Source organism: Lepidothrix coronata, unplaced genomic scaffold, assembly GCF_001604755.1.
Source record: "Lepidothrix coronata isolate B3197 unplaced genomic scaffold, Lepidothrix_coronata-1.0 Scaffold133, whole genome shotgun sequence".
In the NCBI taxonomy this organism is placed as follows: domain Eukaryota; kingdom Metazoa; phylum Chordata; class Aves; order Passeriformes; family Pipridae; genus Lepidothrix; species Lepidothrix coronata.
In genome coordinates, this window is record NW_016690313.1 from 2,344,689 (window position 1) to 2,416,777 (window position 72,089).

General features: G+C 41.3%; 2 protein-coding genes across 2 annotated transcripts; both read right to left on the bottom strand.

The window, feature by feature from the left end:
- Positions 1-6,537: 6,537 nt before the first annotated feature.
- On the bottom strand, positions 6,538-29,543 carry BBOX1 (gamma-butyrobetaine hydroxylase 1). The gene is made up of 9 exons (XM_017827032.1): positions 29,246-29,543; positions 27,412-27,537; positions 26,238-26,804; positions 24,476-24,590; positions 14,857-15,055; positions 11,339-11,444; positions 8,979-9,175; positions 8,082-8,248; positions 6,538-6,926 (listed from the first exon to the last, which is right to left on the bottom strand). Exons 3-9 carry the CDS (start codon positions 26,616-26,618, stop codon positions 6,766-6,768), a joined length of 1,326 nt encoding a protein of 441 aa, XP_017682521.1. The 5' UTR covers positions 26,619-26,804; positions 27,412-27,537; positions 29,246-29,543; the 3' UTR covers positions 6,538-6,765.
- Positions 29,544-37,695: 8,152 nt separating this feature from the next.
- Positions 37,696-41,332, bottom strand: FIBIN (fin bud initiation factor homolog (zebrafish)). The gene has a single exon (XM_017827037.1). The coding sequence runs from the start codon at positions 41,251-41,253 to the stop codon at positions 40,630-40,632; it is 624 nt and encodes a 207-aa protein (XP_017682526.1). The 5' UTR covers positions 41,254-41,332; the 3' UTR covers positions 37,696-40,629.
- Positions 41,333-72,089: the final 30,757 nt, after the last annotated feature.

Consider the following 72,089-nt stretch of genomic DNA (forward strand, 5'->3'; position numbering starts at 1 on the left):
TTAGCTCTGGAGATAAGTGAGATACATTAGAGGAGACAATGTTTTGCCCTCTTTCAGTCATGGTCCCTTTCACTTTGAGAAGTTGTGGAATTGCCATCCCTGGAAGTCTTCAAGGCCGAGTTAGATGGGGGTTGGAAAAACCTGTTTTAGTGGAAGGTGTCTCTGCAGGGGGATTGGAACTAGATGATCTTCCAAGGTCCCTTCTAACCCAAACCATGCTATGATTCTATGACAAATACTTACTATGGAAAAAACTGGCAACATAAGCGATTTATTTCTGGCTTGGTGGGCCCATGACACCTCAGGTCATCAGGGAAGAGATGCAACATACAGATGGGCTTGTGATCCAGGAGTGGACTTAACCATGGGCACTATCTCCCAGGTCATCCATAACTGTGAAACTGCAATCAAACAAGAGGGTAAAGCCCCTGTGGCTGGTGGAGGATGGTCAAAATATAAATATGGGGAGGCCTGGCAGGCTGATTACATCACATTCCCACAAACCCGCCAAGGCAAGCAGTACATGATGGAAACAATCACTGGAAGGCTGGAGACACACCCTGTACCTCACACACTGCCTGAGACACCGCCTTGGGCCATTAAAAGAAGTCCCATGGCAACAAGGCACCACAGAGAGAGCTGAGTTGGACAGCAGGACTCATTTCAGAAACAGCCTGAGACACCTGGGCCAGAGAACACACGATTGAGTGGGTGTATCATATTCCCTGTCATGCACCAGCCCCCGGGAAAATTGAACAGTACAATGGACTGTTAAAAACCACACTGAAAGCCATGGGAGGTGGGATTTTCATACATTGGGACCCACATTTAGTGAAGGCCACCTGGTTAGTTAACACTAGAGGCTCTACCAATCGAGCTGGCCCTGACCAGTGAAAACCCCCATGTACCATAGAAGGGGATAAAGTCCCCACGGTACATCTAAGAAATATGTTAGGGAAGACAAGCAAATGCAAACCAATCCATGGGACTGTGTCTGCTCAAGGACCTGGGTGCACTTGGTGAGTAACACAGAGGGACAGGGAAACATGATGTTTACCTCAAAGGGATTTGACTTTTGGGTGAGAACAGTCCATAATGTTGAATTGTATGATATGGTTTGCTGAGTGACACTGAATGCTGTATGTCATAACTACCACAGACAATGAGTGTGGACTGCTCAAGATTAACCAGCTGTGAGTTCCTGGTGCAGCTTGCAATCACCTGTCAGCACACCAGCCCTCCTGCCCTGGAAAACCTCTAGGACAGACAGAACCCGCAGTGATGGACTAAATGAACTCAGCAGACATCTTGGAGGGGTAACCATCGACTGTGGAAATGATACCTGTGCTTGTGTATATTCATATATATACATATGTGTGTATATGTATATATGCATATATGGAAAGATCTGGGCATGAGATGATGCAGAATAAGGGGTGGATAATGTCCTGGTTCTGGCCAGGGCAGGGTTAATTTTTGCAGTAGCCAGGAAGGAGGTTGTTCTATACCACATTACATCACTGCTAGGGACAGCAAAAAGGGACTCTGCAGGGGAGAAGGGGTCCCTTCCAGTTGAAAGCATGGTGGACAGAGTGGACATGGGGGATATCCATGTAAATCGTTTCTTTTCTTATACCTTTTGTTGTTAATACAGTCGTTGCTAATGTTCATTTTCTTATCTCGTTGCTGTTTCCAGGAAACTGTTCTTGTCTTGACCCGTGATCTTTGCCTTTTCTGTCTCTAATTGGAGGGAGGAGAGGAAATGGTGCGTGGTTTTAGTAGGAGTACTAAATTGGAGAAAACCATTCCTAAACCACGACACTGTATTACAGAATCTAGTGGAATGCATGCCCCTGGGCAAAGGGGTGCCACTGTGAGGGAAGGGAAGTGATGAAGTCAGGGAGAAGCTGCATATACAATGCACAGAATTGCCTCCCTTTCCTTGTAGGATATACCAGCAAGAGAACGACTGACACATGGCATGGGGGAAAGGCAAAAGATGAGGAAAGGATCCTTCTAAGTTCTTGCCAAAAAATAATTATGTGCTTCAGCTGTGCAGCATTTGTTTTACTTGGTAATCTTGTAGAAGAGCCAAGAAAGTGAACAGATAGGACTTTCCTCCTGCTTGCCCTGGTCTCATGTGTTTGCTTATCAAACTGAAAGCCAAGCTGCAAGGGAGCAGCGTGGGAAAGCCCAGTTGTGAGCACAGCATTGAAGACAACAAAGGATGGGAGACAGCTATGGACTGGTGTGGCTGGAAGCAAGGGAGTTGTGTCCTGCTGATTTCCGGCCGTGCTGTGGGGAGTTAACCAGCTCCTCCATTACGAGCAGTGTTTCAAAGGTATCCCACTGCAGCACTCTCTGCAGCAGCTGCTCCTCACCCGCTGCCTTCAAGGTCCTTGTACGGCCCCCAGCACATTTTCCTAACAACATTCCCGCTTGATTAAAGAAAAACAGCAGGCCCAGACTTCAGAAATTGAGTATGACGCAGTCTGAAAACTGCTGTATCTTCTCCGTGTCTGTTGGTCTGTGATCTTTGCTGCTTTGAATGCATCCAAATATAACTTGAAAGAGAGGCAGAGCTTGATTATTGCCAATGTGAGTAGTTATTGATCCAAATGGCTGCTTGGAAAGGAAGGACAATAGAGAAATCACCTTCTGCAATCCACATGTTTAGACCTCCTGGCTGCTTGGAAAGGAAGGATGATAGAGCAACCACCTTCTGCAATCCACATGTTTAGACGTCCTGCCTTATTTTCCTTGAGCTAATGGCCTGAGACTTGTATCATGGCATGGCAACAAAGAAAATCCTCTGCCTGCTCTAAAGCTATTGGCCCCTTTGATATTAAAAATAATTAAGAATACATAAAACATTTCTTTAAATATATTTTGCTAACTAAGCCAGCTCATACCCTAAAAAAAAGCAGCTCCTTATCCTTTGGTTGACCACATGCCCTTGGCACCAATGAATGGCAGCCTTGGGGCCACTCTGAATTGCCATGGATCTCTTTTAAGTAGCCAGTGAAAACAGTGGCTCATTTTTTTGCTGCAGCTGCTTCTCTTGTTCCCTAGCACCATCCTGCAGAAGATGCTGCAGGAGGCTGGGAGATGCATCTCTCCCTCCCTCGTGACCCAAGGAGGAACAGCACTGCCCCCCTGCCCACACCTTGGACCTCACAGCTCCAGCACCAGGGTGGAAAGGGTAGCTGCAAAATGCCCTCACTCCCTTCTCTGGTGTCTCACTCCATGTCCAATAACGAAAATGGTTTCAGCAGAAAGCCCCCATATAGCTGCCCCATCTCTGCTTTAGTTAAATTTTTACATTATGGCTATTTTCTATAGGTGATGTAGCTCATTCCCAGGCCTTGACAATTTCCTTTTCAACTTTAATCAGATGTTGTCTAGAAAAACAGGGTTCTTATGGGCTGTGATTTATTTTCATTTTTATTTTTGTTTTGTTCTGGCGTGGAATTTTTCTTTGGTTGGGGGTTTTGTTTGTTTGTTTGTTTGTTTGTTTTAAAGGGGATTTTTGTGTTCTGTCTGTGTCTCAGTCTTTACCATCTTTTTCTGCACTGCTGGGCTGGCACAACCAGGTGGGGGGGATCTTTTGCTGTATGTTTAAAATGTGTGTTAAAATATATCGCTTATGTTAGATTTGACCAAAAGTGATTTCAGATTTCCAGCAGGAAACTTTCAAATATGGACTTGCCCTGACAGCTGGCTTTATAAATAAAAAGTCATTTGCCTTAAGGAGAATTTGAGACAAGATCACTAAGTACTTTATCTGATCTGTAGCACAGAAAAACACAGTACATAATAAATATATATTTGAATTTACAAAAGCAGCCTGTACAGCCCAAATGTGAAACAGAACTGCATCTGCCTTTATGCCTCTGGGTAACATGACCCTGTGTGTACATATATACACAAATAACATTTTAGATCTATCTGGACATATATATATATCTATATATCTATATCTCAATATATTTCAACTTGAAAAGGTGGGCAGCTAACCTGGTTTTCTTCCCACAATAGGCATTGGGAGATCTCTATGGACTCTGGTTTACTGTCCACCAGCCAAAAGAAGTTAGTTGGCCCATGCTTCAGGTAGCTCAGCAGTGGCTGGAGTGATCCACAGAAATGTATTGATACGCCCAAGATGCTACTTACTTTCAGCAAGCTTTAAAAACTAACTGGAAATCTGATATATATATATATATATAATTATTAAAAAAATTATACATGAAAAGTGCCATGGGATTGGATCCAGCATCCACTGCTACAAAATGCAATGGGAGAAGAAGCGTCTGTGTGGGTACTCTGACCCTTTTCCAGTTTAACTGCCATCGCTCATGGAGGCGTTACAGGGATTAGATTTGTTATTTGTACTTCATTCTGTTCAAAGATATGGGCTTAGTTATATTTTAACTATTGGTTAAGTACACAGGACAAACCTGAATGGATCCAGATTAATAATATTTACAAATATTTGTAACTAACAATAATAACTTCATATCTGTGTGCAGGATGTTACATGTGAGATTAGATACAAGCCCAAAACAGTAATCAGTTCCATAAGAGCTTTTAATAAACAGAAATTTGAATAAAAGTGTTTAGAAAAGTACAGAATAAAGGCAGAAAATCTCTTTCCTATTAACAATTGGTATAAATCACAAGATGTCTTGTTTTACAAATATAAATTGCAATCTTCAATCCATTTTTATATAGAAAATATCACAGTTAAAGCACAGCACTGCTGGAATATAGGTATTAACCCTTCCTCAGCTTTTCCCTCCTTCATAGCAAAGAGAAAAAAATACTTTCCTCATGTTTCCAAAATTAATTATTAAAGGAGGCACTGAGAAATTGAATTACCCCTGAAAAAAGTTTTGTTACACTATCACTTAGTATCATAGCTTTGATAAAAACACTTCACTATTTAATAAAGCGGAATTCAAACCACACTGTGACCAGTGCCTAATTGAGTTTTATCTGATTATTCAACTGTTATCTGTTGACTGTAAATGATGAGTAGAAGCTATGAAAGTGTTTGCAAGCTGATGTTAGGTCACAGAATCATAGAATGGTTTGGGTTGGAAGGGACCTTAAAGATCATCTGGTTTCAACTCTCCTGCTATCGGGACATCTTCCACTAGACCACGTACCTCAGAGCTCCATCTAACCTGAGCTTATTTTAATTCTACAGTTATTTAATTCTGTAGTTATGGTTCTATTGTGTTACTCTTCTAGGAAGAGACTAGGATTTATTTGACTTGGAGGGAACAGTTTGAAAATATAGAGTTGAACAGAGAGATCACAGGGTGGAGGTGGGGTTGTTTTGTCCAACTCGCAGCATGGTGAGAGGCATCCTGTTACCTCTGCAGCTGTAAGGACATTGAAAAATAAACTCAGGATTGTTAAGTATAAAAAAAAAATATTTGGAAATTCTTTCTCTTTCCATTTGGCATCTGAATATAGGGAAAAAACACACTACTTTGGCTGCAGTAAGTTTTACATAACATAATCTCTAATCAGAATCCAGAGCAGAGAAAAACATCATGTACACCTTTTGGAGGTGTCCTCTTTTATCTGGAGTAACAAAAATGGATTTGGGTTCAGTTGCCTCTCTCTGTCATGTGCAAAGTCCATAACTACCTCTTGTGCTTTGGGGTTTCTAGCCACCAGGCAGCTTCTGTGTTCCTCCTCCTGACATTACTCAGAAGTCTGCTGTGCAGATCTGAGGTCTGTGCATAGCATCTGTCACCCTACCTGTGACCTCTACACTGAGATTTATTTATCATCCTAATGCAGAGAAACATTAATATGATGCTCATAAGTCTATAGTTTCTGAGCTTATGGACTTGGAAATGTAAGAAAAAATATTTATGGCTGTGATAGTCATGACGTGTACAGCAGGATATAGAGAATATGACATCTGTTCAATGAGATCATGTATTATAGTGAAGTCCTACCTTGAAAGGTGTGTATTTAAAAACTACAGCACTGGTTGTTTATTTTGATAGTGAATTTTAGTTATGATTTATGCAATAAAGAATGCCTCTCTGAAAATAGAGGAAGGTGCTGTTTATAACAAAACTTCAGTAAATAATACTTCAAGTTCTTTTCTCATGCTGACTTCCAAGCTTTCTAGGGAGGGCAGGTACATATGTAGATGCAAAGGAAGGCGTTGTGATACCCAGTCAGCCCAATAAAGTGACAATCTTTCAAGCCACTTTGCACACTGATTTTAAAAAAGCAAATAAACTGACAGAGGTAGCAATACATTTATAGATTCAAAGACCAGGGCACAGCCAAATCTTAAATTGTTATGAACAACACATTTCTTAGCTTATAGAACTCAAAAATATATTTATGACAGAATCATAGAATGGTTTGGATTGGAAGGGACCTTAAAGATCATCTTGTTTCAACTCCCCTGCCATGGGCAGGGACACCTTCCACTAGACCAGGTTGCTCCAAGCTGCACCCAACCTGGCCTTCAACACTTCCAGGGATGGGGCATCCACAGAGTCTCTGGGCAACCTGTTCCAGGGCCTCAGCACTCTCACAGTAAAGAATTTCTTCCTAATATCTAATCAAAATGTCCCCTCTGTCAGTTTAAAGCCATTCCCCTTGTTCAATGACAAGCCCTTGTCAAAAGCGACGTTAGTTTCTGAAAAGAAGACTCCATTTTTTGATTCCGGTGTCGTTGTCATCGAGGTTAGACAATCCACGTTTCGCTCCTTCCAGTCCGAAGAAAACTCAGTCCCTCTTCAGGACCCTCTTCCTGAGGAGCCGGAGCCGTGACAGGACCACATCCCAGTCTGCATAGGCACCTTCCAGGTGACGTGTCACTCCTGAACCCGAGGGGTAGCTCTGGCGACCGTGAAGCACGCGCCAGTTATCGAACGTCACTATGTCTCCTGGAAAGAGATGGCACCAAGTTCAGTAGCTGGAATGTCAGAGTGGGTTCCTTCAAACAGACAGGGAGGTAGGCTCACATCAACAGTTAGGGAGCAGTAATTTCAAGTAGCTCAGCTGGAGATACAACACAGCACCAACAACACAGTAATTTTAACTTAGTTGGTCATTCTCAACCAGAGGGCAGGTCCTTTTTGACGTCTCTTTTCTTGTATAACCAGGATTTAAAAAGCAGAGTGGTAGAGAGCACATGCTGAGAAAAGCAAGCCTTGAGGAGAAAGACAACTACAGCAAATACACACGAGTCAAATAAAAACGTGTGAAATAAATAAAATGGGTGAAAGCCACTCGGATGCTTTTTTATTTGATCAGTCTGGTATTATTTGTACTGAACACATCCTGTGCTACTATCCCTGTTAAGAGAATTCTATGAGAACAAAGTCAAGCCATTGAAAGTTAGGAAATCACTGAATTAAGGCTGGAATGCAAATTTAATTTGTCTCCCTTGTGTGCCAGTGTTGTGATAAATCTCTAATTAAATAACCTTACAGTCTTTCTTTTCTTCTCCCAATTCCCTCTACCACCATTTTGGTGCATTAGTCAATAGGATGGATGTCACTAATGTAATGTAAGGTACTTTGTTTCACTGTTTATTATGTGATCTTACACATTATTTTATTGCATGTTCCCAAGAGCAAGAGATTAATTTCCTCATAGACATTTTAAAGACACTAACATCACAGTATGAGGCAGTCAGATACACTAATGAATCTACTTTTGTAACATCTCTTGAGAGATGAGGGACTATTCATATCTTTATTTTATAGCTGGGGAATGAAACAAGAAGTATATTTCCCATCTGTGGTGCTATGGACATATCAATTTCCAATACTGTATTTGTATAAAATGTAGTTTTGTATGTTGCATAAAGATACAATGGACTAATCAATAGAAAGACTCTACTCCCCCCCTATTTTTATTTCTTTATACTGTAACAATGGCAAAAGTAATCTATTAGATGAGCTTAAGACTGCAGTATGAAATAAAACAGTCGAGAGAAGGACTGAAATTTCCTCTCAGTGCTGACAATGCTCAAGGGTTTTGACAGTTAGGAAAAACATGTGAAAAATTGTTGAGAGGAGAAGCAACTTACTGACCTGGTTTCAGCTTGTAAGTAAACTTGTGTTCTGCACTGTTTAATAAATCATTAAATTCCTTTAGAGCTGCATAAAATGGCCTCACTTTTTCAGCTGGTATGTCAAACACGGCGTCTCTTGTTGCATTATTATAATTGATGCGAACTGCTTGGCCTCTGGAATCTATGCTATGAAACAGAGGGAAGGGGAAAAGGCAAGGAAAGGGAAAAGGAAAGAAAAAGAGGAAGGAAAAGGGAAGGGGGAGGGGAAGGGAAAGGGGAGGGGAGGGAGGGGAGGAAAGAAAGGTATTCTGATATTATTGAAACATGGTAACATGGTTAAACAACAACTGAGCTCTCCTGCTGGAATGTCAGTATGTTTCAATAGTGAAATTCAGATTGTTATTGGGTTGAATTTTGATAATTGAACCTAATCAGGAAAAGGGATAATCGGGAGAAAGTGTAGACACTCAATTCTCAAAAAAATCTATATTACATACCCTTTAATTGTAGAATGATAAACTTTTTAAAATCAGAAAAGAATATGAACGTTTGCATTTGATCTTTTGATAGTATGTAGTTCTTAATCTAAATGTTTCAAATTATGGCCTCTCTTTGGCATGATACAGATGTCACATTGGCCGGCATTTAGTAACAGACTTGTCTGCTGCTAACCCATGCCTGTGCCAAGGAGTTGCTCTAATTACCACCACTTCTTGCAAATAAGTGGAACAATGCACAGAACAAGTCACACGTTGGCAAAAAACCCACAAACAGAAAACCCCACCAAAACCCAAAACTGCAGACCAAGTTAAACCAGTGTTTTCCCACAAGGTGGCAGGAGCAGACCTTCTTCTACCCAAATGTAATCCACAACACAACAGGGATTTTCTTTTTAGGTCTCGTTGAAACTACTCACTCTATAATCCTTTGTTTACAGTGCACAGCAAAATCACAGAAGTCCACCCCAACATCGGTGTAGTCTACAGCAGTAGAGGACAGGATCTGATATGCCTCAGGATTTTGTTTCTTCAGCTTGTTGGATACGTGGAATCCATCTACAACCTCACTTTCACCTCCTGTAGCTGTTTGCTTTATACAGTGGAGAAACTGGACCTGGAATGAATTAACGGCTCATTTAGAAAAGTAATTAGCTTGCATATTTAACAGCTCATTAGTATCAGTTCCCTCATAGCTGTGGTTCTTTTTTTTTGATTTGTTGTTGTTGTTGTTGTTTTCCCAGTGAAAGCCTGAGTTCCCATTTACTGCAGCTTCACAACACTGTGCCACCACTACCACAAAGGAAGAAAATTAAAGCAGCGTGTTCATAAATCCATCCCCTTTTGGCTATACTCTAATGGCTGCAACCTGGAAGTCAGTGGCAAAGTGGTCTTGCTTCTTTCCTTAGAGTCCCTCTTTGTGGCAGTCACATAGTTTTAAATGCACTGAGGTCTTATGTCAAAAAGGAGGATTAGCTTTGTCCTGCAAAAACAACACCTGCTGTGAACTGTCCACTCATAGAAGGAAAAGGTGGTTGTCAGAGAAGGCAACAGGCCCAGTGTCTCTCTCACAAAGTACGATTAAGACAGTTTCATTTCACTTCAGAGTGAATTTGCCAAGGTGTAGGACGGAGCAGAAAGCCTAAACTGGGCACTGGTGTAGTTTTACTGCTGACACAAGCAGTAAAAGTCCCCATGGCTGTAGAGAGTCCAGCATCACCCACAGTGTAATCGCTCGTCTTGCAAACGACACAAAATACACCCGTCACACCAAAGCTTGTTACCTTTGTCACTTGGCCCCCCTTCCATGCTGGTGAATTATTTCTGAGATCACTAGGAGAATTAAAAAAGAACCCAACAAAAAACCAAAACCAAACAACCAAACAACCAAAAAACCAAAAGCAAAACGACAAACCAAACAAACCAAACCCACAACAAACCTCAGCAGGAGAAAGAGGAACAGAGAAGAAGGTTTGTTCTCCTTACCAGCTGGACCCACAGACCTTGCTGATGGTGATGAAGGGGGAAACTGAAGCTGTGGGCAGGGCTCCCACTGAAGGGAGCACAAGGCAACAGGTTCTTTTGTGGCCACAGCTGGCCTTGCACAGGGTAAGCACAGCTTGGCCCTGCTAAGGAGGGCTGCAGTAATGTAAGTCACGTTATGGTCCTAGAAAATCCTAAAACAATTTTTATGGGACAGTTCTGAAACTAATCATTATCCTTTTAAACACAGGCCTTCGCATATTTGTAATAAATACGTTTAAAGAATTCAAGTATTGTGTAATAACTAGATATATAAAGAAAACTGCACATTTGGGACAATGTCCATAAACAATTCAATGTACTTTAATACTTTTATTTCTTACAAGCACGTTTGAATGAAAAACGTTACACTCTTTTTCTCATGTTTCATAGCAGAGTGTGAGCTTTGGCACAGACTGGACAATGAGATAATTCACATCTGCTCTCTATTAATGAAGTGCTGTTCCATTCTTACTCTACATCAACAGTATCTAAATGATGAAAAGGTAATCTTAGTGTGAAGAATTTAGTACTTACCTGTGGGTAAATCACATTGGCTTTTTCTTTAAGCACAGAAACAACAAAGTACTCCACAGCAAGAGAAGGGGAAGTTTTATAGGTGCAAACTTTTCCAGCATTGTCTTTGTTTCTTTTTACCTGTTTCTACTACTTTCCAGTTCTCTGGAATTATGTGAATTATGTAGACTACACTTTGATATGACAGGGTGAAAACATATTTTTTGTGGTTGTCCAGTTTTAAAGAATGGCCCTTTTTTTTTGTCTGTTATGAAAGGGCAAACAAGTGTCTATCTTGTATCAATTCACAGAAAACAGAGTATACCATCTTAATAATATTTCTTCCTCTATTCCTCTCCTGAACTGAACAGATGAGTCCTAAAAAGTCACAACTTGACTATAGCATTTAGACAGCTACCTTTTGTAATATAATGAAAGCAGTATTCAAAGCACACACAGGACTCTGAAGTTTTCTCATATGGTAATATTTTCAACACTTCATGAATTTAATTTAATCATTATGGGACATATAATGGGCTTATTATGCTGAATTTACATCATACTGCATATATTGCATGCCCATGTGTATATACTATATTATACGTGTATTAATACATTGTTATTTTTACATTGCTCTTTTAAGACAAAATTCAGAGTCACTGAATGCTAAACATATTTCACACTATAGGAACATTTCCCTTTCCCCTTTTGTGGGCTGAAAAAGTCGGTACATTCAACTCACCCCAGGTGGATGATGCAGAACAGGGTAATCAGTGTGAAAACACAGTTTCCCAGTTGTATAAGCTACATTGTTAGCATCTGCTTTGTCTTGCACTTGCCAAGTTGGCCTTTATAATGAAAGGGAAAAGAGAAAACATGTTGGAACAGCATGCCAGACAGTACACACTGGAACTGTGAAATCACAGCAGAAAAGAGTAATTTCACCTTTGAACATGAAAATACTGTAACATTATAAAGAAATCAGGATTTAGCAGTGTCTCTCCACCCCAACAAAGGCTTATTTCAGCAGCCCTAGATAAACTTCAGTGTGCCAAGGGACATCTGTCCCCAGTGCAGTACCTAGAAGAACAATGGCTTTCCAGTGGTGGCTCTTTGCTGAATGTAAAGGCCAGTTGAAGACACAAACCAAGAGGCTTCTGCCAGGAGAAATCATCATCTTAGTGCTGAGGCTTCAGAAAGAAGCAAGTTGAAGTTGGCCCATTCCTTTTTATCAACCTTCCACCTTCCTCTGCCACATGTAGCACATTATCAGTGAAGTATAAAACTGATAAAGGCTATGTAACTTTCCCCAAAACTTATTTTTAAGGTTTTATAACCTTAGAAAATATAGAGTATCTATCTGCAGGGGGATCTTTCCTCTAACTCCAAGACTTGCCGCTGGAGGAAATATCTGGATGAAAGATTTTGAAACTTCTTCCCTTTCGGTGACACACTCTAGCCCCGTTTATTTGGTTACACAAATTGTCTTGGAATTTGACAAAATTCAGTAAAAATGTTTTCTGACAACTGCAGTGAAAAAAATAGGTCACGGTGGTACCACGAAGACGCGAATATTTCACCTTGCAGCACAAACAAGATGTGTTTCCAGTGATACACCGTGCAGGAGGATTTAAGACCAAGAACCACAGGTTTTGTTCGTACAAAGTTCACACGACTGAAGACAGTCCTCAGCAGATGCACATTATAGCTACAGACATATGTCTGAAAAAGTGTGGGTCACCATACGCAGCCCATGTAATCGCAGGCGTGTAAGTGGTTTAAAAGGAATTATGAAGCTCGTTTTCCCTTGTGAAATACTGTAGACCAAATATATTAAGTTTCAGACGGTGTATGTCTAGCTTTACTTCTTAAAAACAGTTTAAAAAGAAAATATGCTAGAGAATATGCGGACAAAAATTATTTATATACGGGACACAAACGCTTTTGTTTGTCGGTTTTGAGTGGTATTTAGTATAGAAACTATGCAAAATGCTAAAACTAAATTTCTTCACTTGCCAGAGGGAAAAGCCCCTTGAATATTTGCAAACGTGTTTAACTGCCTGGGAGAAATAGTTTTTACTATTTGGTACAGCAAATATTCATCACTAGATGACCTCACTACTCAAGTATGATAATTTCAACCACACTTCCACAGTTCCAAATTTGACAGCCAAAAACCAGCCCCTTATATCATCCTTGTGCTTAGTGTTGAGGGCAGCTAGGTTTGCTCCATCTTTAATTTAATAGGCTACAATGTCACTTGATGGTTCTAAAAAAAATTAAAACATTTTAATTTTCTTATTTATATGCAATATGTAAAATTGCTGGAGTGGTAATACTCTATAAAATCATTATAAGGTTTTGCAAAAGCAGCCAGTGCTTTTGTGCTGGCAGGGTTTGTGAGGGGATCTGGTCCCCTGGAGCTTTCCTTCCATACAGAGAGCTTTGGTCAAAGTTCAAGTTACTGACTTGAAGTCAGAGATGCTAACAGGGAGCTGAGCACTGAATGTGAAAAAATCAACTTCACTTTGTCTTAGTCTCAACTGAGCTGAAGCGTCAACTCGGCCATGAGGAGAGCACACAAGAACTAAGGGAAGAATATGCAGGTAATGCCAGAGGACTCTTGGCCTTTAGGGAGAGCAAAGCTGGGTGGAATGGTTTGTGGTTTAGTAATTAAGGTCAGATTTCAAAGCCCGTTGCTCAGGCTGTTTGACAGAGCAGGAAAATTGGCACCAAGCAGATGTAGCAATCTTTTGCATTAAGTAGCAACAGGGGCTCAGTATCCCTGAGCAGAAAAACAGGCTGTTACATCCTTAGTCCTGCAAAACTGCTGAACTGGCAACTGAAGCCACATCTGAATCATCTGGTCTTGCACTTCATTAAAAGTCCATGTCTCACTCATTTGAGAATTGGGGCCCATGTCCCCTTGCCACTGAAGCCCTCTGGGGTATACAGATGGATTGGCTGTTTCCATGGGAGTGCTGGTGCTCCGAAGGACGGCCTTCATGCCACACCAAGGACTGGACAAGGCTTCAGAACAGAGGAACATGAGGTTCAGAGGATGAGAAGTTGGAGAAATTAACTGTGTTATGACTGGAGACTTTGTTAATGGAGTTGGCCTCCCCTTAAGGGAAAGAAAAAGGTTAATTTAAAAGCATGGAAACCCTTGATGTTGTCATGTGGCTGGTACAGAGAATGTTTCCACTTTTTACAGTAATGACATTTTAGGGAGCTTGCACCAAGCACACATCTAGACAAGAAAAAAGGCGCTTTTTTTTTCCCCATGTGTCAGAATTATATTAATTTCTGTTACATTTTAGTTTAAAATTCATGGCTCTGAGGTAATGTTTTATTTGGCAAGCTTGCCAGTTCCAGGTTTATCCTTTTATTTATAATATTTGGTAGGCCTTGTATTTGGCTGCCAGTGAAACAGCAAGGAAATTACCCAAAGTTATTATTTTATTACAGTTGTAAAAGCCACCCCAGAACTGGATGCCAATAAGAAATTAAATCCTGTTCCAGAGATGAAAATTATTATACCTATTAGCTAATAACACTGCTTCTTTAGTCAGCTAGATGGAAGTCACTGACTCAGCTCAGTAAGATGTGAGCTGCCATCCTCATTTGTCTACCCACCTAGTAAGGTGCTTGAGGAGTTAGAGGTGCAGTTTACTCCCTCTTGGCATCAAAAGGATGATTCACAAGTTCCTGCTTGCACTCCTGCAACTGAGCTGTGCTTGTTGGGATTGGTTATGGCTTTTCAGAGCAGACTGTTGAAAGCAGGGAAGGGGGTACTCTGCCCATATTCTTGGTGATGTGAGCCACAATAGCATCATCTAAGCCTTACCTATTTCTGTGACTCCAAACCAGACTAAGAAAAAGTCTCAGTACAGATAACTTCCTCTTTTCAGAAGGGGAGTGGATTAGGGATTTTTGGTTTTGTTCCATGGTATAGATAAGTAACTCTATCTTTTTGTTATCTTATATTTGACATCATCTGGTTTCAGATGCTTCTCCTTCTCTCAGCAGCTAAGGTTACTGCTGCTCTTCTTTACATCTTTCTGCCCTGCCACTGACAACAAAGCAATCCTCTTGTACAGAATATAAACTTGATGCCAGATTTTCTAACGCACAGAGAAAAAACCCATACACCTTGCTTTAATAACTTAATCCACAAAATAGATCCAGCAAGCTTAAATGAAGAACATTAGAGGTGATTACAAAGCTCGCAAAGCAAAGGTATTAAAAAACAAAACTCACCCATAAAAAGTGAGGCGCAGGAACCCAATCCTGTGGCCAAGTTTAATCAATTCTCCCTGCCTTGTAGCAGCTCCTGTCAGTAGAACAATTCCTACTTTCTTTAGGGTGCACAGCCACTTGTATGCACTTTCATCATTGTACATGATTTCTTCAAAAGGTATTTTGGGAAGTTGAAGGTCTGAGCCCCAGTACTGGCGTTCTGAAAGGGAAGAAATAGAGAAAACAAGTGCTTAGCTGTTCTAGCATAAAAACTCAGGACATAGTAGAAGTCTGAAGTTAATGGGACTTCTGTGCTTTTGTGAATATGCTCTCAGTCCTGCAGTCAATCACCTAAAATGGGGTCCCTGAGTTTGCATGGATGACAAGCAAGTTTTATGATAAAATTCAGCAAAACATTGTGCTAACAGAATTTTAATGCAGAAGTTGAATGAAAGACCATTTGAAAGGGGTATTTTTTGTTAACAGTATATCAGAAATGCATGTATTCGTTTTTCTGGAATATTGTATCCAGCTCTGGAGTCCCCAACACAGGAAGGACATTGATCTGTTGGAGTGAGTCCAGAGGAGGCCACCAAGTTGATCAGAGGGATGGAGCACATCTTGTATGAGGAAAGGCTGAGAGAATTGGGATTGTTCAGCCTGGAAAAAGAAGGCTTCAGGGTGATCTAACTGGGGCCTTCCAACACCTGAAGGGAACTTACAGGAAAGATGGGGCAAGACTATTTATAAGAGCATGTAGTGACAGGACAATAGGGAATGAGTTCAAACTGAAAGAGAGTAGGTTTAGATTAGATATTAGGAAAAAATTATTTACTGTGAGGGTGGTGAGGCTCTGGAACAGGTTGCCCAGGGAAGCTGTAGATGCCCCATCCCTGGAGCTGTTCAAGGCCAGGTTGAACGAGGCTCTGAGCTACCTGGTCTAGTGGAAGGTGTCCCTGCCCATGCCAGGGGGCTTGGAACTAGGTGACCTTCAAAGTCCCCTTCCAACCCAGACCATTCTGTGATTCTGTGATTCCATGATCCCAGAGCACAGCTGGAGCAACTCTACCACTGGAGCTCCCTCGCACCTCTCTCTGGGAGTGTTTCACTTGCTTGTAACTTCAGTAAACCTTAACCATTTGGGCTGAGGTTTTCCATGGCACCTGCTGAAAGCATCATCAGAGACTAAAAGGGATCAAACACCTAGACCAGTGAAAAGTGAGTAGTGTAGCCAACTCACACTATGTAGCATACAGGAGGTTTAGGAAAAAACTACCAATAGAGTAATTTATCCCTGTGGAGAAGCCAGGACAAATCAGGATGCTGTAGGAAGCACCTCTTTGTTAATCATCTGTTTAGAACTTCTTGTTACATATACTTTAAGATTTTCAGAGACATACACCAAAATCAAATTCACTTCCTTCAGTAAAAGGCAGTGCTGTAGCCATCCATTACTGCAGGCAAAACCACATAATAACTAAACTAAATCCTCCTGATTCTTTGTTTTCCCCTAAATATCATAGGCCAAGATCACTTTGTTAAAATAATAAAAGGTCATTCCATGCCCCCCATCCCACCCCCATTTTTTTCCCCACAGACTAATGCTGCCAGGACCAATTTTGCTAAACAACACTGAAACCATACCACCTAGGTTTTAATGGCTCCAGTGCATTCAGCTAAGAACTCAAGGGATCAGTAATGTAGAAAGCAAAAAGGCAGGAAGTTAATCATGGAGCATGGAGTAAGCCTCTCACCAGGACACTTTCTGGAGCTTAACAGGGGTTAGTGGAGTTAACTTTCACTTAATTTGTCTGTGTTACTGGCAGAGGACACTGGAAGCCACAGTTGTGGGTCACATTTGATACTTTACAGATAATACTGATTTTTTTCTGCAGCTCATAGAATTCCAGAGAACATCCTAATATAGTGAACCTGGACCTCTGAACCCATCCTGATCTTTTCTTTATTTCTTTATTCATAGGGATTTTAAAGGAGTACAGGGTTTAAAGCCAAGTGAAATCACTGCCCATGCACCTGAAAGAAAGCTGCTACGGGGAGTTGGTAGTAATTTTATTGTTACAAATTGCATTTGTAAGCCCTCTTAGTACATTTAATATGAAACTCCTACAAGTTTACAAGTGGAAATGAATCTTAGGTCAAGATATAACTTTTATTAAGCTGCCTTGCTAGAAAGCACCACTGGTAATTGTTTCCTCCCTTGTATTTGTACTAGTGCTTATCACAGAATCATATATCATATCACATATCATATCATAGAATATGGAATCGTAGAATGGTTTCATTGGAAGGGACCTTGAAGATCAACTCATTCCAACCCTTCTGGTGAAGGGACTTGAGCACAAGTCCTACGAGGAGAGGCTGAGGGATCTGGGGTTGTTCAGCCTGGAGAAGAGGAGGCTCAGGGGAGACCTCATCACTCTCTACAACTCCCTGACAGGAGGTTGTAGCCAGGTAGGGGTTGGTCTCTTCTCCCAGGCAGCGATCAGCAAGACAAGAGGGCTCCGTCTTAAGCTGTGCCAGGGGAGGTTTAGGCTGGATATTAGGAAGAATTTCTTTACAGAGAGGGTGGTCAGCCATTGGAATGGGCTGCCCAGGGAGGGAGTGGATTCTCCGTCCCTGGAAGTTTTTAAGATGAGACTGGATGTGGCATCAGTGCCATGGTCTGGGAACCACGGCAGTGTTGGATCAAGGGCTGGACTTGATGATCTCAGAGGTCCCTTCCAACCCAGCTGGTTCTATGATTCTATGATTCTGCTAGGGTAGGGTTGCTCAAGCAACCAGATTGCTCAAGCCCTATCCAACCTGGCCTTAATACTTCCAGGGATGGGACATCCACACCTTCTCTGGGCAACTTGCTCCACGTAAGCCTAAGTCTTTTCTTTCCTGAGGGGTGTCTGGAGCAAAAGGTGCTGAGGGGAGGGATGGCCCAGACCAGAGAGCCATGAGCCATCAAGCACCCAGGCTCTGCACAGCTGTACCTGCCATGCCAGTGGCCCCGTGGGCCTCTGCCCTGCTCCCACTGCACCTGCTGCCTGCCACTGCCCAAAACATTCACTTGGTGTATTCAACTAACTCACAGTAAAAGATCTATCTCAGATATAAACATACACACCTCTTCAAACCAAAGATGTTGCACAGTAATGGGTAAAAAGAACAAAGATGCTTTTTCTTACTTTTTTTGTTTTGTACAAAGTTAGCATTGATTCTAGTTTTTTTGCAAAACTTGAAAGATTATTATTTTAAGTCAAGCATTCTCTTAAATATTGAATCAGAGCTCTTACTGTTACAGTAAAGATATAACTTTTTCCTTGCTTTTAGTCCAAAACAGCTAATTTTTAGGAGAGTGCACCGTAAAGCAGGAAAACATTTTATCTATTTCATAGAATAATTGCTTTATTTAAATCACAACTACCTTACTTGGCATTTTAGCTAACATTCAGTTAAGTTGCCCAGTCATCAATCACAGAGATTACACAGCAGAAATGAGACCGTAAACATTTGAGAAATGCAGGTGGCATTCTTTATAAAACACCTATACCTTCCTTTATGTCAACATCTCTTCAACAGACAGGACCAATCAAAACTATTACAAATTCCAGGGAGCTTTCAAATGAGAGCTCTGGGGAATTTCACCTGGTGACTGAGGGACACAATATACTTCAAACAAATGTGAAGGCCAGGTTTGGGGTTTCTTTTTTATCTCTTTCTAGATATAGGCAGCAAATACAAAATACAATGTACTCATAAAAAATTGAAGCCAGACACTACACAGTTACAGCATTTTTCAACCACTAGTGCTCCTCTTTCCTTTGGCCAGTGCTAGTTAGAGACAGTCCAAGAAACACAACACATGCCCAAATATAACCTATCCATATAGACCATCTTCTGTACTCTACCTGTGTTTCAAAAAAGTTGACGTATGATTGACAAGCTGTTGAATTTTTAACGTGCAAAAAATGAAAAAAGTGCAGTCCTTGAGGAATGATATAATCTCACCTCACTGCTCCACCGTGTTTAACTCAAGACGTCCTTTCACACACTTGATAAAATACGAACGTTTTCCCTTTTCTCTATTAAAAGTTATGAAATTGAACTAGCCCTAGGTATGCTGTGTGAACTGCCAAGAACACAAGACCCTTTGAAGGACAAATTTAAATTTAAGCTTCACTGTCAGTGCAGGTAAATAATTATGTGAAAATGAATGGAATATTCTAAGTTTCATCTTTTCCTTCTTAGTTTTCTTGATGTCTTGCTAATAAATATTTTCCTCATCTTCCTGAAATGAGTAGAATTTCAAGGGATATACCAAGACATTTTTCCTCACTTTGAAAAATAAATATATGCACCTGGAATTGAACTGCAGCTCCAAGAGTCCCAGGCTTCTATGGGTACATGGACTGTCCTCTTGTTGAAGTTCCCAATGCTTACTGCTCTTGCTAGAAGTTCCACCTAATATGGGATGCCCCTTCTGCAGCAGGGCACGGGTTGTGGTGTTGGGTTTTCAGGTGGTTTTGGTTTTGTTACAGACACCTGCTTTGTCACAGCACTGCAAAACAGTGCACACACAGTAAACCAGTCTGGGACTGTGCTGGACTTCAGCATAACAAAACTGTCAACCCTTACAGGCCTGTAGAGAACATTCAAGGAACAACCACCCATTTCATCCTCCTCCCAGTCAGACCCCCTGCACTGGAGGTCATCATCTGGCCACACACCTCCAAAGCTACGGAGCCAAAGGGACACAAAAGCTACATTCAAAATGTTTCTGTACTTTACTTGCAAGAGAAATCATTTTTCTGTGTAAAAGCTCAGCAATGTGAACCCTGCTAATGTACTGGGAACTTAGCCTTTGCCAGACTCTGAAATGTATTCAGGAATAGCACTGTAACACTGACTACTGACTGAAGAGATGTTTAACCTTTACAGTACCACTATGATGTGGAAATTGCAAAATTTCCAGGAAACTGAACTCTTCACTGATACTCCCCAAGCAGGTACTAAAACTGAGCAGCTTCTTTTTTTTTTTTTTTTTAATGTTTAACTACTTTGTATTTAAGAAACCCCCATCAAAAAAATAAAAACCCTCCAAAACACCAACAAAACAAACAAAGCTAGAGAGACATAAACACAGTTCAATCCTGCCTTGCAAGGCCATAAACTGTCCTCAGAGTTTCAGTTTTCTTATGTAAATTCCCTTCCAGTGACAAGTGCAGCCAGCACCCTCAATGACTCGGGTTTGTTTGTCTTTTTAAAGGTGCAGGTTGGTACACAAATGCTTTTAAATCCTATTTCATGTTTCAGAGAAGAGAGGCCACAAGTTCCCAAGGTCTGCACTAAAATAAGCAGCATTTATAAAATTTCCTTCTCCTCAAGTCCAGATGGAAGCATTGTATTATGTCCAATATTTACAATTTGACAAATTATAAGGTCCATAATTACTTGGAAAAGGGACAGGAAAGCATACATCATAGAACAAAAAAAGATCCTGTGATGTGAAGACATTTAAGTTCTTTCATTTAACAGAATTTTTTTAAATGTCTATCTGAAAGTCTTAAAACTTGTGTGCCCCCCACATTTTTTTTCTACATACCAAATAACAGGAACTTTCTTCCCATCTTTATCCACAAAACCTCTTCAGCCTGAAAATCTATAGGGAAGCTGTACTGAACTGTACAGGGACTATTATCTTTGCCAATATTTCCTGGTGGTAGTTGCTCCCACTCATGCTCTTCATTATTTTATCAAGTCAGCATAGCAGGACTTTTCCTACTGCATAATTGTAGTTAATACAGTTTACATGGTACTATAGTAGAAATATTACAACATACTCTCTGAAAGCTGAAGAGGTAAGAAAGATAGGAATGAGCCATCAGCATTTGGGCAGCCTTGGGTCTCACTTGCACAACACAGCTGCAGTTGCCAAATTAAAAATCTTTATGTTTACAAATGTAGCTGAACAACTCAATAAGGCATAAAAACAAAGGCCTCGTAGAATTACTTTTTGGTTTTATTGTCTATTTATATTACGACAACTAAACCCCCAGATTTTCAAAATGGGAAGAATTAAATACTTCTGAAAGAACTAATGCCTCTTTCAATTTCAGAACAATAATTTGGGGAGGGAAAGGAGAAAAAAGAATCCTATTTCTTGATCATACCAGGCTAGTCATAGTAAATCACCTGCATCAGAGTCTGCACAAAATGAGAAGATGTCCTTTGCCCAGTCCCTGCAGATGGTGTGCATGCATCAACAAGCACTTGGAATTATCCACCATTTACTATGCAGGCTGGGACAGTGCTAGTCAAAACCTTTTATGCTGGAGTTATATAGGAAAGAAAGTCTACACATCATAGATTAGCTTACTTCATCTGAAATTATTTTGTCTACAGCTTGGGTTTTAATGTTTGTTGAAAGCTAAGTGCATTTCTGCTGTATTGTTATGTGTATGGCAGCCTAACTCATGGCATTAAGCTCTTATTGATTATTACTGCAGGATAAATTCAAATGACCAAACTCTTCTAGTAAAAAAATTACATTTAATTTCATCCTCTTAAAATTATCATCTCCCAGAACCTAGCAGAGAAACTGAAAGTATCACTGATGCTGTTAACATCCTGATTCAAACTGCAGTGGGAGTTGGATATATATCCAAAATCATATCAACATTTTAAAGGACAATCATAATCTGAAACCTTTAAACTTATGTTAAAACCTTAACCTAAACCCAGGGTTTAAAATAGTAAGTAGCACTAGGTACTACCTCTGCACAATCTTTTCTTCCACTCAGTAGGAAAATATCGTGATATTACCTAATTTTTTTCCCCTGACATCCTGTTGTTGGGATACCAGCATCTTGGAAAATGAGCCTCAGCAAATGCAATGCAGTGAGAGACTGGATACTGGCATACTCAGTGTCTCTCACAAGCACCCTCTACTACACACAGCATCTGAGTCACAGTGGTGGTAAAACATTCCTGTGATGTTTGCTGGGGAGAACAAAAGTAAACAGGAAGGAAAAGGAGAGTATCTTTGAGACACCATAGCTGGAGAAGTAGAATATGGCTCTTTTGCTGTTCTTTTGGGAGTATTTTGTAAGCTGGGCTGAAATGAGCCTTGATATACACAAATAGGAGATTTTGCATTTTGCATGGTAGGATTTGGCAATGTTTTAAAAGGGGAGCCTTGACATATTGCCACACAGCTACGTACAGTCACTTCATCATGCACTGAAAATCTGACCTACTCTTCTTTTTGGGTTTGATAAAACCCCCAACATCTAGGGGTTTTGAATCAGAAACCATGACGGAAAAACATTAAAAAAAAAAACAAAACAAAAAAAACAAAAAAGCGGCATTAAAAGCAAGTAACCACTTGCAAAAGAAAATAGAAAAGAAATAGCCACTGCTGTGACAATGTCAGCAGTGAAGGTTAACCTTTAACTACAGCAGTCTGGTGGGCTTGGGTTTCTATTTGTTGAACCAGCATGCAGGGCTGGTATTCCATATCATTGTCTGTAATCCTATACTGCTGGGATATGATTAGTTACTTAAGGGCATGTAATTTGCAGTGTGTAACTCCCCTGACCACAAGGAAGCGAGTTCTAAACTTACCCCAATGCACAATGAGAAACAGATCTTAGCCAGCCAGCAAGCAAACTCACAGGCTGCAGCCTTTTTGTTTGCAGCTGAAACCTGGGAAAAGCTGGGAAAAGCTGTCCATCATAATGAGCCAAAGCTTTTCTGAGAATATGAGGAACAGCAGAATTACACCACTAAAAAAGGCTAGTTAATTAGTGTAATTTTTATAAACGTATTTCTTCACATCTACCATGTGAAACAGAATTTGAAAAAGCATTGCCCAAAAAATAAAACAGATCTTTGGTGTATATTTTTCACCTGGATGGCTCTACTGGAGAAGAGCAGTGGCAGAGGGGAGAACTGGCTTCCAAAACATGCACTGTATTTAGAAGCCAGGAGTAAGCTCTGTGCAAATGAATGAATGAAGACAAATCACAGCCAGTTAGACTTCATAACGGGTGAAAAAAGTAGCATGACATCTGAAATACTGAAATCTCAGCTACTGAAGTCTTAACTATCGATATCTTTGTTAATAAATATAACCAGAGATCTAGATTATTTTGCCTGAGTATTAATTAAAGCAATGTTCAATTTACATTGATCCCTCAGAGGCTACAAAAGGGGTTTTGTAGCCTGCTAGTTTCCACAGCATCTTCATTTTTACAAATAAAAATTCAACTCCCTGAGAAATCAAGCCTAGTTTCCCTGAATGAGGTTTGCATCTTCTCCATGTTCAGTCTGGAAACATGCCCAACCCTCCAAAATAGTAAACACAGTAGTTTATTGTTGCCAAAACTAAAATAGACACAAACTTTTATATTACCAGGGAAAAACTGTTCCTTTCTCTACTATGAAGAGTCTGTTATAGGATCCACTGGAATGAATAGAAATATTACTCATCACTTAAGTTTTAAACCAGATATAAAAGGCTGGCTTTTGTTTAGGAGAACGGGTGCTAAGGAATATTTGACCTGCAGAAACTGGGAAATATAACTGGCCTCTTCATTTGTCCCTAAAATGCCAAATAAAGCTCAGATGCAGGACAGATCTAGGGCCACATATTTTCCCATTTCTCATCTTTCAGGGAAAAAAACACGGCACAAACCAACTTTCTTTTATTTGTTAGAATATAAAATACCCCCAAAAAGGGCATAAACCAATTGGGGATTTGCCTTTCCTAAGCTCTGAGGAAACTGATACCTGGATCTGAGTTTCACACCATCAGCCTACCTCTAGTTTCTTTTTTTTCTAAAGTAATATCCTATTTTAACAGATACTGTCTTAACCCTGAATACAGATGCACAGCTTTCTGCAACAGCAGATCTCACAGGAACACAGTTAAGAGCAACAGCAGAAATCTTGCAAGTTTTCACACATTTGATTCTCACAGTCTGAAAGGCTGTCAAAGAAATGAGGATGTGCATCCTGCCAATCCTAGTGGGGTTACAATTATTCACTCAAAAGGGTGAGTGATTTGGAGTGGGTAAATGTTACAGACAGCTGCACAAAACGCTTTGTGACCAAAAGACTGTCAACTACTGCAACATGTATGGGATGCAAAGCAAACACATCCTGAACTTCAGCACTACATGTTGCTACACTACACAGTTATTTTTTAACTAGGCAGCCACAGAAAGGGAAAAAAAATATTTCAATTATAGCTCTCTTGCAATTCTAAATAATCTTTCTTTTTGGAAAAATTTAGAAAAAATTAAATAGTTTAAACAGCACACACACACACTTGCATTGTCACATAGGCCACTGTCGGTCCACAAGGCTCATTTGTGAGACCTACTAACCCTATCCTGGAAAGAAAAGGCTTTTAGGAAAGTAAATGCAGCCCAAACAGTTACAGTTCTCTCAGGTACAGAGGTTAGGAAAGGTAACAACGGGTCCCTGTTGTGCACATACAGCCTGGCACTGGGCACCAAGGGTGGCTGCCACTGCTCCAGCTGGGCAGACCTGGTCCTCACACAGGCACCTCTAGCCAGGACTGCCTTGCATTTGACACAAGCAGGACAGACATGGATTTAATTCCTACCTGGTAAAAATAAATCTGCTTGCATTTCTGCTCTGGCTTCTTCAGAGAAGCATCGTTTTTTCAACCACTCAGCTTCGTATTCGCTTGCGTGTTCATCAGGCCACGTGATGGAGATCTTTCAACACAAAGCAAAAGACAAGTTTAGAAGAAAAAAAGTTGATTAAAAAACACGGCCTAGAACAACAAAAAAAATCCCTCTTAGAAATTGCAGAAATTGTAATATTTAGATCGGTAATATTACAATTAAGCATTCCCTGGAATGTGACAGCAAACAACTAATGAAAACATAACCTGAACATCATCCAAATTCTGACGCCTTTTATAAATGCTCATTTTCACATGAATCCATGACCTAATTTGCTGGTTTCACTGTGGGAGCTGCACTTAAAAGGAAGAAGGAAAAGGCAGAAACTGGCACATATCTCTGGGGAGAGCACTTCACCACAACTCAGAAGAGTGAAAATATCTTGCAAAACAGACAGCTTGTGAGAAAAGAAAAAGAACAAGGCAGAGAGGCAAAAAAGAAATGCTAGGAGAGAAATCCCTCTCCTACTTTTGAAAAGTCTTTCCTCTTTTCAAATAAGTTTTTAAAAAGTGTTGTACTTTTTAAACCCTGAAAAAAAAACATGGAAAGAAAGGATATGGCTTTGCTTGCCATGAACTGAAAGAGCTCAGTCCAGCACAGACCCTAAGCTGAATTCTCAGGACTGTTGAGCAGGTATCAATTCCCATTTCACATAATTCTGCTCTTTCACATGATGGTAAATCACCACTATCAGTTTAGGATTGATTAGTGCTGTGCTTTCATCAGTCCCTGAGTGGAACACACAATCCCTAATTTTCCTGATAGAATAATGAATTTACATTGTGTTAATTCTGGTAACAAACAATGACCTTGGGAGCCCAGAATTCCTCACCAGAGATCCTTATGCTGTGGCTGAGACACACTCCTGCACAGTTTAGCCCCTGCAAACTGCCCCTGCAGTGAGGCTGCCCCAGGGTTGACTGCTGAATATTCAACACATTTAAAACATCTTTAAGTGTAAAATGAAGGGAAAGAGTTTGCCAAAGGAGCCAGGTGTTTCTTTTAATAAAACATATAAAACCTAAATGATATATTAGGTTTTTATATGGCAGGAAATATTAAAAATCATAGGGAGGGCAATTCCTGTCTTCTCTTGCTCAATAACCTCCCCTTTTTCAGGAACAAATGTTAATGCAGATAGGTAGATACAGACACTAGGCCAATTCTGATTGTTGGATTCAACTTCAGTTTGAGCGCTCATTCTAAGATGAAGACTTTTGTGCATTGGAAATTAGCTAATAAACTGGTACCTTTGCTATGGATTAAGTCATTGTCACTTTGCCATTTGTTTTTCTGATTTTCAAGCCATTTACTTAAAGAACAAAGAGAGAGAAAAAAGTGTAGGTGTAATTAAATGTGCGGGAAACGCCTGAATTTGCCTTTCAACATCTGGCGACGCAGAAGCGCACGGCAGGATTTTCAAAAGCATTATTATATTATAAAAGCTGAAGCCTGGGTTTCTGCAGCCTTTATAAAGCGAAGTTTCATACGAGGGTGGGGAGATGCGAGTTCCCCAAATTGCGGTTTTTTTTCCTAAAAGCTTTTCAAATTACCTGACGAGGTTCGCGGATAAGCAAACTGTGGTTAGAGTATAAATTGGAGTTGTCTCTAATTCAGATTAATAAGCATTGCTAGACAAGTTTCACAAGAAGGTGAATCACGGTTCGCTTCAAATACCTTTTTTCTATCTGCCAGAGCCACCTCCTTCGCCACGATGTTCACATCCAGGTCCTCGAAGAGCAGCCTGCGCGCTCCGGCGGAGGGCAGGAAGCAGAGGGGACACTGGCAGTTGTCCCTCAGCCAGACGCAGGGGTAGCGGCTCTCACTTCCATCGTCCCACTCCACACGGACAAAATGGCCCGCGTCCAAAGCTTCCACCTTCTGTATTCCCGGGCTCATGCTGAGCTGCTGGGCGGTGTGGAGCCCCGGCACGGCACCCTGGCAGCAGTGGGTGCCCCCAGGGAGCAGGCTCCGGCCCTCCTGCGCCGGCAGCGGGCGGAATGCTTGGCCTCCGGGGACTTTGGCCCTCGACAGGGCGTTAACCACCGCCCTCCACATTTGGGGCTTGTTACGAAACAGGTTATGTTCCTTTAAAAAGGCGTCTATGCAGCAGTGGGGAAAAACGTCGAGGAGAGATTTAATCCCTGAAACAGACAGCAGCTGATGGGAAAGCTCTGGGTGATGTCCATGTGTTAGAAAAACAAATTAAAGTTCAGGGCTTGACATGCGTTGGTGCTCTCAGACCTGGGGGAGGAAGTTAACAGAGCACAGGAGAGAGGGATAGTGCTGAGAACTGGACACCAGGAATGCAGAATTTATATAGACTTCATGGATATTTTGCAGAAAACAAAGATAAAGGAAAAAACTAACAAAGACAATGCAGCAATTGTACTGAAACTCTCCCTATCTGGGAGAAAAGATAATAAAAAGACTGGAAATGTGGACTAATTACCATGAGAAGTGAGAAATCACTAACAAATAGAAGACAGAATACTAATTAATAGGAGAACTATGTAACTTGCAGCCAATCAACACTTATTCCTTTGTTTGCTAAAACAATAGTTAAAAGTACAAATAGTTAAAAGTTTTGATAATCGGTGTACATGCTAGGTGGAGTGATCCCCCATGTACCTCAGTGCTGAATAAAGTAACATTGACTTTCTAACCTAACAAACTGCTTGGAGAGCTTATTTCCCAGTGTTTGGTGACAGGTTCTTTAACGAAATCATCAGAGGGAGGGAGAACGCTGTCGATGAGTCCCTAAAACACCCCGAGGAGCAGCTTCTTACTGAAGGAGTCAGGACAGCAAAAGGACAATATTAAGCTGATTCTCCCCTCCCTCCCTACTTACTTAGACCTTCAGGGACATTCATCATCTGTTGCTTACAAAGGGTGTACTCAGACCCATCTATTCAAAAATCCTTTCAATGTGATCCATCATCTTGGCTGTCTTTTGTTTCTGTGGTCAGTTTAATACCTATCGCACAAAGACATTAAAAAGACACCTTGAGATGAGTTCCACAAACCAAAAGTAGGAGCTACTACCAACCACGTTCAAAAGCTGAAGCTTTAAAGTACACACACCTTAACCCCAGCTGTGGATACTAATGGAAAAGAAAAGGAAAAGCTTTGTAATCATGACTTCAGCTACAACAACAGAGTTCTGTGAGAGTTCTTTTCTCCTTTCACAGTCACACTGCTTTCTATGGATTTACTCTTTTATTTAAAGCTAGCTGCATACTGTATTGCAGAAAGATGATGCCTCCAAATCTTAAAAACAGGAAAGTTCTGGCCTAATGTTCTTCTTATTCAGAATAACTCAGAGGAGGACCCCCTGAATCAGTAAGTCATTACATATATATCTTAATAGATTTTACTGACTTCAAATATTGCATATTTATTCAGTATCTTTTCCTTTTCTTTTTGTTCTTAAGCTCACAGGGCAAAATATTGATGGTGCACCAGGACCAATCTGTCTTTGTGCATGGAAAACTTCCTGGGCTTCAGTCTTTTGATTCACAAAGGCCTTCTGGAGTTATTCGAACATTTTTTAATTTTTTCCTTTGCTACAATTTAGAATTAGGTTACACAGGGCCCTTGGGCCTCCTTTTGTTTTTATTTCATATGATTGAGTACAGCAAAGCAGAATACTGATTTTTTTTTCTTTCTCATGTTTGAGTACAGTGGTCCCATTGGAATCCAGTAATTACCAACCTTCACTTGCAGTGCAGTCAAGCTAGTTTTGTGCACACAGACCCAAACTTCTTTTATCCAACAAATGGGTTCATATCCAGACTGAATGTATTCTTTTTTATACAAATATGTACAGAAATATACACATGTAAGTGCATATGTACAGATTTCCACCATAATTGTAAAGCACTGCCCAAGTACTGCAATTTTCTAACTGCAAAAATATTTACACTGGCTGCAGTGTCCTTCTGAGATTTCTTGAACAAAGTTTTATTATATATGAAGGCAAAGTTCTGCTGCGTTTTAGGGGTTATAAAAAAAAAACAGGGATGACCATTTCAACATGCCATAAAATTTGTCTACATCTGTACCGGTTTCAAGATAGTTCTCTGTTCAAGGCAGTAGGTTACCTGATGGTAACGGGTCACAATGCCAGACCCCTGGACAATGCCTTGTGGTGAAATTAAGCATTTGCTATTTAAATACACTGTAGTGTTTGCACTAGACTTCTGTTTCTGTCTTCACTGTAAAGAAATTCTTCGGGTTACTCCCCTACCAAGAGCAATCCTGTAACAATAAAGAGGCTGTTTGTTGTTTTCCTTGAGTCAGTCATATCATAGTGTCACTGTCAAAACGAAAGCCCAGTTAACAGCGACTAAAAATATCTGCTCAAGTATGCCCTCTAGATGTTTTTCTTCTTAGATACACAAATTGAATAGACCTGCAAGACTACTTTTTTTCCCCTAGGCACAGCACCGGAGCACAAGCTTCTCCTTCCAGGAGGATTTTTTCCACAGTGGGGTGGTAGGGGTATTCTGGGCCAAGTTCTGCACAGAGGCTGCCCAAACATGTTTTCACTGGGCTACTTCAATATGGCATTTCACAGCCACCAGGGACTTGTCACTACTTCTACTACAGTGCTCAGTAGTACTTCTCAGCTTGGACCCGTGTGCCAGATGAGTGCCAGGCACATCGAGTCCCCTCTTTCTCACCTGCGTCATGTAAGACACAACATCTTGCCTCTCTGACTGTCCCAGGGATCACCAGCCTCCAATGCTCCAAATCAGCCAGGAGGAAGAGGGTAACCAACAGCTCCTGCTGGAATGACAAAGGCAGCCAGCCTGGTGCTGACACTCCTCTTTCCCAGAACACATAAAGCTAGGCCAAAGTATTCCTCAAGTAGCACCTGCAAGCCCCTAGCTACCATGTGAACAAGAAGAAATCCCTGTCTGATGGCTCTGCCCATTTCCAGCATGCTGTAAGGAAAGAAAAGCTGTCCATGGATGGTGTGGAATTGTCTGGAAACTGTGTGTTCTCCCTGATTTCTAATTAAGTGAATTTTCTTTACATTGAATGTGTATATGACATTATGGTGAGCATGCAAATAGCAGTGAAGAACTTGAACTGTTCCAGAAAATCCTGCAATTGCACGTTTGAAAGTAGTGCACAGAAGCCAACTTCTACCTTCCCACTCAATGACAAAGGAAACATTCTTTCCCCTTTTCTAGTAAGTGTATCTATACATGGTGTAACTGGGCAAAATGGCCACTTCCATTTCTGATCATTTGCACAACTATAGCTACTGGGTCACACTGCTGCTTTCCCAGAAACAATGTTAAGACAGAATACTAAATGCCAGAAAAATACAACTATGTCTCGAAAAACCTGGAGTCCAAGACAGCTGAACTGCTGGTAAAGAAAACCAAATCCAAATACCTGGTCCTGATAGCATCAGGCCACTGCAGAAAGCTCATCTCCCATTCTAGAAGGCTATTAAAGGTGCTTATGGAATCAATCACACAACATGGATCTCCTTATCACACACAGTCCTAAATTTGCCGGTTGCTTAGAGGTTTGCCTTGTTTGGTTGTTTTCAGGGTTATTTTTTTCAATTTTACATAAAAGCTGGATGCTAATTGCAAATTAATTGAGACTAAATTATCAGCAAGAGTTCCAGGATTTTTATTTCCCTTCCCTCCTTGACATTTTCAGTCAGACATGCATCCCTGTGCTGCTATTTTACACTTGAAATTGCATTCTGTACTAAACTGCAAGCAGAACTCACTGGTCCACCTAAAGTCAGCATTCTCATAACCACGGTCAAATTGAAGAGCAACTGAGAAGGCAAAGCAAATTCTCAGCATAACAGCTCCCTGCATTTCTTGTCTCTGAACTGCTGTTATCTGCATGAACCCAGAAGGCAAGATATGTAACTCTGCTTTCAGTCATCAGATCTTAGATTTGCACAGTTTAAAACAAATACAACCAGTAGCTCCTATAAGTCACAGCATCTCATGTGAACATCGTTCCAGGCTCATGGATTTTCTGTCCACATTGCCCCCCCAGCAGCATGTCAAGGGTCAGCCTGAATACTGACAAGCAATTATGATTTAAGGTGAACCCCATTATCTGGAGGCTACGCTTTCAGCATCACCAAAGGTAATGCTAACTGCTTTCTGTCTCAAAAATCTGTCCTCCCCTTCAGTTTCTTCAAACCTAACCCCACTAAACATCACCCAGATCCCCCTTTTTGCTGACCTCAGCTCAGCAGTTTACCTGCAGAGCCACTTACAATTTAATTCTGATTATCGGTACTTTAAGACAGCTGAGATACTTTGGCTAACATACCTTCTGCTCATATAACATTAAGACGCTGCAGAGAAATGAACAGTATGATTTTGCATTATAATTACGTTTCAGCTATGCCTTCAAAACAGTTTGCTGCATCAGAAGCTGCTCGGTGGAGGATGTAAGGTGCGGCACTGGCACCACGGATACTTACAAACTCGTACAACTGCAGTAAAAGCTGCACTGGCCTCAGCTTGAAACTGAGGTTTCACACCTTGCAAGTACTGCCTGAGTCAAAAGTAGGTGCAAACTTCAGAGAAAGAATAACCCTGGCCTAAATACTGCACGTGGACCGGCGTACCACAGTCTCCGAGGGCAAACACTCGCCTGACGCTGCCGCCTCGCAAGCGAAGCAGCGAATACGGACCGTAATGGCAGAGAGCCCTGCGCGCCCGCATTCCCTCAGGGCTGCACAGGCGAAGGCCCGGGGGAGACACACTGCCTGAAGGGTGCCCCCGCTCGGGAGCCAGCCTGCCGCCCCGCTCCAGCCTGACACCTCTCTGATGAGCGCAGCGAGAGCAGGCGGCGAGGGCGATCAGCAGCGCAGGCGGCGGCCGCGGGCAGGGCCTCCCTCACACGCTGCCCGCGGGGACGCGCGGCCCCCGTGCCCACGGCCGGGGCTGGACGAGCCCTCACGGCCGATGCGCCCGCCCCGACCCCGCGGCCGCATTCCCAGTCCTGCTCCAGCTCCAGCTCCCGATCCGCCCCCCCCTCACCTGCCCGGGCGCCCGGCGGCCCCCGCGGCGGGGCGGGGCGCAGCTCCACCGAGCTCAGCAGGCCCGGCCCCGGGGAGGACCCGCCGCGCAAGGCGGGCCGGCTGCGGCGGAGGGGGCGCGGCGCTCCCCGGGGAGTTTGGTCCCCTCTCGAGTTAAAGGGGGAGTGTGTCTTTCATGGGTTATTTATCCCCTGAGGAACACGCTGTTATCCCTGTTACCACTGCACTGACCCTTGTGTGTAACAACACTTCGGGCCCCAGTGGAGCCTGAACAACTCGGGGTTTCAAATATCAGATGTAACCTACAGTAAACATCACCAAACAGAGATGGCCTTTGTGAGCGAGACTGAGCGAGACCATGGTCGAACAGAGCCTGTGCTGTGGCATAAAACAGCCCTGCTCTTTCAGATGGGGCCACCCTTGTCTGCACCCTCCGAAATAACGGGGCAGATTTGTGTGAGACCGCAGGACCAGGGCAGTGATCATTCCCCACGAACTTGGCACTGGGGAGGCCACACTTTGAATCCCGTGTTCAGTTTTGGGCCCCTCACAATAAGAAAGATAATGAGGTGCTGAAGGAAGTCCAGAGAAGGGAAATGGAGCTGGTGGAGGGTCTGGAGCACCAGTCTGATCAGGGGCAGCTCAGGGAGATGGGGGTGTTCAGCCTGGAGGAGGCTCAAGGGAGACCATATCACTCTCTGAAAGGAGGTTGTAGTCAGGTGGTGGTCAGTCTCTTCTCCCATGTAATAAGCAATAGGGCAAGAGAAAAGGGCCCCATATTGTGCCAGGGAAGGTCTAGATTGCACGTTGGGAAAAATTTTTTCCGCAAAAGGGTTGTCAAGCATTGGAACAGGCTGCTCATGGAAATGGTGGAATCATCATTCCTGGAGGTATTTAAAAGCCATGTAGGTGCAGCACTTAGGGACTGTTAGTGGTGTGCTCAGCAGTGCTGGGTTAACAGCCAGCTCAATGATCTTAGGGGTCTTTTCCAATCTAAGCGATTCTATGACTCTATGAGGTGATTTTACTGACGAACAAGCCTTGTGAGCAGTAAGTTTCAGGGAAAAAAACTTTCTGGAAACAAATGTAAAACCGGCATTAATACACTCTCATTGTTTAGTGCCCCATACTTTCCTGCTGGTAACCATGCTAATGCTGCATTTATTTGATCAGTGTGTTTCTTTTGGTTGAAGGGAAGGAGGTTCTCACAGAGAGAAATAAAACTTGTGTAGTTGAAGGTAATGGCAAAATGTAGCACCTACCAGTTTTCAGCTGAAGCAGCTTATGTTGGTCTTCATGTTTTCAGTTTTTATTGCACTGGAATGCCCACCTTCTTCGGTATGCATTAACTGGTGGCATGAGTGACAAGAAAAAGAAGAGCTGAATTAAAACAAAAAGGAAAACCTTTATTTCCTTCCAGATGGAAAGCTTTTCCCCAGCTGTACAAGAGGTACCTGCTCCATGGGACACTCAGTGGCCATACTGCAGTCTGCAAAGCACCCAGAAAAGACCTGGTGCCTCAGTGTAACCAATAAAGAGAAGACCTTAACATAAATGTTGCCTGAGCATCATTTTTCACAGACAGTAAAGCATTCACACAGATGAAAAGTTGGCTAGTTGGATGGAAGCAGGTACATGCAGAAGTGAAAATACTCAAATCACTGTTTAGATACATTTTGGCAGCTAAAAAGGGGCTCAGACCGAGCCTGTGACTTATGGGATGTGAAGTATTTTTGTTGGTAGTTATCATTTCACATCTTCAATAAAAAACAATCTTCCTGTGCCAGGGCAGTGCTGCAATGCATGGAGTTAGATGCATTACTTTTAAGGAAAGAGTGATAGGAATTATTTGCTTTTAAATTAGGTCCCAAATCCATTTCTTTCAGCTTTCCTTCATATTCTTGTTCTTTTCCCATCTTCACAATGGAATACACATAGTTTTGGTTGTTTCCCCATTGAAATACATTATTCCAAACCAGGAGCTTGAAAATTCTAAATTATTTTCAAAGTTGGCAGATAATTAGTTTCCTTTCATATATACTGTTTACAAATGGCTTTATTTATTTATTCCAGTTTAATTAATCTTCATTATCTTTAGATAAAGATTATAATACTTACCTGCAGATATTTTATATGGGGTACATACCTTATTCCTTGTGTCAACCTCTTCCTTGTGTCAAACTAGTCTGCAAGTAGTAGCTCCTCACTAGAAAAGGGCAGTGTGAACATTTTGCCTATGCTGAATGTAGATTATTGCTTGAGAATCCACATTTACCTTCCTGACTCGTATGCTGTTGACTTTGCAACATATTACCTTAACACTAGGTTTCTCAATTATTTTTACTTTGTTTTGTTTTAGAACCAGTGCACACCCTATTAAGTGCATACTGGCTGAAAGAAAATACTTCATATTGTATAAATTTATAATTTTTTTTGTTTTATTAATTAAATGGAGAATCAAATGGATCAATTTGTTTAAATTGGGGAGAAACAAATCAAGTTGTGTCTCAATAATACAATTACAGGTTTTTAATTAGTAAAATCTGTTATTAACATAACTATGTATCTAAGCATACATATAAATCCTGACCAGGCTGTTAAAAAAAAAAAAAAAAAGAACTAGAAGTTGTTTTGTTTGGACCTTAGGAAAAAAAAAGCTATACACCAAGAATAGAGATTTTTTTTCCAAGCCAAAAGGGGAACCTATTGAGGTATTATAACCTTAATAAGGGTGTGGGAATTAAAATACTCCTAAGCCTCATTCAGTAACAGGAGCACCTACAAGGCATTTGCAAGGCTGGCTCTCTACCTTTATAAACAGTGTTACATAATATAGAAGTGGAAAAGTCTCTTATCTGAGTGGAAATATGAACCAAACTGCCTTCAAGGTAACATAATTCAGTAAAATCTGAATCATTAGTGTTGTGCTTGTATTTTTTGTGTTTCTATAAAAGAAAGAATTTTAAAAGAGGGCTATCAGAAGTAATATATAATGAAAATATTGACCTTATTTATTTTACAGTACATTTACATGCCGTTTTACTGTCACAACATCATTTTGCTGAATCTTGTAGTGCGAGATCAGTACACTGATTCTCTTTGGGCTTTACTCTGTCGCTGTCATTCATAGGGGGATGTACCATGGGGGTTATGCCACAGGTTTTCCGTGTGACTATGACTGTTTGCAGTAAGTTACTGCCACATAAATATCATCAATCAGTAGGTAGAGATCAATGCAAAGGAAGCAAACTCTGTGCAATAAATTTGCTACCTCGAGACGACGGTAAAAGGCTACAGACTAGACCAGTATTCCCAGTGGAGTCTGACATACCAACAATAAAGGTATTTTCCTGGTTCTGTGAGGTGGAGCTCTGCACATGTGCTGAGGGAGATAAAGGCAGCAACTTAGAGCAGGCCTGAGATGTATGTGCAGTGGGGAAGACTGAAATGTAGCTTAGAAATGTAGAGGAATTAAAGTCAGTGCAGTGTGTAAATAAATAAATGCCACAGAGCCTGCATATGGTTCCAGAATCAGGCACAATGGAAGGGTGATTAGGATAGGAGCTAAAAAAATCAATATATAAGTAGCACAAGGGGATGCCCAGCTTTTTGAAAAGCCTAATTGCCACAGAAATATAAGTGTTAGAAATGAAAACCGGACCTGGTTGCAAATTAGCTTCTAGGGTAAATGAGCACAGTGTGAACTTCAGTCCATTCTTGATGTAAATGGTCAGAATAATTCTTTTGCACTTACATAAGGAAAAAAAGAAATCTGAGTGAGGTTTTGCATTCACTCTTTTTTTCTAGGATAGCTCTTCTGAAATTAGAGAATATGAAGACATAATTTAAAATCACAAATCTAATAGCATCCTGACTTGTGTGGTGACCTATTAATGAATTAGCTCACGTTTTGTTGTGCCTCTGTTAGAATTCAGAGTTAAAAAAGTGCATTACTTTGTAAGAAAACATCAACACATAAAAACAATTTGTAATATATTTAGCATATACCTTCATACTGATCTGAATTTTAATGAAAATCTCAATAAATTAGAAACAAAATCATGTTAATAAAAAAGGACAAAGCTTGCTATTAAGAAGAGTTGACTGCTCTTGTTTAATCAAGAAGCTGTCAACACAGAAAGTGTATGGGAAAGAATTCTTTATCATTACCCAGGAAAAGGCACAACAAACTTCAGTAAAAAACCTGAGAACCTCAAACTACAAATCCACTGAATTAATTGTGTCAGACCAAAGCCTAGCACTAAATGGAAAATCATCGTCACATTATTTTTCAGAAGAGATGGCAAGGAGACAGAAAAAAAAAAAAGATCATCTTGCAGTTTGGAGTGTCTATATTAATTCTCTATTATTTACACTAAAACTACTCTATGTTGTCCAAGCAAAATGTTTGCAGAGTGGAAAAAGTATGGAAGATGTGATGTGACTACGTAGCTTTTTCAGTCATCCTGCACTTGACAATACCTACGAATCTCTCCCTTTGCCAACCTTCTCCAATGACTTTTTCCCCCCCAAAAGAAAGTTCAGACACAAACAATGACTACTACACAGACAGTTTCTAAGCACTTAGAAGAGGTGTACATATAGCCCAAGGAAGGCTGCTGTCTGAGAAAATATGATACACTTGGCATTGCCTTCTCTTTACGAAAGAATGTTAATGGCAGGTTGGAGATTGCCAGTGATACCTCCCCAAGGTAAGGCAGTTTTCGAGGAGGAATGGCTCTACAAAGCCATGAATTACTCTGTCCAAGCCACATCATTAAAAATGTAATGATTATGGAGACCATATGTTTTTCCTGTTACAGAATTAGTCATTAAATTCTGCCTTTTCCAGTCAGAAACTGGTCTTGTAGGCAGGATGACAACTTTATGAAGAAAATAAAATAAGCACAGTTATAGTCTTTCTATACACATATATTCTAATAAAAGCCTTTTAAAAAAGCATGTAAGATGTTCAAGTTTTTTGCCAGTTTCACATACTATAAGAATGAAATACAGACCCACAAATTGTTCAATTTTTCACTAATGGCTCACCAAAAAAAAAAAAAAATCTAAGTAATAAAAAACAAATTCCCCAGTGGGCTGTAAGTAAAAATACATTTTAAAAGACAGAAAAATGCCAGATTTTGAACATACAGGATTACTTCAGGAATAGTGGCTGTGAAATGCACTTCACTCAACAACACTTCAGTGTTAGCTGAAAACCTCTTTACTAAACACAAAATTGGTATTGGAGAAACACGAGCAAGAAGCTGTTAAAGCAACATCTAAATGAACAGCCACACCAACAGCAAGAGATGCACCCAATAGAATTTCTCCACAAAATACACATTTTCTAGACAAGATTATAACCAGAGCCCTCAGTAGCTCATGAGGTTGTTTCTAGTGACTAAGGCAGGTGTGGTTTTTTGCTTCTGAGGTTCAAATCTTGGCAACCTGTAATTGAGCACAACAACCTGTAGGAGCAACAACTTAGCTTGAGACAATTCATACACCCAGCTTGTCACACACAGGGTTTTTTAGAAACACCATGTTTTTGAAAGCTTCACTTGACTTCTCTTTCTGAGGACGGTCCTGGGTAGGTCAACCTGTGAAACTGAAGTTGCAATTTAGAAATCCAGTTTGCAGACACCCCCCTAAATTCCTAGCCATTGACTTGGCACAAGGCAAGCACACAGTTCTTTCTCAAGCTTTTGTGAACGATTTTGCACACACTCCGAGCTTCTTCTCTCCTGTGTGCATCAGTAGATGTGAGAATGTCCGCATCAGAGCACTCCCCTCAAAAGAAAGCTACCTGGAGAGATGTGGAGGTGTGTCCCATAAGGCCTTGCTTTGACTAAGCAGAGAATGGTTTGGACTGGAAGGGACCTTAAAGATTATCTTGTTCCAAACCCCCTGCCATGGACACCACTAGATCAGGTTGCTCCAGGCCCCATCCAACCTGGCCTTGAACCCTTCCAGGGATGGGGCATCCACAATTTTCTGGGCAACCTGTTCCTCTCCATGACTTCAATCACTGGTTGAGTGGCAAAAAAACTTCAGTATTAAGCAAGCTCTCTCTGACTGTTCCAGCTGCAGAACTTTTTTTTTCCCCAGAAAATACAGTCTTTTGCTCTTCAGTATCATCAACTCTTTAATAAATTTGAAAGCAATATGTATTTTGAAAATCTTGAGAAAGCCACAAAAAACCCCAAGGCGGCTTAATTTTAGTTCAAACTACTGCATTCCAAAAAACAAAAGAAAAGAGCCTAATATGAATGCAATATTTTAACACAACACAAGGACCTAATGGGTCAAAAGAGCTGCTGCAATCATCCTTTAAAAGCTCTCTGCTTGAAAATCTTTACCAAATTTTCAATGATAAAAAAGGCCTTTACCTCTTGAAATTGGCCGTATAAACTCAGTCTTCATTTCTTCCAATTAGATAAGTTTTATCAGATAAAAAAGCAGAAGCAGAACACTTATAAGACTGCAAAGAGGATGACAATATAGCTTTCATAGTTTTTAAAGAACAAATTTGAAGTTAATACTTAAAACTGCTGGATATCACTAAGCATTCAGTTCTTGTAGCAGCTCTATAAAAACCATTTAATGCATCAGCTCTGACTCAAAAATTATATTTTTAACATATACATTTGCTTAGACCAGCCGAAATTATGTAAATCAAATTCTAGTAGATTTAAATGTCCTAAAAGATTTTTGTACTGGCTTGATCGAATCCATGTAAGATTGACTATTTCTACTAAGTGTGTGAACTCATGCATAGACCAGGCTCAGACGTCTTATTTTTGAAAGGAACATTTAAAGCCTCTCATAATCAATGCTACTGAAATAAGATCAGCATTCTGCCATATTTCAAATATAAAACCGATTACATTTTACTGAAACATAAACCAGTGTCAGAAATTCATATTTATCATATGAAACATTAGGGTGGCACAAATGGAACTGCATGACATCCTTGGCACCTACTTCTAAACGGGTCAGATTCAGAAGGGATATTGGACATGAATGAAACCCTCAGGTTCTTCTGGAGCTTGGTCCAGACCAGAAATGCCATATGGTTCGCTGTGACGGTGAGCAGACAAGACTCAGTGACTCAGATGCCTCTTGTGTTGTTCCATCCACCCCTATTAGCAAGGAAAGTATCACACATAAATTAATTTTTAAGAGCCTGCCATACCTTCTAACTTGACAACATGAAAGTAACACTGAGTAGTTCCACCAAAGTCACTCAATAAGATGTTTCTTTTTCAGCAGATCTTCAAAGGTCCTTGGGACCTAAAGGTGCAAATTGACATCTCGAGTATCCTGCTAGCAGCTACACCTCAGACTTCAGCAGACAGCAGTGAGCTGCCTGGTTCTGTAAGCACATACTTTAACCAGACTTTCCTGGTGCCTTCAGCACTCTGGTCCCAGGTGACTTATGCACTGCTGAGTAACTTACCCACTGGATGGTCTGCAGACCAAAGTATAACTGAATTGTGAGCAGGGTTAACAAGAACAGACCTCAGAAGTACACCAAACAGCTTCTCTTCCAGTGCCATGAGATTCCTAGGTGCTTAAAAAGGCTTACAAATTAAAAAAAAAAAAAAATCTGCTCTACAAGCCCTTCTGTATAACTGCTTTTAAGGAAACTTGCTTACCTCTTGAGTCTGTAAACTTTTATTTATTTGTTTTTACTAAAAAAGCAAGTTATTTCACTTGGCAGGAGCTACAAATTTGCAATTTTGTTTCTGAACAGACATTTCAACAGCATGTTTTAAATTAAGAGCGTCTCAAGGAAATCAGTAAAAGAACAAAAATGTACTTTAACATTGTTTTCAAATATTTATTAAAACAACATACGAATGTTTTTCATCCAAATAGCGATTCTGCCTGCAGTATCTGTAACGTAATAGCCACATTACCCCCAGTTGTCAGTTAAATAGCAATGAGTCTACAAACCCAAACAATCCTCCCCCTCCTTCCCACTAGGCACTTTTGCTATTGTCTAGGACCACAAATAGCTTTATTAATAGCTTAGCTAGCAAAAGTACAAAGTCACCAAAAAGAAATATCACTGTGCTAGCACAGACAAAACCTTTTTGTCTGCTCTAGAAGCATGCTCCTGGCTCTCAAATTTGGGATCAAAAACTCCAATCACCACTAGGGCTCATTCCTTTTACTATAAAAATCTCCGTCGGCATTCTCAGGATCTGACATAAACCTTTTTTGGCTGGTTCTTGGGGTTATGATAGCTTAGAGTCACAGATAAGCAAGCCTGGAAGAGTACAAATCCTGCCAGAATAATTCCCATCTTTCCAAACACAAATGAAAAAATCACAGCTTTAAGTTACGTAGTAGAACAACGTTTAACGTGCATAGAATACAAACCATTACAAAAGGTTAACAAAGTTAATAGAGGGCCAGAGGTTTCACTCTGAAGGAGTAACAACAAATGCAATTTAAGTATTTGCTACACACGAGGCTGGAAGGGGCTGCCGAGCACCACACTGCATCCACGTTTGTGGCAGATGAGCCACGGTAGAACAGGTGATATATAAACAAACAACAGGGAATCAGAAACGAGAAAGCTTATTTTACTTTGGAACCAAAGACTAATCATGTAACAGAGGGTAGGTTTTTTTGAACATGGGGTATTAACTTAAACATACCTCGAACCTCCTGGTTTATAGAATCGTGCTATTTGTTTAGAAAGTCAAATAGAATAAATAAAGTTTTTTTTTCCATGAAGAAGGATGTATTTTGGTGGAGTCACCATCCCTGGAAGTGTTAAAAAAATTAGCAGATCTGGCACTTCGCGGCATGTTTTAGTGGGCATGGTGGTATTCAGTCGAAGGCTGGACTTGGTGATCCTGGGAGGTCTTTCCCAACCTAAGATCTGTGCAAGGAGGTGCTCCTTCCAGGCAGACGCCGGGGCTGTGCCTTCCGGGGGGGCTGGCGGCAGGGCTGGGGATCCCGTTTGAGGGCGGCCGGGGTCCGGGTTCAGCCGGGGCGGGTCCGGGTCCGCTCTCAGGCGCGGAGATAGTCGTTCTTGAGGCGGCTGAGGCGGGCGCCGTGGCTGCGGACGGTGAGGGCCAGCAGGTCGTGCTTGTCGCGCAGCCCGCTGGAGATGTGGCGGGTCTCTCGCAGCAGGGCGCGGGCGTGCAGCAGCAGCCCCAGGAAGCTGTCGCCCAGGCGGGACTCCTCCCGGCCGCCCTGCTCCTGCCCCTGGCGGAACTTGCCCTCCAGCTCGCTCAGCGAGCGGTCCGAGCTGGAGTACGCGTCGCTGATCTGCGCGGACTCGCGGCGCAGGTAGGCGCCGTAGCTCTCCTCCCCGTCCAGGTCGTAGGAGATGCTCCTGCCGATGCCCTCCAGCACCCGGCCCGCGTCCTCCACCTGCCGCCCCAGGACCGTGAGCTCCTCCCGCAGGCTGAGCCCGCCGCCCGGCGCCGCCGCCCCGCACCGCCGCTGCTCGCTCACCCGGAACAGCAGCTGGCACCGCTCGGGGTCGTCGTTCTCCTCGTAGTCGCCGTCGGGGACGAAGTAGTGGTGCAGGCTCCCGTTGGACATCTCGGGGTACAGCGGCCCCTCGAAGTACCCGCGGCAGAGGCTGCAGAGCCAGAGCAGCCCCAGCAGGCGCAGGGGGCCCGGCATGCTGCGGCCGACGAGCAGCCTAGGGCCGCCCGCGCCCCATGGGTTCCCCGGTGCCGCCGCCGCCGTCCCCGCCTCCGCTGCGGGCCGCCCGGGCCGAGGGAGGGCTGGCGGCGCTCTGGGCCCGGCTCCGCCGCGCCGCGTTTAAAAGCGGGGCAGCCCGCCCAGGGGGAAGCGGCCCCCGGGCAGGGCCGGACCGGGCCGCCCCCCGCCCCCGGCAGTGCCCCCCGCATCGCCCCCGCGGGGAGGGAGGGATACGCGTACAACTTTCTCCTCTTTAAATAAAGAAATCCCCCTAAACCCGGCGTTGCTCAGCTCTGCTCGTTTTCCCGGTCAGAAATGACTGCTTTGCTAGCAGCCCGGTCTGCACAGCAGCTCGGACACAGTGTTCGGGGCGGAGGGACTTGACCAAGTCGCTCAGGCCACGTAGTTTGTCGCTGGTTGAACACTCAGGAGGGAAAAAGATGCGACATCGAGTATAAAGTGTAAAACAATAAACCTTGATAGGGAAGACGGGGAAATGAAATGCAAAACCTGGTCTTAAACAAAATGTCAGATGTATTCGAGGAAAACCCCAACACAATGCATCCAATGGAGCTGACTTTGTAAAATTTGAACGGTTTCTCTTTCATGACAAAATATTTTGTGTGAGTCTAGTAGTTGGATTGTGGCGGGGTCAAACCGTGCATGTAACTTGTAGAAATCTCTCTTTATTCCTTTTGAGTTGTTAAATCAAGGTGAGATCACAAAAAGAAAGGGTCTGTAAAGTTACCGACTCCTTTCACATCATCTTTCCTCTTCCATGGAAAAAATCTCCATCTAGCAGAGATTATACCAAATCCTGTAGTCATCCAGAGTAAAACTTACTGAATTGCTTTAAAGTAGGCTCTCCAAGCCCTGGAGTCAGTTGAGACCACCCATACATACACCTCCATACATACATACATTCATGAGCAATGTTTGCAGAGTCCAGGCTACTTCCTGTTGACAATCCAGGCCAGACAAGCTGTCATAACAGAAACACTCCACTCATTTGGAAACATTTCAAACTTGTAATTAAGTTCACAAAACACTCATACAAATAGGTAGGATTGAGGTAAACTATTGTGCTTCAGCTTTCTATAAAACGTTTAAAGCTTACTCAACTGAGGCTGTTTGGTATTTGTCCTTGGTCTGTGTTTGCCAACAGGGGCTTTATGAAACAATTTTATTCACAGGATGCTCTTGTTTCACCTAATATTTCATTTGGATACCAGTTCTTTGTCAACCATAGTACATTACCTGCATCAGTTTCTACCCAGGCTGGTATTACTGCCAGTCAGCTGGTTTGCCTGGTACTTGGTTTGTGGTGGACTCCACTTTTGAGGTCTCTTCATGGAAGCACTGCACTGTAAATCACCCAACCATAGCTTTGTCAGCATGGTTACGCTTTCGTCAGTGCCACAGAGGGTAAAAAAAACAGCCTTAGTAAATATTTTGTCTCTTCGTACATTTAGAGATTAAGAGGTGTCTGCTGCTCCCTGCTGCAGCCACTGACTCCCTGCCACTGCTGTTTTCAATCCAACATGTATTATATGAGTTTAATTTAAATTTTATATCCAAATAGCGTCTCCCCAAGTAACCCGCTTGGAATGTCTGCTTTTGAAGGCAGTCTGCAATACAGGATCTGCAATCTTGGTGACTCAGTGGGCATAGCTTTGGTAAAAACTGGAACTTGCTGAAAGATACACAACAGCCTGATCCAAGGCAATACCTATTTTGGGTCAGGATTAAACACGACAGAGTTCTAAGTTTTAACCAAAAAGCATGAAACAATGGAAAAGATGTAGGCTTACACTGTCAGAACAAGACTGTGCGTGAGTAGCCATTATTCATTCCAAAATCACATCTAAAAGACAAAAGTCTTAAGACTGCAATGAGATAATCTAATATGAATACCCTTAAACTGACCATAAAACTGTGTGAATAATCAGATTATTTTTTTATGAAAGACACACACTGAAAGCAACCATTACCTTTATCCATCAAGACTTGGGTTGAAGGGTCAGACATTTTCATCACAGCTAAATGCAGCAGGAACAGAACGCCACAGCAAAGGTTGTAGTAATAACATAAAAGTCAGTGTCAGTGCAGAGTTTCCTAAAGTAATTTCTGGCATTATCTGGAAGTTCAGAGGGCAATAAAACCAAAGGAAGACAGAAGGGAATTTCTCAGGAATACCAGAAACCTGGGGTGCAGAGAACCAGGGAGGAGAGCAAGCCATTTTTCTGCTGAATGTTGCATTTTCTGCTGGGAATCCATAGGGGTAGTTGCGTGAGATCAGATATCTGGGGAGCTTTTGGGATACATCCAAGAAGCAGCTGTTCCTTGTGGCACGCTCCCATGAAGGCCCTCATTGAAGTCCTGGCATTGTCAAAAGGCCTATTGATTTCAGCATGACAGTATTTTACCCTCCATGCCTGCTTAAGCGTTTAAAAATTCCCTCTGTACAAATGAGGAAAAAGTACTGGAAGCAAAAATAAAGCAGCATACTGATACTGTCATCTTACAAACACTTGGCACGACATACTCTGCTGTGGTAAAGCCATTGTTTTTCCACTGAACAGCAGTAGTTTATAGTACTATAAAGAACTGCAGAATTTACTCTGCATAACCTCTTATGCCACAGCACCAAAATCTGCCTCCAGCCAAGAAAATGAATATAAACTGATGGCAAATGTGCAGCTCAGCACTGGATTTCAGGTGACACTTGTATACATCTTCCTCTGTAAGCCATGCTTTATCTTTGGGTTTTGGCTCGCATATGCTTGCTCTTTCTGTTGCAGGTCATAGTAAACTTTGCAGCATCATAATGTTTCAGGTGTAAATGGCCATTAATTTGGAGAACAGATATATGTTATTTGGTCCTAAGGGCCCCACAGGTTTTAAGGTATAAATGTTCTCTGACTACTGGCTTCTGTTTTCCTGCTATGAAGTGTTCTATGGCTTTACATAAAGATACCTTGTTTAAACATGAGACTAACAAGTATATGTGTGTGATTTCTAATCCTAGGGTGTAGTGCTAAATGCTCAAATGGCATCAAGTGAGGTGGGCATGAAATAGTCCATGAAAGAAAAATGCCATTTTTTGTAGGAAAATTGCCATAAGAATATACCAGAAACTCTGCAGAATAAAAAAAGATTTGGGGAATGAAACCTTTATAACACACTTAATACTTATTCAGTATAACTTTGCAATACAACAGAGATTCAGAATTACAAACCCAGGCTTCAGCATATTCATGTCAGAAATACTGAATGTTCCAAGACCATCATGCTTGTCTGGGGTTACACAGAAATTTTTAGTTTATCAGAAAGGCATATTTAATTCAGAGTTGAAACAGCTGACCAACAGATATCTCAAATACAAACTTATAGAGGAAACAGCTTTATTGTTAGCTTGTTTAATCTGACTGATTCTGATAACCCTTTTCTTCTTCACAGGCTTCAGGCTGAAACCACAACTGTGTCTGGGCACAGAGTCCCCTGAGTCCATTAGTATTGGCCCTTCTTGGACAAGCAATACAGAAAACCGAATTAAAAAAACCCCAGTAGCTATAGAAAGATTGGGTATGAGGCTGAATGTGAATACAACTAATGGAAAGGGTCTGCCAGGCTTGTTTTCTTGGAAGAATATGCAATTAATATTGAACCTACTTCAACTTTAGCCAACAACAAAATGAGCTCAGCCTTTGCAGAAAAATACAGAAAATGATTTTACCACAGCTCGTCTCTGTAGTGGATGCTGGTTTACTTTATGGAAATAGAATCTCCTTAAATCAAAAAATTGAGGATATGCTCAGATTATTTTTGAAAAGAGAAGTGGTGCGTCTGGATGCTTCCTAAGAATGGAAAAGGAGAGATGAAGCAGAATGAATATTTACTAGTATTTTACTAGTGCAATTTCTGTCTGTTGATGAAAAACCTCAAACCCCAAAAGGGATATTGCTAGCATTTCTTCAGCAAGGTTCCTGAAGTGGAAATAATAACACTTCCTCAGTGGAAATGAAAACATTTAAAAAAACCATCATCACTGGCCAACACATAGAGAAGCTTTCCCACTACTGTAAATGTGGTTTGTTACAGAGACAGCATGTTAATGCTTTTAACATGTTGGTTTGATTTTCAGTCCTTTCTGTGTTGTTCTTAATGCTCTACATGAACACGAAAAGGTTGCATATGAAAACGTGTATTTTGAAGTTGTTACAGAAACATAGTTCACTAATTATTCCTGATAATGCATTTTCTTTCCCTTTAACCTGTTAGGAGTAAAACAAGATTTGGTTTAGGATTTTAAGACCCCACAAATTTTCTTTTTCCTTCCCTTCCTGTCTCACAAAGTAGAAAAAGCTTACTATTCTAACATGTCCTGCTCAGTGGGGTTGGCAAAGAATTTAAATAAAAGCCCTGGAAGAAATCTGGGAGAGGCTGGTGAGGAAATGCTGATGTAATTTCCAATGGGATTAATCCTTTGATACAGTTTCCCAGGGTTTGTATTCCTGTCATCTAATGTATTTGAGGCAGGGTCTTCAGAACCAGAATTTTCTGAAAGCTGGATTTCACCAGGTCTGTTCTTTAGGCTGATTCCCCAACAATTTAAAAACACCACATAATTTTCAGTTTTCCACATTTATAAGGATGGCATTTTCTGAGTTACACACACAATCTTATGTGTTGAGATCAGGGATGAATTCCTGAATAAAAGCTAGAACCTGACACATTTTATACAGGTCAGTCATCAAATTTCTTCTTCTCACCAATCCTTTGAAGTCTCTGCTCATGAATTTAAAGGGTGAGCCTACCTGCTCGGGCTAACCGACTCCATGTAGTTTTATTAAACAAGTTTCCACAGTAGGTTAGCCTTCCTATTCTCTGCTTCAGGTAAAAGTTAAATAGTATCCTCTGTGCAGATAAAAGTGAGATAAGATGGGAAATATAAAAAAAATAAATAAAAAAATCATAGGATTTAACTAGTTTAATCTCCTCTCACCCATATCTTTCCAATTGTAGCATATAAAGTATAAATCTCCCCATGCTTCTCTAGTAAAATTAATTTGGATTCCCAGGTCGGATTTTTAGCAGTTGAAAAAATGTCCTTTTTGTATCCTAGCACATTCACTCAGGTTTTTATTTAGGTCTTTTTTAACAGTTTATTAAATTTAAAACTTGTCAAACTTTGTATCTGAGCAGAGTAAACCCAAACATATGGTTTCAATTCAAATATACTGAAATCTCCCTGTTAAAAAAAAAAAACCCAACAAACCCAAAACATTCCCTTTAACAAACATTCTTATAAAATTCTACTTGAAGAAGCAGGTGAAGGAGTACTACTTACAGTCAGCTGTATATTTATTTTTGTGCAGTCACGGTTGACTGTTCCACAGGTTTTTAATGACCTGGTGCACACAGAGCACTCATTCAGCAGCCTGAACACTGCGTTATTCTCCCTTGCCTGACGCTGGGGCAGAATGTCCATACGGAATTTATACCTCCTGCTACAGTTTATGGCTTTTATTTGGAATGGCATGGCTTAGGAACTGGCATTCAAGGTTATTTCCTTGTGACTCTGCAGACCCTTCTGCAGAGGATGGGATGGGCACTGGTGAAACTTTCCTCTGCGGCCTGACCTGGAGCCCCAGCGTAGCTGTTTGCCCTGACTGACTCCAAACCACAGTCGTGGGGTGCTCCTCACAGCTGCAGGAACCTGACCCACCCACTTCCACCTTTACAGTCAAGAAGCAGAGACCTATGATTGGCTTTAATGGAAAGAAGCTGGATTGAATGAAGTTTGCAGGCTAATTTAGGCTTAAGAAATATTACAGCTCTTGGTTGCCTTGGATGATAAAGCCCCCAGGGGCACTCAGGGCCTCTGAGCACCATGTTTGGTCTCACTTATCAGTTTGTTCTTTGATCCCACTGCATTTTATGCTCCCAGAGACTGTTGCAGCTGGACAACCTGTTCAAGCTTTCCCTAGGCACTGTCTTTTCTGCGTGCTGGAAAGCTTGAGGCAGCAGTGCTGTAGTGCCTTGGCAAACCTGGAAGAATTTCCTCTGAGGTTAGACAGGTGATGCCTGAATGTCAATATGCTGAAGGATCTCAGTGCCCAAACCCACAGAAGCGCACAGAAGAGCAAATTCCCTCTGGTAACAGAATAGTGTTTCACAGCAGGCAGCTTTAGAGGCATTTAAAACACCTTCTTATTCAGAGCCCTGAGACGGTTCAGCCAACCAAAGCAATACTGTGACTACTGCTTGAAATGAAAATTAAGAGGGTATATTCAAAACCAGGAACTGTCTAGAAGGCAAGGCAGGACAATCCATCTTCTCCACAAGAGTAACCCAGAGGCAGAACACCTCTGTGGATTAAATGTCTGCAGCATGCACTGTCGATCATACAGTAGTTAAGGTTGGAATGGACTTTCAAAGTTCTTCTGGTCAAACCCCACTGCAATGAGCAGGGACATCTTCAGCTAGACCAGGTTGTTCAGAGCCACATCCAACCTGACCTTGAATGATTCCGGGGATGGGGCATCTACCATCTCTCTGGGCAACCTGTACCAGTGTTTCACTACTCTCATTGTAAAATATTTCTTCCTTATATCTATTCTAAACCTACCCTCGTTTAGTTTAAAACCACTATCCCTTGTCCTGTTACAACAGGCGTTGCTAAAAAGTAGGTCCACATGTTTCTTGCAGCCCTCTTTAGGCAGTGGAGGGGGCTCTAAGATATCCCCAAAGCCTCCTCTTTTCCAGGCAAAACAACTCCATCTTTCTCAGCCTTATCCAGTGCCAGCAGCCTTGAGAACAGAGGGAGCCTGTCTAGAGCTACACCGTTACCTCTCCTTCCCCTCCTGCTCTGCTCCCAAGGAATACTCTGTGTAACTTGTTTCCAGTATTAAATACGCAGGTGACATCATCAGTGGGATCAAACAGAAGGGAATAGTGGGAACTGATCCTTTTTACTCCTAATTCACTGCCAGGAATGTGAGCATGCCTGTGAGAATGGCATCTGGACATCTGCTGCTGTTGCTTCTGCTGCACTGACAAAAAGGGATTAGGAGTCTGAAGGTGCTTCAGCACTAATGGAGAAACTAACTACTTTAGTAACTAAGACACTCAGAGATGTCAAGGACTGCATTTCCTAAATTAGGGCACTCTCACTCTTGTTGAAAGTGATGGATTCTTTGCTCATACCTTGATGGGGCAGTGTCAAAGATGAATCTTGGAAATATTTTGCTCTGTATTGTAACTGGCATGCTTGCACTTGGCCTACTTGCAAATTACTTGCAGACAGTAGCCTTTTCTATTTTCTTTTTTTTTTTTTTTTTTTTTTGGTAGAGGAGCAGGCTGCAAGCAATCTGGAAATCATCACAATCAATAATATGGGACAATTTTTTTTTCTGGAAACATAATTTTCCAGAAATGTTAGACATTTCCAGATATGAGTTGTAATTCTAGATTGTTCATTGTGTTAATTCCAGATGATTAAAAAAAAAAAAGCTTGTGTTAATCAAATTACAGCCTGCATAATGCTTTCTAACAGTTCTCTCTGATCAGCAGCTGTTTGGTGATAATTATTGAAATTTGATGGGTAGCCTTGGGACAAAGTTATTGCATGAGGAAAAAAAAACCAGTATGCACTGTTGCTGCTACTTGCACCACTCAGGCATGAAAAAGAAAGCGTCAAATCTTTCCTGAAAGCTCTGCTGGATCCCAAGGCATGCTTGGATGCGAGCTCAGATACTCCCACGCTGGCATAGGTCAGTAGATATGTTTTACCTTACTGGATTTTGCAAATATTAGTTAGTAGGGCTTTTTAGGTATACACTCTGACTTCTGTGTGCTGTATTTAGCAATGGGATCATGGCAGCATGATTTCTGGTAACCACAGGGGAACTGTGACTTCTGCACCATGGCTATGTGTGGGGGGGTGTGCTGGGTGTTACAGCACACACAGGGACACAGCTGCTCTGTGCAGCATATCACTTACAGGCATAACAGTAGCTGTGTGCCATACAGATGGAATACCTTTTACCCTTTCCAGTGAGTGTAAACCGGAAAAAAACAAAGGACTTAACTTCCTGCCCTGACACTGCTACGAAATATTTGAACTATACACCAATGCTTATTTCAAAGTCAACATTCCTCTGATGTTTGAATGCAATCTCTTTCATTTTGCTAAAATATCTGAGAACATGCAAATGCTGGATCAGCAGCAGTGCTTGCTGCTAATCCATTTCTTGCACTAATTCTTGACCATGCACAGAGCTAGAAACACTCTAGAGCAGAATCTCTTCTGTATATATACATATATATATATACATATACATATCTTAGAACCACAGAATTATTTGGATTGACCTTCAAAGGTCATCTAGTCCAATCCCTCTGCAATGAGCAGGGACATGTTTAACTAGACCAGGTTGCTCAGAGCACTGTCCAACCTCACCTTGAATGCTTCCAGGACATCTACCACCTCTCTGGGCAACCTGTGCCAGTGTTTCACCACCCTCATTACATATATAGATGTATGTGTGTGTGTGTGTGTGTGTGTATAGTTCCAGGCTTACAGTGTCAGTTCAGAGGCTGACAACTTGGGTGCCTTGTAGCTCAGTGGGTAGCTGCCCCAGACCTCTATTTCACTAAAGTTCCATACTCTAACTCCTTTTTCCCCTGCCAGAAGACTCTTGTGCCCCTGTGATGTCCTGGCAGCCCAGCTACTGCCACTTGGGGCTGGCAGTACTGCCTGAGTGCTCCCATGCCAGCCTGAAGCCATTGCTTCCACAATGCCACGGCTGGACTGGAACAGGAGGAAGCCTTCAGCAGCCCTGTTTGCATTTACAGCTCGGGCAGCTGCTCCTTGTCTCCTCCAGGAGAAAGGCAGGGGTCAGATCTCTCTGTGGTCAAGGCAGCTGGTTGGACGATGCTGACCAAAACCTCAAATACTTTCACAGACCAGACAAAGCCTTCACAGCCACATCCTGCTCTTAAGCAGGACAAGGAGCATGGAGATGGTTGCAAACCACTCTGAGTTACTCTGCAGGAGATATGTTTCAGCAGGGTGGCAGCTCAGAGAGTCTTTAAAGGTACACAGCACAGAGAGGAGCAGTTTTGTTCTGGTGATGCAAATTACAATTGCATATGAACAATCTTAGCCAATCAGTTCCAGAAGTACTCAGAAAAAAGTCCATTTTTGAAAAATGCAAAGAAAACTAAACCAAACCTCAGCAGCAGTATGACTACTCAGTACTCTAAGAAAGGCTTGTGGCAAGGTCTGTGAAGTTTAAAACATTATTATAATATTAATTTTTATACTATTGACATGGCTTAACCATGATTGGCAACTGAGCCCCACACAGCTGCTTGTTCACTCTCCCCTCCAGTGGGATGGGGCTGAGAGTCAGAGGAGTAAAAGTGAGAAAACTATTGGGTTGAGATAAAGATAGTTTAATAGGTAGGGCAAAAGCCACGTGCACAAGCAAAGCAAAATAAGGAATTCAATTCCCACTTCCCATGGGCAGGTGTTCAGCCATCTCTGGGAAAGCGTGACTCCATCTCCCATAACTGTGACTTGGGAAGACAAACAGTATCACTCCAAATATGCTCTCCCTCACGGCCTTTCTTCTTCTTCCTCCAGCTTCATAAGCTGAGCGTGACACCACATGGTGTGGAATATCCCTTGGGTCAGCTGTCCCTGGTGTGTCCCCTCCCAGCTTCTTGTGCCCCCCAGCCTCCTCTCTGGTAGGGTGGGATGGGAGGCAGAAAAGTCACTGCTCAGAGTCCTGCCCCTCCTGGCTATTGCAAAAATTAACCTTCTCCTGGCTGGAACCAGGACAACATCCTCGCCTGACCTAGCTTCAGGTGCTGTTGCAGAGACCCTTGGAGACACCACCACCATCCAGGCAGTGACCGGCCATCCTGTTCAAGAGATCTGTTTCCAAACACCCGTGTAAGAAATCCCAATGAGTTAGGGGGTTTTGTTCCCAACAAATACTTTTTCAACAAGTGTCTATGCAACAGGAAGAAAATAAGGGCTGAAAGTCTGCAGTGTCAAATGTGAGCGTTAGGCATCAAAATGCAGCCCAGAGAGCCCATTCCTTCATGCCTGTTCCATGGCAGGTGGGGTTCAGAGCTCCCATCCTCCTCAGCACTGAGTCAGAACTCACGAAGACAAGGTTTACTGCTAAAGGCCGCAGAGAAATAGGCTGAACAGTTCTTCTTTTCCTTTTCCCCTTCCCACCTATCCAAGAAGAAAAACCAAACACAGTGGCTTCCAGTCAAGAGTGGGATGAGATTCACTGTTTTCACCATCTAATATTTTCTTCTCTGAATTGCTAGGCCCTTTTCTCCCTTCACTACATTTAACACGTGAGACACAGATGTTGCCTCAGAGTGGAAATGCACTTGGTTATCCTCCTTAAATGATTATTTTGGGATTCTCCTTAATAGCATTATCTATTACAGGTCAGCATAGACCTCTAGAAGAAAGGAGGACCTCAATTTATCGGATCTCATCATTATTTAGGTGTAGCTGCATGCTGCACATCAAGCATATGAGTCTTCCAAGAACTGAACTAACAGATCAAGCTGTAACAAAGATCCAGCTGTACTATCCTTGCTGTATTTTTCTTGGACACTTAAATTTCCTAGAGAGCAGTGGGAAGATGTTTTGAAATTGCTTACATATTCTGTAAATATGGTAAATTTCCCTGAGCACAATGAAACATATAATTGAAATTTTAAATGATGGACATAGTGGCATGAATCCAATGACTTGTAAGAACTGGAGGGGCATCAGGAAAGAAATGCATTGGTGTAATGAAAAAAATAATTCCATCCGGAATTCAGACTTGCCCTTCAACCCAAATGCTCGCTGAATAAATCCAAAACCTCAAAAGAGTTATAAAAATGATAGCCTTGGAGACTGAAAGCCAGCCATTAGCTGATAAATCAGAGACTCAGATTCCTTGCTGGGTAAATCCATGGGATTATTTCTGTCTTTTCCAGCAGTCATGGGAACGTACTGGGTTGCCATGTACAGGCACAGCTTCTAGACTTGTTATCTTGAGTACTGATGGCAGCTGTTTGTGGCCAGATCTCAACTCAAAATAATGTCCAGTATTTACCTAACTTCACTCATGACACTGTAGACTGCAGGGAGTTCAGAATTGCAAAGCCTACACTGCTGGCAAAGAGTTATGGAGCTGCACCAGCAGCAACGTTTACGTTAATACAACTAGAAGTTCGCTTTTCAAACTTAAAGCAAAGTTCTGTCCCAATATGGGACAAAAACATTTAAAGCTATCCTGGAATCTGTGAAAACATCATCCCTGGAAATACCCTGTGGGGATGAGAACAACAGCAAGGTTAAGCATTTTGTCTTCCATTTGTTATTTTTTTTAATGACAGCCACTATGGAAGAAAATATCTGAACAGTTTGTATCCTGGTGGCACAGGCAGAGCAAAGGAACTTTAGCCTACATGGAGATTTCCTTTATTAGTGAACCAGGAGCAGTGATGAGGTGATAAAAACTCAAAGCAGCCTCTAAAGAGAGTACACACCAAGGAACTCGACAGACTGAAGAAACCAGCCTGGTAAGTTTAAACCATTTATAGAAGGTTTTTAAGAATTCAGAGGAAAATTCAATCCCCGTATAACTCACTGAGCCAGAATCATGCTACCGAAAACCTGAAGCCCCCCCCAAAAAATGCTTTTCAGTCAAAACCTCAAAATATACCTCACTAGAATTTATTTCCATGAGGAGCTGGCCATTTCTGCTTTTTCCATGCTGCTTGTCTTTTCCATCAAGTTTCTTATATTGCAGCCATCTACTAACTGAATGTGCAATCCCCTTTCATCATGGATTCTATGTAATCATAACCCCAGTCCTGCTGTTACTCAGTCCAAAAGAGAGCATGAAGTTGATTTAGATGAGATATAAGGAGGAAGTTTATTACAATAAGTGTGGTAAACCACAGGAACAGGTTGCCCAGAGAGATGGTTGATGCCCCATCCCTGGAAACATTCAGGTTGGATGGGACTCTGAGCAGTCGAAGATGTCCCTGCTTGTGGCAGGGGGGTTGGACTAGATGATCTTTAAATGTCCCTTCCAACCCAAACCATTCCACGATTCCATGAAGTCCAAACCTGTTTAAGCTCTGTATTCACTGAAATGCTGGGAATGTGAAATGTGAGAAAACAGATCAATGTACCTTTGGGCTTTTGGCTACAATTCTTACTGTCTCCTGATGTCATTTCTTATTGACTTTTCACCAACAATCTCCGCTGATGAGTAATAACCTGCAGCAATATATTCTGGGCAAATAACAAGAAATGACAATCTGGGCCCAGAAGAATACATACACTGAATAATAAACTCTGAAAGAGTTCTTCTTTTAGATAGACTTCAGACATCCTTACATGTTTTTCTTAAGCCTAACATAAAAAGATTACTTAATTTATCTTGTTTAAACCTGTAGTCTAAAATATTTAATTCCTTTAATGATTCTTTCTTACATTTCTTGCATCCAGCCAATGTTTTGAATTACTGTACCATGACTTCAGGCTCATGTGACCAGATGTGAAAGACCAGGCATAAGCCTTGTAAGAATAATTTGTCTCAGACATTCTGACTGACTATTGCGACAGATGTGATTGGGAGAGGGGGTACCACTGATGTGGGGCAGCACTGCTTTGAGCCAACTTCCTTTTCTGCCTTGAGACTTATCCTCATCACACCAGCATCAATTCCCCCCTCCCCACAGCTCAGTTCCTGGGGGGGCTCAAAAGAACTGGCTCTGCGTGCATGAACAAAATGGCAGGAAAAATCTATGTAAACACATAGGAAGTTTGCACAATAAAGGAAGCAGATTGGTCTCCCTCCTCTCTCTTTGTCTCACTACCCCAGATCTGGATCATCCACATGGCAGGACCAACACAGACTCTAAGGACTGGTGATCTTTCTTCTCTTTCTCTCTTCTCTGTCTTTATTTCTTTTCTCTCTTTCTTTGCCTTGGCAAAGGGCAGCGATCATATTCTACCCCTTACTCCGTACTGAAGTTTGTCGTGGGAGTTGGGAGCTTGGCGAAGGGTTTTGAGAAAATTAAGGGCTTCTTAGCCAAGGCTTTTGAGACTAAACAGTGGTCTAGTCACCAGAGTTAAAACAATTATACAATAAAGCATAAAAGATCCCTGACACGTGGACTGGTGTGTGTGTGTGTTCAGCCCGAAGAGGATTTATAACGAACATCACGACCCCTATCAAGTGGGTCTTCATGAGAGATTGGAGAAAATTATTACTGGCTCAAAACAACTAAACTGGGGGCAGGGGGTGGGTGGGAAGAGAGAAAGGGAGGCCAACAGTGGAATGGTGGACTGCTCCACCCAGGAGCAGCCTCCAGCCCCAGGATGGGTATGAGCCACTGGCACACTGAAAGCCCCACCGGGAGGGGGTGGGCTCCCAGAGACCTGAACAGATGAAAACAATTGCACAAAGATCCATGTGGTTGTGGCCCACCGTTTGGATTTTATAGTAGATGAGATCACGCTGGAATTCAATTCTTAATCTTTCTCTGTCCCCTTTTCTCTCTCTCTCTCTCTCTCTCTCTCTCTCTCTCTCTTTCTTCTCCTAACTTCCTCTTCTCAGAATCTGAGTAACTTAAAGTTGGATGGGTTAGAGTTTGCTCAGTCAGTGCCTTGTGAAATGCTTTATTTTGATTGAATGCTTGCTTTAAAATTTGCCAAATACCCTTATTTTTTAAAGTTTGCCAGTAAAAGTTTGTTGTTTAACCTCCTGAGAATGTTGTCACGTTTCTCCCATATGCTGCCTCCGGGTATAAAAAAACACTAAGCCCCTTTAAGAAACTTGTCAAGTGAGTCTGGGGCTTTACAGTTGTGGCACCAGGAAATAAAGATGTAGATCTCTGGTTGCATAATAAAATTCCCTGTGGACTCACAAGCTCATGGTAACAGTAGCATTTTCCTGTAACAGCCTAGTCTCCTTTGTTTCTTGCAGTTACTGTCCTACCTGTATTCGTCCAACTCCAGGTAGCTAAAGGCAGTTTCACAGTTCCAGTGCTGCTGGGATAGGAAGCAGGGATAAACTGAAGGAGTAAAGACTGGGTTATTTGTCATACTTTTCGAACCAGGGGAAAAAAGACCTCTAGACAACATAATCCTGTGCTTAAAGCATCAGCCATGAAAGACAGAGCTCCAGTAAACATCCAGCAGAAGACAAAATGAACAAAAAATATCAGGTTGAGATCATATCATTCTTCTCATAGCACTGAGAAATGCTCATGCTCAGTTTTCCCAGTCTGTCTCTGACTTGGTGGGGGCAGCTTCTACTAGTCAGGATTGTGAAGCATTTTCTCTGTAAAGATCAGCTGTTTCAGGGACCTACACTCAGTTTGTCCTGAAATTTGATGTGCAGTGCTTGGTAAGCTGGCAGTAGGGTGAGTCTGCCCAAGATCAGACATTTGGCTGAGAGACCCTTCAAAGATACATATCCCCAAAATCCTTTTTTTTCCCTTAAGCCTGACAAATTATGGTGCATGCAGGTTCAGTGATTTTGTTCAGGCCACCAAAGAGTATCCCCACCTCCTGCAGAGCTCAGGGCAGGTCAGCATCACTATAACTCATATTCACAAAAGGGCTTTGTAAGCTGCAAGTCTCAGGGCAAAAAACTGGCTTGACGTGGTGTAGCTGGGGAGATGAGTCAAAAAACCTACTTCGTCGGTTTGCACCTGAATACCTTTCATCTTCACAGAGCACAGCTTAAAATTGGCTTCAGACAAACACTTTGACACAAAAATTTCTCATCTCGGTGAAATTTTTGTGCTTTGACAGTGCAGACATACAATAAAATACGTCTTTTCATCAGCAAGATAACCCTGCTGTTGCTATTTTGTGCTCACTGCCTTACTTTGCAGGAAATGTTTGGTCTGTTTGCATCTGTTTATGGAAGGGCATTTCCAGGGAAAGAGAAACAAGCACAGCAAACTGGGAAAAGTCTTTCTCTGTCAGCAGTGCAACATTAATAGTGCTTGCCATTTCGCTCAGCAATAACTAACAATCTATTTCTTTCTTAGAAAAAAATTAAAAAAAAAGGCAGCAAGAACACACCCTTAGCCAAAACCATCCCAAGCAGGAAGGCCAAGTTTCCGTAAGTGCAAGACCACATTAATTATATGTCAAAACAGTCCTCAGCATTTGCAGAAAGCAACTGATTTCTTTCAAAGCTGTTACTTTTAAAATGTATTTTCAGTGCTGGCCAGAGTTGATCAGCAAAACAAGCACTGTTCTCTTCTTGGTGGGGTTAGGAATGTGGAGACATGGAGAGCAGGAGAGGTCCTACATGCCTGACCAGGGGGCAACCGGGGCACCGGGCTCACATTCAGTTAGTTTCCTCTCGAAAAAACTACTCTGCCTCAAATTTCTGGTTGCATTAATTAGGAGAAAAAAAACCCACAATTAGTTCTTGCTAATTCATAGCTGTGAAATATTGCTATTCAAGCTTCCTTTGGCTTAAGTTTCTTTTTAAATCCATATATAGTTACAGAATGCCTGCCCAGCAAACTCGTGGATCCAGCCTAGCTCCTTCCTTTTGAAAGTCTGACATGAGAAGGAGCTCTGTAAAAAGAGGCAGTATCAAATAGACCTGCAGAATTATTTTATTTTTATATTTGTGTTTACCAAGGGATGCTAATGGAATAGAATTTCAGCCTGTAAACCATCTCCTTCTTTATGGATCTCGCCTATCCTTTAGAAAGTCGGTTACTTGAGGCTTTAACTCCAAGAAAGTGCTCTAAATTATGCATAAACCTCTTTATATGATGAAATTAGGAGCAATCATATTGCTGCCTTTTTTTTTTACTGCACAGACATATCAATTATTTTTGCAAAATAAGGAAATCCTTTTTAATTTCTGAATTTTCTACAGAAATATATTACAAAGTTACCATGTGAGTTACCATATATGCCTGTGCAATCTCATCTGAGGTGTGATGAAGTTCATAACGTTTTTTTTCTCAGACAGAGCATGAGATTTGCTCTTGTTTACCTCAGCCAGAAGGAATTGATTCTGTTTTCAAATTGGAGCAATTAATCAGTGTAAGCAGCTTCTTCTGAAGTGAATTAAGTCTGAGGCACAGGGTTTGAACTAAACTGAATTCTGTATTTATAACATGGCATGCTTTTTGCTTCATGAAAAATCAGACAGAAAGAAAACTTTATGGGAATAGCTTTTAGATGGGAATGGCTATTGGATGGGAATGGCTTTGAATGTAGATGAGTGATTTTGTGGTAGCCCTTCAGGTTGTGAAAGCACTGCCAGTGTCACAGAAGCCTTAGATCCGATACAGAACAGTTTCCAATCATAAGACCCAACAGCAGCAGACAGAATTTTATCAATTGTTATACTATTCACTATATGCAATTAATGACTGAACTTGCAATGGCATTTTCATCTTTGCAGTCACTGCTGCAGTGAATGCAGCTGATAGTGGAGAAGAAATAAAGCAGAGGTGGTGAGATGAAATCAAGGTATCTCAATGTTGAAAAAGTATGCAGCCTTATTCCTGACCTTTATAGGTGTGCTTAGCTTGAGTGTAGGTCTGCCTAAATTCCTATTGCTCAGGGAGACACTTGGGATCCTGCAAGCGAAAAAGAATTGGAAAATTGTGGTATTCCTTCTTCTACCCATATCGCCTTTGCTTCTGGGTTCACTGAGCACCACATGGACAAAGACTGCACTGCTGAGCCTCCTCCTCCTCCTCTGAAATGAGACCATGATTAATCACCTCCAGTGCCTTGAACGCTTTAGCCAAGAGCCTATGGAAAGGGGAATGTTTGCTGCTATGCTCCTGTGATGAACTGCTGGTGACCTTTTTTCTGGAGGTGGGGTTTTCTTTGGTGGTGGGGTTTTTAAATTAGTTCTATATTAGATTGCAGTGAAATATTCCCCCAGATTACATCCATGTGCATCAGTTTTCCCCTGTACTTGCAAACAGATGGTTGTCTTCCTTATTCCAGGAATGAAAACCTTGCATTCCCATAGCTCAGAGTGTCTGTGCACTGCCACCAATACCTACCGGTTTTGGTGCTGAAAGACTATTCTTTTTCCAAGACTACCAAAATAGGGCAATCAGTTGTTTATCTCCCTTGATACTGATACAAATTCCTGATATGCTGAAGGGCTGTGCCCCTCAGTCGGCCTGGCAGAGATTTGCAGATGGAAACGTTTGAGAGCCTGTTCTGCCTGCTCAGGGTAAAGGGTGGAGACTGAACAAGTTAGGAATCCCTCCCCTTTCCCGAACTTGATTTTTTCCTGGCTCTACCACTTATTTGCTCTATGCCTGTGCACAGGTCACTTAACTTTGTGTGCTATGTACATTTTGAGAGCTGATGGGTGCTTATTAGCACTTTACAGAACAAGTCTTTGTAGGAACACAGCTTATCTTATGCTCTTGGAACTTACATCCTCATGTAAACATTTAGGTTGTATCAAGGTATGAGAGGACCACATGGGATGAAATACATCTTTTTCAGATATTACAAGGATCTCACCTTATAGAGTTCAGTTTCTGTGACAGAGGCCATCTCTAGTGCTGTCTTAGCTCATGGACATAATTGATTCTTCTGGATGTCAAGGCCAGGTTGGATGGGACTCTGAACAACCCGGTCTAGCTGAAGATGTCCCTGCCCATGGTAGAGGGGTTGGACTAGATGACTGATAAAGGTCCCTTCCAACCCAAACCATTCTATGATGCAACTGGAATTCAAATAAAGAATAATAGATAGAATAACATTGTGCTATACTAGCCATAACACAATTCAGATAGGAATTCAAACACAAATGGGAACACAGGAACAGAATCAGACAAAAATATCTAATAAAAGATTGTACCTGAAATGCTTCAATGGAGTGTCTCAGCTTTACCACCTTTTCACTGAACCCAAGACAGATATTTGTGGCTCCCCAAAAGAGCAGTTCTCCAACGCTACAGCAATTGATTCCCAGCTGAGATGCACACACTACAGACAAACATTACTCATTAGCAACAAGTATAAGAATGACTACTCCACTGAGCCACTTTGCTAAAAAAAGAGTTGAATTTATTTTATTTAACTCAAGCTAAACTTTGAGGAAAATGTAATTTCCTGCAGGCTTAGAAACCTGACTTCTCAGGGACCTTCAGAAGGGAATTTCAGATCCCCGAGGCTGGTCCTTGGCTGCTGGAGGGGCTGATGTGTGTCATCCTTTCCATTACATGACTGCACACCTTCTTTTGCAGGATACAGCTGTCAAAGAATGACACCTCAAAATGTCTTAGGAAGAATTTCACAGGAGATCAGAATTTATTATATCATCACTCATAGTAAGAAACTGTCTAGCTTTACTAATAGACCGCCCTTCAAAGGCCAATTGCTTTTTTTGTCTCTTCCCAGAATTAATGGAACATTCACATTCCTTGTTTAGGGCTATTGTGATATTCCATAAAATACCTGTAAAATTCTGCTTACGAAATTCAGATGGTCCCAATTTCTGATTGGGCCACTTTGTTAATTTTCTTCTTGCAGTGGAGAGTAACAAATAAAAAAATAATAAAAAAATCAATAAAAGCCCATTATCTTACAAACAAGTAAAAATTAAAGTGTCACCTTAAACTAACGAATACAGCAGACAGATCAATTCACTTGACTATAAAGTATTTTTACATCTCTGCAATAAGACTGCTGCATTATATTTCATTATGTGATTATTGCTGTTCTGATAACCATCTAGAAGACTAAAAATCATAGAATCACAGAATGACTTGGGTTGGAAGGGACTGTAAAGAAAATTTTGTTCCAACCCCCTGCCATGGGCAGGGACACCTTCCTCTAGATTAGGTTGCTCAGGACCTCATCCAACCTGGCCTTAAACACTTCTAGGGATGTGACAGCCACAGCTTCTCTGGGCAACCTGTTCCAGTGTTTCACTATCCACACAGTGAAGAATTACTTTGTAATATCTAACGTGTTAGAGAAACTAAGATCTCGTGATTTACAAATGCATCTTTTCATGCCAGTAATGACTATTTGACAATCCCAAATATGTCACAGTAATGGTTGGCAGTTGCCATCAAAGCAATGTAGAGAAAGCAGAAAACACTAGCTTGTGTATACATATGTGTAGAAAAGACCAGGGTAAAATTAAATAAAACTGGAAAGCTACTAAAATTGCAGTCAGCATACTGCTAAGGGGAGATTAAAACATTTTTAACACCGGCAATCTTCAAACCTTAACCTGTCACAATTTTCTATTATATTAGGGAAGATATCTTCCATAATTGTTAATTGTGACTCCTCCAAGGACACCAGCAGTTGCCAGCAGTGGGTGATACACTTTACTGTGGAGGCCTGGGAGGGGGTCTCTCTTATGCTGTTGGTGTGTATCCCTGAATCTCCCCTGAGGTGCTGACAAACCAATTAAAGGTGTGGAGACCCGGGAGGGGCTTTTCTGTTTCCATGTGACTCTGAAAAAACTAGTCCTGTCCAGAGGACTTTTCAGTGGAGGCTCTCCCTAGTGGGACTCTGACAGACTTGGTCAGGCACAAGAGTCTCAGCTAACCTTGGGCACTGGCAGACTAATCAAACACCAAGGGTTTGAGAAAATATCCCATTTTCATGTGACAAGATCTTTGAATTTACGCGACACAGTTCATGTAAATTTTTATGTAATAGTAACTTGCCAGAAAACAAAATAATAACCAAGATTTAAATATTAAATTGGAACAAAAAAGGATTGCTAAGGAGAGCTTATCCTTCAGAAATAGCTGAAATATGTAGGTCACATATTACTGTGTTTTTCAAAGGTGCACATAATAATTCAGACTTGGGCTAGATCTTTACTGATCCATTTACATACACTGACATATGTCTTTAATAGTTTAAAGTACATTAATACCTTTCTGATAAAAACTAAAGAACCTCTTATTTTATCATTATTTATTTATTGCATATAAAGATGAAAGATATATCACTGATGGGCATCATCCACTCCCTGGGTCTTTAAAAATGATGCAGTTCAGTTTTTGTAAAATTTTTTTTCTGTGACTCCTAATAAGTTGGGTAACTGCTATCTTACTAACTGTGTGAAGAAAGACATGTCAAAACTCTTTCCTTTTACTGTGCATTTTTGTTCACAATGAAAAGGGGAGGGAGAAGAACATACATTTTTAGTTTTCAGGCAAACAGATGAAGTTCTCATGAAATATTCTCCTTATATTTTAAACAAAGTTAGAAATTTCAATTGACCTAAAAATTGAAATTCAAATCCGATGAAATTACCAAAAGGGTGAATTTTTAATGACCCGTGACAAAGCTCTTGTGTGCACTGAGCACTTTTCACAATGAAAAGATTAAGTATTGCAGGATCTAAACCAACTTACAAGGATGGTAGAGTTCAGCTACAAATAACATTTTTGTTAATGGCTGATATTAGTCTTGCTGTGTTTGTCTCCAACACAGTCATGCTGTCTCAACTACCTCAAAACCTCCACATTGTATTGTGAGGATTTCATCATTTTTTATTAATTATAAGGAAATAGTTATGATTTTAGGAGTAAAATTACTCCTAAAGTAATCAGTAAACCTTACATAACTCAAGATAAATACCTCCTTCCAGAAATAAGATCTTAAATGTTGCTAAGATGCAATAGCAGGTCCACAAGTGCTTTCACTGCATTAAAATAAGAATATCCATCTTGAACAAGATAATTTATTGTATTCTTTTGGAACTAACATAATTTAATATTTTCATTAGTCATTTTGGCACAAAGACCTAGAGGATATTAACAAAATATGAAAGGGCCCTAAAACGAGAAGACAATCAATATAAGGACAATAAAGAGGAATTTATTGCAATTAGAAACAGGATGAAATCTACCAAAAACATGTACTCTGGAACTCAGAGCAAGTATTTTTGCCTTGATCTTGGAACTCAGCAAATTAAATGGCAGAAGAGGAGAAAAAGCTTTGGATATTAGTTGATCACAGGATAACTAACCACTCTAATGCAGCTGTGGAAGAAACTGAGTGGAGCTCGGACTATTTCAATCACTATATTTTGGCCAGAAATAAATAAGTATTAGTGTGATTGTATTGTTGGACTGCACCTTGCAGTGTGTTAGCACGAATTTCCTGTTAAAGCAAGATCATTTCAAATTAAAAAAACAAAACCCATAAAACCATCAAACCAGAAATATCTGTCTTATGACACAGACTGGAAGACACTAGCTGCTTTAAGCCTACTAAAATAAAGCCTGAGAAGCAATATAGCTGCTTTCTATAAATATGCTCTGAGCTAAACATTGGGAACATATGAGAACCATTTAAGCTAAATGACCATATATGTGCACGTACATACAGCACATTGGCATAAACTGGATGGAAGTGAGCCACCAAAGAAAAAGAGTTCTTGAACATCCTCCCAGCAAATCCACACAGGCCAAGGACTGATAAAATTGAGAAATGAAGGCTGAGCAAATCATGAAAAGAATTACACGCCGTGGTCGTCCCTCATAGCACGGAGCTGCTTTCTGTGAGCCAAAGGGCTGATGAACACTGTTGTCCAGGTTCTTGCTGAGCTCATCCAGGTCATTTCCATGAGTGGAGAAAAGCCCAGGAACCAACCAGCACAACACAACAGCTCTGGATGGCTCATGGGGAGGGGGCAGTTGCCACCAGGGCACATGGAGAAACCAGTGCCCAACAGGGGATGAATGGCAGCAGATAATGCTGCTTGATACTGTGATACTGCCGTGGGGGCAGTGCCACACTGGCTGGCACGTGCAGGGGGGGCAGGAGGAGCCTGGAGGAGGAGGCGAGTTACAGCCAGCCAGAAAAACAGCTGGAAAATTACCTGTGTCACTTGTGCGTTTTTTATCTTCCAGCTGCTTGACTTGAAGACCTGGACTTCATCTGGAAAATTCATGCACTTGAAAAACCAAATCTCGGTTTTCTCACACTGCCCACTTTAAAATACTGTAAGTTGGGTTCTCAGACCTCAATTAACTTCACTCTTCAACTGTAAACACTCAGCATCTTCTATGAAAAACCTTCTCACAAATGCTCAATTTCCAGTTGAGCAAACAATTAATTTAGAGACACTACACTAAACACTAAAGTTTCACACTCTTTTAAGTATTTTCGTAGTAAGGCGGTCCCTGTATTCTTAAACGTATTTAGTTCCTAGGCCGACTTTTCAGGAAACCCTACTTAGCCTCAGCAAAAACTATCACAACTGAAGTATCTGTACAACAAATATACAATGTATAATTTGACTGATGCCAGTTCTTACTTTCAGAGTAAGATAAGTCATTTATTTTCAGCAAAACCCTGTTGTGGGGTGGTTTTTTTGGTTGTTTTTCTTTTTTCTTCCTCTATGGTTTTTTTAGGGAGGAATTTGTTTGTTTGTTTTGTTTTGTGGGGGGTTGTTTTTGGTGTTTTGGTTTTTTTTAGTAGAAAAATATTGGAGAAATCTGTTTGTTGCCTTCTGAAAGACTGCCTTATATATAGATACCTTCTTCAGTCATCTTCTTTTTTTCCTCCTATATTCATTGTCCATCCAAAATAGACATTAGTGTAGCTTTTTCCCAGACTTTGGGTCAAAATTTGGTGCATCCATTATGGTAGCTAGTAAAATCTCTCAATTAAAAATGTAGTCTAGTCAAGTAAACAGTTTCATATTTCTATTTGTGGAGGGTAGTTTAGGTGGAAGATGGTCAAAAAGAACACTGCAAACACCCGCGCCGCTGTAGTTTAAGGTGAAAAAAATTATTTTAAGTGCTTTCCTGGGCAAACACAAATCACAGGAATTTTGAGTGGATTTAGGAATTCTCACTCCCTTCTCCCTGTACTCTGTGTGTTGCCTGAGCAGCTTTTTGACTTGGCAATGTCTTTAGACCCTTTGAAATCTCCACTCTGCTTGGGTCTGAGCACGTAGGTCCAAAAGGCCCTCGTGACCTGGCTCTCTGTAATGTGCAATGGGCAGAACCTTGTACAGCCTTGCAGACCACCCAAAACCACCAGAAGGGGTATAGCTAGAAAAGTTAAAATCAAAGCTCTTCGAAACATACAGGTAATACATTAGGACTTTATATGTAACACACAGTCTCACCCGTCTCACTGCCAGTTCCCCAATTTCTCCTGCCTTCCACAAATGACAGCACCTCCAGGCACAGTTCCCCATCTTTCCCAAGAATGACTGAACAATCTTGAGTTACTCCTTTTCTACTCTGGCTGTTTCTCCCCAGCAGAAAAGCCTGCGCTTGGCTAAAATTGTCAAATTAATTACATTCTTTTGATTTGGCCTTGTGTGCCAATAATTAGGAATCTGGATTCTCATTTGATAAAGTTTGTTTGCAGTGATGAAAATGTAGGACTGCAACAATTAACCATCGACTGCAAGCTACTTTCTGTAATAAACTGTGGACTGGTTTTGCCTGTCTGCTTGGCTTAATTAATTGGTTGCTCAAAAAAAATGTAACTATAACTAAAATTATATGTAAACTTTACCAATGAAGCAACTTGGCTAAATTTCTTTGGTTGTTCCCTGTTTGAACATCTAGTTAACATAGCTGGTTAGCAACTTCTCTATGTGTGCTTGTGCAGATGTGGTTTAGCTAATTTCTAGTTTACATGATTTTAGTTGAAGCAAGTTAATCTATGATGTCTAGACTTTCTTTCCCACATGACTCCAGCATAGATGGTTTTTAGCAGTACTATCCCAACCTGTGTAATTTATACATCTGTACTATATTTTCTCTGTATGCAGGCCAAGTCCCTGTGTAGATGGATCTCTGCCAAAAAACTTTTCCAGTCCTTCTTGTTTGATCACTCAAACCATGATTCTAACACTGATTCACTTATTACTACAAACCGACAGGAACCAAACACAAATTTGCTACAAAATGTCTGTTGAAAGTATAGCAAAATCACGTCTTTGTTGCTCTGGTTTTATGTTTTTGTTAGTTTTTTAAATTTGCAATTAAATGTAAATTGTCAAGCTATTTCTTGGTGCTAGAAGAAGAAATCTCTTACATTTCTAAGTAGTTCTTTACTTTCTTTTGATTTCTTGCAAAAAGGATACATGGCTGTTGAGATAACTTAATTACACCTAAATATATGATAAGATGAATCTTTGGTTCAAGTAATTATCCACAGAGACCCTTAAATGTGCAGCCAAAAATAACCAGGTTTAAGAGATACTTAAAAAAACTGCTTTTAAAATAAAATATGGATGATGGTAATGCAAGTCTAAACTTTAATGTCATCTCCCCTGTAGGTTTTGCCCTCATTTGGAGAAAAAAGATATAAAAGTATGAAAATGTTTTTTCATTATTAAACTGATTGGCTTTGTGGAAAGCAACGGAACTACAACCCTGGATTTGCTTCAGCCTGAAACTTTGTATGCTTTTATTTCACCTTGGGCAAGTGTGGAGACAATGCTTAACGACCAAAATACATTTTATCAAAAATATGGCTGAAAAGGACATCAAATTACTTCATATCTAGGGTTTGACCCTAGTATGTTTCTCAGTAGTTTATTCAGAGGGACATATCACATTTAATTGGTGGGGTTGCAACCCTTGAAAATAGGATTTAAGTCCTGTTTGGTGCCTATATATTTTTAGGATCCTCCTGTAACTCCCATAGTACTGAAATCCACAGTTCACGTTGAAGCTCATTTGTGTGGGTTTTAACACTTGTTGTTATTAGAGTATCCAAACAACCAGCTTTTCACTTGTGACTGCATGTTTCACCCACAAGAAAAGGAGAAAGGCAACTAACCCTCATGATGCTGACAATTTCCAGGGTAGTGAATACTCGTTGAAGCATTACACAGAGAGAGAGAGCTGAAGTGTATCTGAAGAAATTATATATCTACTCTGTGATTCCTTCCCCCATCTGCAGAGCCAAGCACTGCATTCCAGTCCTAATGTGCCTGGCTGCATCTTATCAACCTTTTCTGCCAAATCTCTGAAGCTCCTCTGGGGCTTCGTGAGCGGCTCAGGATGATGAGATGCAGCAGATGTCTTTCCTGTGAGATTTCTGGTGTCTTTTCAGAATCTCAGGCCCCACTAACCCATTTTTGCTAACCTGAGAAAGCACCTTGTCCTACCACACTTTCATCCTCTGCAGAGCACCAGGCATAAGCATGTTTTGTCTCAAACATTCTGACTGTTAGGACAGGAAAGGTGTGACTGGAAGAGAGGGTCCTGTGGAGGTGGAGCAGCACTGTTTTGAGCCAACATCCTGCTCCACGTTGAGACTCATGCTCAGTCCCCCCGCCCCTCTGCTCTCTCCCTGGAGGAGAGCTCAAAGGGGCTGGCTGCACACATCCAAACAAAACAGAATGAAAAATCTAGTTTACATAAGAGGCGTGCACCAAGTTAACTATAAAAGGAATTGGATCAGGCCCCTTCTTTCCTCCCTTTCACTCTCATTGTTTACCCCAGTTCTCAACCATCCACACAGAAGGACCAGCGTGGGATCTAAGGACTAATATTACATAATCTTTGTTCTCTTTCTGTCTTTTCTGTCTTTATTTCTCTCCTCCCATGCTTTGTCTGGGCAAAGTGTGGCTATCATATTCTACCCTGTGCTCTGTACTGAAGTTTGTTGCAGGAGTGGGGAGCTTGTGGAAGTGTGCTGTGGTTTGTGCCAGTACCTTTGAAAAGCGGTGTATTGTGTCTTGCTAGACAGCACCTTTGAGTAGTATGTTGTTGCTTGTTAGCCGACACCTTTGCAAAGTCTGTTGTGGGGGTTGAGAGCTTGTTGAAGTGTACTGTCAAACTTTAGCCACTGCTTTTGAGAAGTGTACTGTAGAATTTAAGGGCACATTAGCCAACACCCTGTGAGTCTAAATAGCGGGACGGTTGCCAGAGTTAGGGTGACTGTACAAGAAAAGCACAAGAGTTCCCTAACACGTGGTCAAGTGTCTTTCTTTGTTCAGCCTGACAAGAATTTACAATCAGCATCACACCCTGAACCGATGGGTCGTGACAGCCTCCAAAGCAGCCCTCCTGCAGCACGAGAGACTCCTCTATGCTTACAAATACATATTTCCATTACCCTAATGGTGTAATTAAGTAATCTGTGTTTATAATCACTAACATCTTGCTTCACAGCACAATTGCAAGCCACAATTTTCGTGATATAACACATGGAGAATGAGACATATGTCTGCAAAATGAGGCATGTAAGTGGCTATGTAGAAGCAGTAACTTTGACTTTAAACCTACATCACAAGAACTCTTGGGTATTTTATCATTTCCACACCTTTCCTACTTGGGAAAAGTAGGGGGTCAAATTCAGTCACAGCTCAAGATGATATAACTCAGATTAGTTCACTGTGTTTACATTGTTGTGAACAGTTTTTGAGATCTCAAGACAAAAGCTTGTAGTAGAGATTGTTTCAAGTCATAAACCCCATGCTGCTGCTGCGTGGCACACAGGAACATGTAGCTGTTTCTCTGCCATGGCCACCCCACCCTCCAGCATCTTCTCCCTTGATAGAGAGATCCATGCAATTTCCCCATTAGGGTGAAAGTTTATCCCTCTCAGGGAGCCATAAACCCCTTCTCCTCTGGGGCAGCAAAGGTAGTTCAAAACAAGAGAATCCTTTATTTTTCTTGGTTTCAGTGGTAATGTATTCCTTTGGCACAAGGGAAAGGCAATTTTCCTGTGGCCCCACTAGTACACAGCTTATCCCACTGACCTCACACAGAGCAGAAGGAGATTTCTTTGCTCTTGATGGAGCTCCAGCTAAATACAAGGGCTGCACTATTATCAAATTTTTATTTTCCATGGATCCACTCCTATTTTTGAGTCCTTCCTGGGGTCTTAAGTATGACCATTCTGGAGTTACCAGCTTTTTCATAGAAAAGATAAAAATTACATACATGGAGTTAATAGATATTCATATAAACACAGACTTACAGATATATTTGAATGTCACAGAAACTGAAGTTCCTTCCTTTCTTGGCCTGCCTCCAAACTTGAAGACAGTTTCCAGGAATAAGAAAGTTTTTGTTTATTCTACAAACTTATAAGATACCACCACTGGAGTAAAACAAACAAAAAAATCTCCTGCAGAAAATGTGAGTTCATGTTCTTAAAATGTTACTGTCTTCTGTAACAGTCATGGATTAGAGATTTAGAATCGGTCATCCAAAATCCACACAGTACAGATAATTGCCTGCATATACCGAGCAGTAAGGTTCATCTACCCCAGGATGCGAAAGGATGCCCTTGGAAATGATGTGCCAAGAAGTAAAACCAACCTTCTGGAGAAGGCAGAGGGGAGGGCAGTGGTGCTCAGGGACCATCGTTCCTCTTTTGCTGTGCTACACTGGCAGCAAGTTGGCCCTTCTGGTCAAGTAAAACACAGCACTAAAATACAGCTTGTATTTTCATTGAGTGCTTGTGATATAAAACTCCAAATAATACCTATTCACCAGTCATTATGAAAGTTTCCAAACAAACTTGCATTCAAGGATTTTGAACATGATGAACCTCAATGACCAGTTCCCATTACTGTCTTTGTTTTATACGTTGCTTCTTAATCTTTCTATTTATGATTGCTATTGCAGTGGTCAGTCAGACCCAAACAAAATGAGCTCTGGCCAAGAGCAGCCCAAAAGATGCCCCCTGCCCAGATGTCCCCTGCCCAGAAAGTCACGGTCCCAGCAGATCTGATCTAAAAAAGACAGGAGAGGCAGGAGCTCAGCTGTCATTCTGCAAGGGAAAAGCTAAAGATAAAAACCATTCACCCAAAGCTCAGAGCACACCCTGGATCTTCTCCCTCTGCAATGAACTTGAGCTTCAGAACAATGTTTACGTGGCGACAGAATGAACTCTGACAGCCTAAATCTGATTAATTCTGTCCCCGAGAATCACTTCTGTAACCAAAAACAATTGAGAGTACAACACAATGTTTTTTCTCTCTCCTCTTTTTTTTTTTTTTTCTGAATGAGTTATTTTGTGGTTAAGCAAAACGTTTGTCCTGCTCCAGCAGGAGGAAGCACGCAGATGAGTTGCTGCCATTACATCTTGTCTAGGCAGCTGAGATGCTTTGGGAAAACACCTGTGATGCAAGTACATGTCATGCTCATGAACTCTGCCAAAGTAAACCTTTAATCCATGTGAACACTGCACTGCTCAGTCCTTTCTTCTTACCCGTCTTTTATTACCAGATCCCTTCTCTGCAAATTATAGAATAAAAAAATAAAGATGCACTTAACCTCAATGCAGCCTCACAGGCAGGACTTGCTCACCCAGCAAAAAATTAAAAAAAGGAATAAACACGCTCATACTCTTTTTCCGGATTGCACAAATGAAAACAGCTTGAGCACGAGCTGGTGGCAGCAGGCCAGGACTGTGATACTGTGCAACTGGAAGCACTCACTTGTGATGTTCTGAACTTGAATAACTCATTACTGCTGCGCGGTGGCAGCTCCTCGGGTAACTGCTGGGTTTACAGAGGACATTCCTCGCCGTCTGGCGAGGAATATTGTTGCCTCTGTTGGGCAAAAATTGCTTTGAAGTGAAGGCTTCAAAAGAAGACAAAGGGGTTTCCTTACCCTACCATGAAAGACGCTAAGGATTGTAAGTGAAAAATAATAAGAATTTAGCATGTTCTTTGTCCAGCGACTGCAGTACCACTCTGCACAACCCTGTTATGAGGAGGTGCTGATGCCCAGTCCTGCCAATCCTTTGGAACTGATCTACCATAAACCAGTGGAAACTCTTCTTCACATGAAGCAAACACCTACATCCAAAGCTAACTGCTAAGGTTCCCAAAAAAATGGAATGCAAGAGATGGCTTAGTGCCTTTTGTGTTACACTTACAGTGATGACACAATTGAGAATGTTATTGAAGGTTTTGAGGTCAGAACTCAATCGTGCTAAGCTGGCAGGAAAAAGATGAGTATTAATTAAGGAGCAGTTCACAGATATATGGGGCCTGGTGCGTGGGGGACGGAGGGAGATGGAATTGGTGGTGATTTTTAACAGACTGAAGCAAAAAAGTGAATCATTGGGAAGGCTAATACTGTCCCCATACAAATATCAGAGATTTTAAGAAGAAATGTGAACTGAGAGTAGACATGAAGGGTAGCAGAGGTTTTTAGTTGGAAACATCTGGGTTTGCTTTTTCTGTTGCCTCTATTCCAACGCAATGGTGGCTGGGAGTGGAGTGATGCATACATGGCCAGGGCACATTTTCTCCATCATAATCAATACTTTTTGTTATTAGTTTTGTGTTAGACCTATGACATAATGGAAATTCCCATCCTGGATGAAATTTGGTTCCAGTCTCAAGATTCTCCGTTTCTTTATAAATAATATAAAATTAATATAAATAATATAAATTAAATTGGCTCCTTTCATTTGTGAAGAGTGCTCTACCAAATAAACAAGGAAGATGTAGGACTTCTGAAATAAATAAAAACCTTTTTCATTTGTTTTTAAAGGGGATCCAGTGAGACTTCTGTCATGGTTGTACCCACATTAGCATTTTAGTGATAGTGTAGGTATAGAGGCTTTTACACTGACCACCTCAATCTGCTCATCTATTTCACCATATTACTTGCTAATGTAGGCAGAGCAAATTTTATATAAACCCCAGACTTCTAGAACAGAGCAAATAAATGCCTGAAAAATGAATAAATTATCCCAACCAGGTTTCAGACTGGTTTGGAGTTTGGAGTTTTGGCTGCGAAGTGAACTGCATCTGTGTTACCAAACAGTGAGTGTCTCAAGAGAGATGCTGCTATTTGCATTAGGATTACCACAGGGCCTAATTCAAAGCTCATTAAACTCACTAAAGGAATTCATTCACTGGGCTGCAGTGTCCCTCCTTTCAGCTCATAATTACATATAATTTACATGCTTGGGTAGGAGGGATCTAACCAACACAAAATTTTCAGTCTAGGAGAGCAAAATCAAGCTATTTTGATGCACGTGAACCAGTGATTATCAGCTCCCCCCTGTGACGCCAGTTAGGTATCTTTCAAATGATACAAGAAGTCATAAAAAAAGCAAGTTTTGGTTCTCCATACACCCATAGCTGTAATGGTCTGATCACCCTCAATGCCTGATACAAGTAGAAAGACAGTTATCTTACTGATGGTAATGTGATGAAATCCTACACTTGTCATTCTGCTAAAAATATATTGTGCTACATGTTGTGACCACGACCTCATGAGAAAGGAATAGAATATAATTTACCAAAGGAAAATAAAATGGATTTTTTATATATTATTATATTATAAAATATTATATATTTTAATTATTTACAAACTTTGCATCAGTATTTAGAAAACCTCAGCTTGTAAAGCCATTTTACTGTGAAGGAGCAAGTAGATTTTTATGCCTGAAGAATGGTTATAATAATGAATATAGACCAATTTTCACATATATAAGCAAATTTATATGTACTCTTATCCTCCTTCGGTTATGCAACTGTATTTTTTCTAATGACACACGCAAGCCTCAGTCTTGGCAAAACAGAATCCCGAGCTTTGCATGAGCAGTTTAAGACATTACCTTTGATTTCAGTGGAGCTGGTCCTGAAAAGTTCACCACCACTGAAAAATTTATTTATTTATTATAGCAAAAATAAATAAGTGAAAATACCATTTAAAAATAACATAAGAGTTCCAGCCTGCATCCCTTTCTGTTTTCCAGGAAGACCTTGCAGGGTCACATTATAGCCATGGTTGCTGATGTGCTTCAAAGGGTATCAGCATTA

Bases quoted from the DNA above. Each gene is read 5' to 3' on its own strand.
- FIBIN (XM_017827037.1), bottom strand. From the start codon at position 41,253: ATGCCGGGCCCCCTGCGCCTGCTGGGGCTGCTCTGGCTCTGCAGCCTC.
- BBOX1 (XM_017827032.1), bottom strand. From the start codon at position 26,618: ATGTGGAGGGCGGTGGTTAACGCCCTGTCGAGGGCCAAAGTCCCCGGA. The intron at 15,056-24,475 runs GTAGGAATTAAA...CTTCCCTTTCAG, and splicing joins AGCAGATTTATTTTTACCAG to AACGCCAGTACTGGGGCTCA. The intron at 11,445-14,856 runs GTGAGTTTTGTT...TTCATTATAAAG, and splicing joins CTGCGCCTCACTTTTTATGG to GCCAACTTGGCAAGTGCAAG.